The sequence below is a fragment of the Triticum urartu genome, chromosome 5A (assembly GCF_056163025.1).
Source record: "Triticum urartu cultivar PI428250 chromosome 5A, HENAU_Tu73, whole genome shotgun sequence".
Classification (NCBI taxonomy): Eukaryota; Viridiplantae; Streptophyta; class Magnoliopsida; order Poales; family Poaceae; genus Triticum; species Triticum urartu.
In genome coordinates this window covers 440614770-440686858 of record NC_141877.1, presented here as the reverse complement: position 1 = coordinate 440686858, position 72089 = coordinate 440614770, and positions in this window count along the sequence as shown.

Genomic DNA, 72089 nt, shown 5'->3' with positions numbered 1-72089 from the left:
CTCCCACAAGCTTGGGGGAGGCTTCTCCAATTACTTAATGCTTTGCCTGATCATCCTCTTAAGAAAAATGAAATACTTGATATCTTCTATAATGGACTAACCGATGCCTCCAGAGATTACCTGGATAGTTGTGCTGGTTCTGTTTTCAGGGAAAGAACACCAGATTAAGATGAAATTTTATTAAACAATATGTTGACAAATGAAAATAATTGGACACCTCCAGAGCCAATTCCTAAGCCTATTCCTAAACCAACTCTGAAGAAGAGGGGTATTCTATTTCTCAGTCTTGAAGATATGCAAGAGGCAAAGAAATCTATGAAAGAAAAAGGTATTAAAGCTGAAGATGTTAAGAATTTACCTCCTATTGAAGAAATACATGGTCTTAATTTACCGCCTGTTGAAGAAACATATAATCCAAATCCTTCTCCTATTGAAGACACTCATGGTCTTGATAACCCGACACAGGTAGTAAAGGTAAATTCCCTCTATAGATATGATAAAGCTGAAATCCCATTTACTAAATTTGCTAGCCCATGCTTGGATGAGTTTGATAAATTTAAGGCTAAGCAAGAAGATTTTAATGCTTATTTTGGTAGACAATTGAAATACAATTCAAATATGCTTGAGCACTTGGGTGATTATATGGATAATGTTAAAGGTGAACTTAAACTTATTAGTAGACATGCTTCTATGGTTACCACTCAAGTAGAACAAGTACTTAAGGCTCAAAATGATTTGCTCAATGAATTGAATAGTAAGAATAATGATAATGTTGTTAGAGTGGCTACTAGAACTGGTAGAATGACTCAGGAACCTTTGTATCCTGAAGGCCACCGTAAGAGAATTGAGCAAGATTCTCAGAGAAATAAAAATAGATGCACCTAGTCCTTCTAAAAAGAAGAAAAAGAAAAATGATAGGACTTTGCATGCTTCTAGTGAACCTATTACTGGAACACCTGAGAATCCAAATGATATTTCTATTTCTGATGCTGAAACACAATTTGGTAATGAACCTGAGACTAGTAATAATGTTAATGATAATGTTCATAATGATGCTCAACCTAGTAATGATAATGATATAGAAATTGAACCTGCTATTGATCTTGATAACCCACAATCAAAGAATCAACGTTATGATAAGAAAGACTTTGTTGCTAGGAAACATGGTAAAGAAAGAGAGCCTTGGGTTCAGAAACCTATGCCTTTTCCTCCCAAACCATCTAAGAAAAAGGATGATGAGGATTTTGAGCGCTTTACTGAAATGATTAGACCAATCTTTTTGCGTATGCGATTAACTGATATGCTCAAAACAAATCCTTATGCTAAGTACATGAAAGATATCATTACTAATAAAAGAAAGATACCGAAAGCTGAAATTTCCACCATGCTTGCTAATTATAGTTTTAAGGGTGGAATTCCAAAGAAACTTGGAGATCCCGGTGTACCAACTATACCATGCTCTATTAAAAGAAACTATGTTAAAACTGCTTTATGTGATCTTGGAGCCGGTGTTAGTGTTATGCCTCTCTCTTTATATCGTAGACTTGATTTGAATAAGTTGACGCCTACTGAAATATCTTTGCCAATGGCTGATAAATCAACCGCTATACCTGTCAGTATTTGTGAGGATGTGCCTGTTGTAGTTGCAAACGTTACTATTTTAACGGACTTTGTTATTCTTGATATTCCCGAGGACGATAGTATGCCTATTATTCTTGGAAGAGCCTTTTTGAATACTGCAGGGGCTGTTATTGATTGCACTAAAGGCAATGTCACTTTTCATGTTAATGGTAATGAGCATACGGTACACTTTCCGAGGAAACAACCTCAAGTTCATAGTATCAACTCTATTGGAAAAATTCCATCGATTATATTTGGAGGTTTTGAATTTCCTCTTCCTACTGTCAAGAAGAAATATGATGTTCTTATTATCGGGGATGTGCATATCCCCGTTGAGGTAACATAGTGTTATTCGAAATTTCTCCGGTTCCATGTTATCCGGAATGAGTTCGTTAACAAGACTTGATCAACCTTGTTAGTGGATTCCTTTTGATGATCATGAGATGGATGAAACTAGAAGGCACAACCCTCTGTACCCCACTTTTACTTTCTGTTATTTATATGAAATAAAATAAAAATAAATATTTTTCTGTCTGTTATCTGATTATCCGTGCAATATAAAAATACCTCGAAAATAAAAGTTCTCCAAATGCCCTGAAATTTAAATATGATTTTTTCCAGAATATTTGAGAATATTTGGCACAAAGAACACAGCAGGGGGGCCAGCCACCTGCCCACGAGGGTGGAGGGCGCGCCCTACCCCCTGGGCGCGCCCCCTTGCCTCGTGGGCCCACGGTGGCCCTCCTCCACTTATCCTTTCACCCACACACTCCTTCTTTCTCCCACAAACATGAATATCCAGCTCAAACCCGAGTCCAAGCTCGTTTTGCTGCCATTTTCGATCTCCTTGCTCAAAACACCTCTCACAAAACTGCTTGGGGAGATTGTTCCTTGGTATGTGACTCCTCCATTGGTCCAATTAGTTTTTGTTCTAGTGCTTTATTCATTGCAAAAATTTTCTGCTTAGGTGACCCTGTTCTTGAGCTTGCATGTCAAATTTATATGGTCAAAAGTAGTTTTGATGCATGATATAGGCCCTAGGCACTTGTGGGAGTACTTGCTATCAATATTATTGAGTTTGGTTTACTTTTATTTTGAAGTTACTAAAAATTTCAGAATTTTTCAGAAAATGATGAGGAGACTTTTGAGGGGCTCATCGAGCCAAAGCTCGAAGGAAAAGGCACCAAAGTCTAAGTATAATCTGCCTCGCACCGCGGAGGTTCGGGCGTGTGAATGGCCTTTCAATGATTTCTTGAGAGCAGCCGGTATTTATGAAGATTTTCATGAATTGGCTAAGAATGCAGGCCTCACCGCTTTCCTCCACGACCAATGCGATCAGTATCTCTTACTCACAAATACCTTTGTGCAAAACTTTCATTTCCATTCTAGGAACTCGCCACCTATGGTGGAGTTTCATTTATATGATGAGCATAAGGAGATGTCACTTTATGATTTTTGTCGGATTTGTTTAGCCCCTTTTGAGGGCAAGACAAAAGAACCACATCATGATGATGTGGAGGGGTTTATTGGTACTATCACTGTAGGGGAAACAAGGAAGGTTTCTGATGCATGACTCACTAGCATACATTTTCCTGTTTTACGTTACTTTGCATTATTTGCTAGTCGTTGCTTAATTGGACGCGGAAACTGTGGAAACCTTAGTATCCCTAATATTATTATTCTGCTCCACGCTTTATACAGTGATAACACTTTTAGTATGGGCGTATTATTGCCAAACGGTTAAGTCTGAACCGTACCAAGGGCCCCATCTTCGGAGGCATCTATGCTTCACGCCTAGCTGCACATTTTAACATACCTATTAGGCATTTTGAGAAGGAAGAAAAGGTGATGCCTCGTGTTTATCTAGATTATAAAAGTATGGTGGCACATGATTTTATTGTTAAGAATAGGGAAGGAGAGCTTAAATATCAATTGTTCTTTAATACACATCATCCTAAGACTATTACCCTTCCTGCTCCTTTGTTTTATTTATCTTTAGGCACGTACCTTGTTCCGTTGAAGGCTATTCACGCCTACCGGAACCCTGCACCAGCCGAGGAGGCAGAGCCGGAACCACAAGTTGATCCTTCACGATAGTCTAATTACCAGTGGGATCCGGAGATGATTGTCAGCCAGTGGCAATTGGAGTCTTCCTCTTCTTCTTCTCAATACGACCCCAACTATTATTATGGATATCCGCCAGGACAGCCGTGGCCATAGACCAACTTAGGCCAAAAGCCTAAGCTTGGGGGAGTACGTATTTCCCACCGACATTACATTTATGTTCACACACTCATTGCTAGATGTCAGTGCTCATACTTTTTCATTGTATCATCCATGCTAGCTTAATTTCCTTTTTATGCTTTCTTCTTGTGTGTTTAATAAACCTTAAGAAAAACCAAAAAAATTAGTTGTAGCTTTTAGTTAGTTTAATTTCCATGCTTGCAGTAGCAATTAGAAAGAAAAAAACCCAAAAATATTTCTTGTTCTTCTTTTGCTTGTTGGGAGCTTTCCCGTGTAAATAGTTTTACTTCTTTTCTTTTCTTTGGGGGTCGATAGGAGAAGACCATAATTAAATTGTTGAAGTGGCTCTTATATGCATTATTGTTGATCTGACAAAAGAGCCCATATTGCCTTGTCTTCTCCTATTTATTGAATGCTTGTAGATTCCAGCTTAGTCCAATGCACATGCACTATTGTTATTATTCACACTATTCAGTCGTGCAAGTGAAAGGCAATTATGACGATATATGATGGACTAATTGAGATGAGAAAAGTTGGTATGAACTCGACCTCTTTTGTTTTTGTAAATATGATTAGTTCATCGTTCCTGATTCAGCCTATTATGAATAAACATGTTTGCAGTGACAACAAGGGATCATAGTTTCTTGTGCCATGCTTGATTAGCTATGAGTTAGTATTAGCAATGACAACAATGGTTTACCTTGCATGCCAACATGCTATTGAGATAGTTATGATGTGGTATGATAGGGTGGTATCCTCCTCCGAATGATTTAAGTGACTTGACTTGGCGCATGTTCACGCATGTAGTTGAAACAAAATCAACATAGCCTTCACGATATTTATGTTCATGGTGGATTATATCCTACTCATGCTTGCATTCGATGTTGATTAATTTTAATGCATGTTCTGACTGTTGTCGCTCTCTAGTTGGTCGCTTCCCAGTCTTTTTCTAGCCTTCACCTGTATTAAGCGGGAATACTGCTTGTGCATCCAATCCCTTAAACCCCAAGTTATTCCATATGAGTCCACTACACCTACCTATATACGGTATCTACCTGCCGTTCCAAGTAAATTTGTATGTGCCAAACTCTAAACCTTCAAATAAATATCCTGTTTTGTATGCTCGAATAGCTCATGTATCAACTAGGGCTGTCCATATCTTCCATGTTAGGCGGGTTATTCTCAAGAGGAGCGGACTCCGCTCCTCACTCACGAGATAAATGGCTGGTCACCGGGATGCCCAGTCCCATGCTTTATGCAAACTAAATCAAAATAATTGCAAACAAAACTCCCCCCTGGGACTCTTGTTATTTGGAGGCCCTCGTTGTTTCGAGCAAGCCATGGATTGAAGCTTGTTGGTGGAAGGGGGAGTATAAACTTTACCATTCTGTTTGGGAACCGCCTATAATGTGTGTAGCATGGAAGATATCGCCATCTCTTGGTTGTTATGTTGACAATGAAAGTATGCCGCTCAAAATATTATTCACCTCTGTTTCAAAACCTAGCTCTGGCACCTCTACAAATCCCTTCTTCCCTCTGCGAAGGACCTATCTATTTACTTTTATGCTGAGTCATCATCCTCTTATTAAAAAGCACCAGTTGGAGAGCACCACTGTCATTTGCATTCATTACTGTTAGTTTACATTAAGTATGACTTGACTGGATCTCTTTTACCATGAATTACAATGTCTAGTCAGTCCTTGGTCTTTAAAGGTGCTCTGCATTTATGTTTTGCGGTCTCAGAAAGGGCTAGCGAGATACCACCTTATTATATCATATTATTATTATTTTGAGAAAGTGTTGTCATCCGAGATTTATTATTATGGCTCGCTAGTTGATTATGCTATTGATATGAGTAAACTTGAGACCTATGCATTATTGTGAATGTGGTTAGTTATAATCTTTGATGAAAACTTGAATGCTGGCTTTACATATTTACAACAACAAGAGCAAACAGAGTTTGTAAAAGTTTTTCTTTATCACTTTCAGTTCGTCAACTGAATTGCTTGAGGACAAGCAAAGGTTTAAGCTTGGGGGAGTTGATACGTCTCTGTCGTATCTACTTTTCCAAACACTTTTGCCCTTGTTTTGGACTCTAACTTGCATGATTTGAATGGAACTAACCCGGACTGATGATGTTTTCAGCAGAATTACCATGGTGTTATTTATGTGCAGAAACAAACATTCTCGGAATGACCTGAAACTTCACGGAGCCACTTTTCAGAAAATAAGAAAAATACCTGCAAAAGATGAAGGCCAGGGGGCCCACCACTCTCCACGAGGGTGGAGGCGCGCCCCCCTACCTCGTGGCCCCCCTGTTGCCTCTCCGACTCAAACTCCAACTCCATATATTGTGTTTCGGGGAGAAAAAAAATCAGAGAGAGGATTTCATCGCGTTTTACGATACGGAGCCGCCGCCAAGCCCTGAAACCTCTCGGGAGGGCTGATTTGGAGTCCGTTCGGGGCTCCGGAGAGGGGAATCTGTCGCCATCGTCATCATCAACCATCCTCCATCACCAATTTCATGATGTTCACCGCCATGCGTGAGTAATTCCATCGTAGGCTTGCTGGACGGTGATGGGTTGGTTGGGATCTATCATGTAATCGAGTTAGTTTTGTTAGGGTTTGATCCCTAGTGTCCACTATGTTCTGAGATTGATGTTGCTATGACTTTGCTATGCTTAATGCTTGTCACTAGGGCCCGAGTGCCATGATTTCAAATCTGAACCTATTATGTTTTCATCAATATATGAGTGTTCTTGATCCTATCTTGCAAGTCTATAGTCACCTATTATGTGTTATGATCCGTTAACCCCGAAGTGACAATAATCGGGATACTTACCGGTGATGACTGTAGTTTGAGGAGTTCATGTATTCACTATGTGTTAATGCTTTGTTCCGGTTCTCTATTAAAAGGAGGCCTTAATATCCCTTAGTTTCCGTAAGGACCCCGCTGCCACGGGAGGGTAGGACAAAAGATGTCATGCAAGTTCTTTTCGATAAGCACGTATGACTATGTTCGGAATACATGCCTACATTATATCAATGAACTGGAGCTAGTTCTGTGTTACCCTAGGTTATGATTATTACATGATGAACCGCATCCGGCATAATTCTCCATCACCGATCCATTGCCTACGAGCTTTCCATATATTGTTCTTCGCTTATTTACTTTCCCGTTGTTGTTGCTGTCATCACTACAAAATACCCAAAACATTACTTTTACTACTGTTACCTTTTGCTACCATTACCACTACTATCATATTACTTTGCTACTAAATACTTTGTTGCAGATACTAAGTTTCCAGGTGTGGTTGAATTGACAACTCAGCTGCTAATACTTGAGAATATTCTTTGGCTCCCCTTGTGTTGAATCAATAAATTTGGGTTGAATACTTTACCCTCAAAAACTGTTGCGATCCCCTATACGTGTAGGTTATCAGATAGCACACAAGGTGTTCCTCCGGTATTCGGGAGTTGCATAATATCATAGTTAGAGGAACATGTATAAGTCATGAAGAAAGCAATACAATAAAACTAAAACGATCATTTTGCTAAGCTAACAGATGGGTCTTGTCCATCACATCATTCTCTAATGATGTGATCCCGTTCATCAAATGACAACACATGCCTATGGCCAGGAAACTTAACCATCTTTGATTAACGAGCTAGTCTAGTAGAGGCATACAAAGGACACTTTGTTTGTCTATGTATTCACACATGTACTAAGTTTTCGGTTAATACAATTCTAGCATGAATAATAAAAATTTATCATGATATAAGGAAATATAAATAACAACTTTATTATTTCCTCTAGGGCATATTTCCTTCAGTCTCCCACTTGCACTAGAGTCAGTAATCTAGATTACATAGTAATGATTCTAACACCCATGGAGTCTTGGTGTTGATCATGTTTTGCTCGTGAGAGAGGCTTAGTCAACGGGTCTGCAACATTCATATCCGTATGTATCTTGCAAATCTCTATGTCTCCCTCCTTGACTTGATCGAGGATGGAATTGAAGCGTCTCTTGATGTGGTTGGTTCTCTTATGAAATCTGGATTCCTTCGCCAAGGCAATTGCTCCAGTATTGTCACAAAAGATTTTCGTTGGACCCGATGCACTAGGTATTACACCTAGATCGGATATGGACTCCATCATCCAGACTCCTTCATTTGCTGCTTCTGAAGCAGCTATGTACTCCGCTTCACACGTAGATCCCACCACGACGCTCTGCTTGGAACTACACCAACTAACAGCTCCACCATTCAATATAAAAATGTATCCGGTTTGTGACTTAGAGTCATCCAGATCAGTGTCAAAGCTTGCATCAACGTAACCATTTATGACGAGCTCTTTGTCACCTCCATAAACGAGAAACATATCCTTAGTCCTTTTCAGGTATTTCAGGATGTTCTTGACCGCTGTCCAGTGATCCACTCCTGGATTACTTTGGTACCTCCCTGCTAAACTAATAGCAAGGCACACATCAGGTCTGGTACACATCATTACATACATGATAGAACCTATGGCTGAGGCATAGGGAATGACTTTCATTTTCTCTCTTCTGCAGTGGTCAGGCATTGAGTCTGACTCAACTTCACACCTTGTAACACAGGCAAGAACGCTTTCTTTGACTGATCCATTTTGAACTTCTTCAAAACTTCATTAAGGTATGTGCTTTGTGAAAGTCCAATTAAGCGTCTTGATCTATCTCCATAGATCTTGATGCCCAATATATAAGCACCTTGATCCGAGGTCTTTCATTGAAAAATTCTTATTCAAGTATCCTTTTATGCTATTCCGAAATTCAGTATCTTTTCCGATCAACAATATGTCATCCACAAATAATATCAGAAATGCTACAGGGCTCCCACTCACTTTCTTGCAAATACAGGCTTTTGCAAAAGCTGTACAAAATCATATGCTTTGATCACACTATCAAAGTGTATATTCCAACTCCGAGAGGCTTGCACCAGTCCATAAATGGATCATTGGAGTTTGCACACTTTGTTAGCACCTTTTGGATCGACAAAACCTTCTGGTTGCATCATATACAACTCTTCTTTAAGATATGCATTAAGGAATGCAATTTTGACATCCATTTGCCAAATTTCATAAACATAAAATGTGGCACTTGCTAACATGATTTAGATAGACTTAAGCATCGCTACGGCTGAGAAGGTCTCATCGTAGTCAACTCCTTGAACCTGTCGAAAACCTTTCACAACAAGTCGAGCTTTGTAGATAGTAACATTACCGTCAGCATCAGTCTTCTTCTTGAAGATCCATTTATTCTCTATGGCTTGCCGATCATCGGGCAAGTCAACCAAAGTCCACACTTTGTTCTCATACATGGATCAGATCTCAGATTTCACGGCCTCAAGCCATTTCGCGGAATCTGGGCTCATCATCGCTTCTCATAGTTCATAGGTTTGTCATGGTCAAGTAACATGACCTCCAGAACAGGATTACCATACCACTCTGGTGCGGATCTTACTCTAGTTGACCTATGAGGCTCGGTAGTAACTTGATCTAAAGTTTCATGATCATCATCATTAGCTTCCTCGGTAATTAGTGTATGAATCAATGGAACTGATTTATGTGATGAACTACTTTCCAATTCGGGAGAAGGTATCAAGTTCTACTTTCCTCCCACTCACTTCTTTCAAGAGAAACTCCTCTAAAAAGGATCCATTCTTAGCAACGAATATCTTGCCTTCGGATCTGTGATAGAAGGTGTACCCAACAGTTTCCTTTGGGTATCCTATGAAGACACATTTCTCGGATTTGGGTTTGAGCTTATCAGGTTGAAGCTTTTTCACATAAGCATCGCAGCCCCAAACTTTAAGAAATGACAACTTGGGTTTCTTGCCAAACCATAGTTCATATGGTGTCGTCTCAACAGATTTAGATGGTGCCCTATTTAACGCGAATGCAGTCGTCTCTAAAGCATAACCCCAAAACGATAGCGGTAAATCAGTCAGAGACATCATAGATTGTACCATATCTAATAAAGTACGATTATGACGTTCAGACACACCATTATGCAGTGGTGTTCTAGGTGGCGTGAGTTGCGAAACTATTCCACATTGTTTCAAATGAAGACCAAACTCATAACTCAAATATTCACCTACACGATCAGATCGTAGAAACTTTATTTTCTTGTTAAGATGATTTTCCACTTCACTCTGAAATTCTTTGAACTTTTCAAATATTTCAGACTTATGTTTCATCAAGTAGATATACCCATATCTACTCAAATCATCTGTGAAGGTCAGAAAATAACGATACCCGCCGCGAGCCTCAACACTCATTGGACCATATACATCAGTATGTATTATTTCTAATAAGTCAGTTGCTCGCTCCATTGTTCCGGAGAACGGAGTCTTAGTCATCTTGCCCATGAGGCAGGGTTCGCAAGCATCAAGTGATTCATAATAAAGTGATTCCAAAATCCCATCGGCATGGAGTTTCTTCATGCGCTTTACACCAATATGACCTAAACAGCAGTGTGATATGTTTCCAACGTATCTATAATTTTTGATTGCTCCACGCTATTATATTATCTATTTTGGATGATAATGGGCTTTATTTTACACTTTTATATCATTTTTGGGACTAACCTACTAACCGGAGGCCCAACCCAAATTGTTGTTTTTTGCCTATTTCAATGTTTCGCTGAAAAGGAATATCAAACGGAGTCCAAACGGAATGAAACCTTCGGGAACGTGATTTTCTCAATGAACATGATCCAGGAGACTTGGAGTGTGTGTCAAGAAATGATCGAGGAGGGCACGAGGCAGGGGGCGCGCCTACCCCCCTGGGCTCCCTCCACCCTCGTGGGCCCCTCGTTGCTCCACCGACGTACTTCTTCCTCCTATATATATCCACGTACCCCCAAACATCCAGGAGCACCACAAAAACCTAATTCCACCGCCGCAACCTTCTATACCCAAGATATCCCATCTTGGTGCCTTTTCCGGAGCTCCGCCGGAGGGGGCATCGATCATGGAGGGCCTCTACATCACCTCCATGGCCTCTTCGGTGATGTGTGAGTAGTTTATTGCAGGCCATCGGGTCCATAGTTATTAGCTAGATGGCTTCTTCTCTCTCTTTGGATCTCAATACAAAGTTCTCCTCGATCTTCTTGGAGATCTATTCAATGTAATCTTCTTTTGCGGTGTGTTTGTCGAGATCCGATGAATTGTGGGTTTATGATCAAGTTTATCTATGAACAATATTTGAATCTTCTCTGAATTCTTTTATGTATGATTGGTTTATCTTTGCAAGTCTCTTCGAATTATCAGTTTGGTTTGGCCTACTAGATTGATATTTCTTGCAATGGGAGAAGTGCTTAACTTTGGGTTCAATCTTGCGGTGCTCGATCCTAGTGATAGAAAGGGAACCGCCACGTATTGTATTGTTGCCATCGAGGATAAAAAGATGAGGTTTATATCATATTGCATGAGTTTATCCATCTACATCATGTCATCTTACTTAAAGCATTACTCTGTTCTTATGAACTTAATACTCTCAATGCATGCTGGATAGCGGTCGATGTGTGGAGTAATAGCACTAGATGCAGAATCGTTTCGGTCTACTTGTCGCGGACGTGATGCCTATTGTAACATCCCAAAATTCTAAACTTTGGAATGTTATAATAAATAGATAGATTTGATTGATTGACTGAAAGTGAGTGAATTTGAGACTTTTTGAAAGTTAAATGAGAGGGAGTAAAATGACTTTCCCAAACTTTCATTTTGCATTTTGATCTCCATGAATTCAAATTCTTTTCAAATACAAAACCCTTGAGTGAAGATGATATGACTTCTTCCATTTAATTAAATGAAAGGGGATTTGAAAATATTTGAATTTCGTTTGGAAATATTTTCAAATTCAGAAACTTTATGCAACTCAATGATTTTCACGAGAGAAGATAAAATGACTTCTTCAAAACATATGAAATATGAGTTGGGAGTTTGAAAGAATCAAAATTTAAAGTCCCTTTGAAATTATTTTCAATTTGGAGTTATTTGGATTCTATTCAAATTATTTTTCTCCAAAAATAAAATATATGGAAAATAGGGTAACATGATTCCCTACAATAGAAAATTTGAGAGAAATAAATTTGAAATCATTTTGGTATTGATTTTTATTGGATTTTAGTACGGCAGTAGCACTCTTTGAATTATTTGAAGTTGTGTGTATTTTATTTGACTCTACAAAAATGTTCAACTTGTAGGAAATCTTTTTCTGAAAATTTTGATATATTATATGCCTATAGTATTTTTTTATTTTGAATCGCTTTATTATTTCTTTTGTCTGTTAAATGTTTTTTCTAAAAACTTCTGGACAGACCGGACCGGGCCGGCCCAGCCGGCCCGACGCGCCACCCGCTCGTCCCCGAGCTCGGGACAGACTCCCGAGCTCGCACGCCGCACCGCCGCCATCGAGTCCGACCGGGACTCTGTCCCCACGCCGCCGCCTTGCCCCCTCCTCCACGCCTCCTGAGGCCCCTCCCCGCCTATTTGAGCCGCAGCCCCGGGCCCCTCTCTCTCTTTCCTCGCCTCGCCTCGCCTGATCCATCGCCGCCGCTGTTGGTTGCCGCCGCTGCCGCCTCGCTGCTCCTCGCCGCCGCCGCTGCTCCACCACCGCGCCGCCTCTTGCTTCGCCCCGCGCCGCCTCTCGCCACCGCCTCCGCTCGCCATCGAAGCCGTCGGCGAGATCCGCCGCAACCACCGTCATCCCCGCCTCGCCGGAGAGCCACCGGGAAACCGCCGCCGCCGGTTTATTTCGCCCGAGCCAGTAAAATCCACCGCTTTTTCTTTCGGTTTTATAAACAAAACCCTAGATCGGTTTTCTATAGAAAACCTACATCTGATTTTTTAAGTTTAGTTATGTAGTGAACATTTACTATTTATCCCTTCGCAGCGAACGAATTCGTTCGTTAGCGTCCGGTAACGAACATTCGCTATTTAGTCTTTTTCTTTTTCTGTTTTAATTCTGGCTAGGGACCTATCTGTGATGATTTCTTTACAGATTAGTCCCTGTTCTTCAATCGATCACTACTTTTTACTCATTAGTCCAAATCCAACGAAACTAACGCCCACTTCTTCGTTATGATCCCCTCTATCCAGTAATCCAAATCAAACATGTTTTTGAAAGTTTAAAATTTGAAATAGATCAGATTTGTATTCAAACTTTGTTTGACCGTAACTTGAGTTTCGTAGCTCCGTTTGAGTTGATTCTTTTTGCAAATTAAAGCTCTTGACCTACACTTTCTGATAAGGCCAAATTGACATAATTTTGGTACTGTTAGAAATTTTTTTATGTTGCAAGAGTTATTTGCTTGGTTTTGATGTTTTCTGAATTGTTTTCTTCGATCTTTCTGATCTTTTGAGTGATTGCTTATGTGTGGTTACTATTGCTTGCCTACGATAGATTGAACGGAGTGTGACGAGTAGAACTATCAAGAGTTATGAGTGCGAATCATCTTCATCAACATTGCAGGCAAGTTCACACTTTGATCATATCCCTTTCATACCCAGTTTTTATGCATTAGTTTCACCCTCAAACATTGCATGGTTAGGATTTGACAAAATGTGGGTATTGGGAAGTAGTTGATGAGGTAGGAACCTATTGTCCTCCATTCAAACCTTGGGAGTTACTTCTACGTTATGCTTATATTGCTATGCTATGCTCGTACACATGGATTGGTTGAGTGTACTCATGACAGATGTGAGAGTTATCATTAATGGTTAACTTAAGGTGGCTACTTTAATACACATCTGGGTGGATTGGTTGGGGCACCCTGGAGCACCCAGTGGTTTGCCCGGGCACCTGGAGAACCCAGTGTTTGCCCAAGGGGATCCCAGAGTACCCGTGTGATCACCCTATGGAATGCCACCCAGGCTCAAAGGATCATATGATTATTCATGCTAGAAACTTCCGTGTGCAGCCACAAGCTATTATGGGCTCTAGCATAGTTGAGTAAGTTGCGTGAAGCTCTTGAAGAGGTAGACTAGCAGATGTAGTGGGTTGTAGGTGGTATAGTCTATCCGGAGTAGAGATTTAATGCTTCTGAAAGACTGTGTCTCGGTCATCCGTTTCTCAAACACCATGTAGTGCGAGAAATCCGACGGAGGAGATCGAGTCTTGTGGGGAAAAGTGCACAAACCTCTACAGAGTGTACAAACTAATCATGGTTAGCCGTGTCCCCTGTTATGGACATCTTGAGTATCTGGTTCTTGGATTATCATATTGATCTCATCACGTTACTTAATTAATTTGTTGGGTTGTTAACTTTTAATTGGGATTGAGTTGGAGGAACCTTCTCAATGTTTTTCAACAAAACTGTGTAGTTAAATAAAATATATTCCTTTGCAGTAGGGAAAATTGGCTTTTCGCAAAAACATTATAACCATAGAGCTTTTCCACCAGCCAAAAGTGCATGTAGTGATAGCTATTATTCATCTTTATCCTATGGTGTGAATTTGCCAGTACATTCAATGTACTGACCCTTTGTGGCTGCAACGTCTCATGTTGCAGGATTATCTTACAACGAGTAAGTGATATGTTAGGGTTACGATTTCTACACTCAACTTTGCCGTTGGTGTTGATGGGGAATCCATAACAACCTTTGTTACTTCCGCTATATGGATTGAGGTAATAGTATTTATGTTACTTTATACATGTGATTTATCTCTGTTATAAATCCTCGAGTACTGTGTGTCAGCATACCGATCCAGGGATGACACTTAAGCACAGAGAGTTGACTGTCTGAGGTCGGGTTGCTACAAGATGGTATCAGAGCACATGTTGAATGTAGGACATAACCCCTAGAAACTGGCAAGCCCATAGGAAAGATTTTCTCTACAAACTTCATTTTCAAAGGATCTTTTACCTCTCTTCTTTTCTGAGCTTTATCAAAATATTCCATTTTAGTGAGACTATACCCCTTTCCCCTTTTGACCACACGAAGATTCGGCTAATGAGACCACTCCAAGAAGTACAAGATATCAGACAAGTAAGATCATTTTGGAATGAAGAGGATTTTACCGTGCATTATAATAATGGAAACAACAACGGTTGAAGACTCCGAAGACTAGGAGAATTTGAAGGCCAGATTTGTATGACCTAGGAAGGCTACCCTATTGGAATTTTTCAGACTATCGAAGCCGTCAATACTCGAGATCAAGGTGTATCGGAGAAAGACCGGAACATGGAGCATGAGAACTCAAGGTTTTGTCAAGAAAACCCTAAGGTAGGAGATATCAACTATGGAAGATAGTTCATGGCAATGACAAGGGCAGAAACACGGTTATCCATAATGTCGTCGCCACTGATACTATGGTCACTGAGCTGAGCTAAGCATGCATTTCTTCGGAAGGATTGGATGGTAGAAGGCTGATGAAGCATCTATCAACAAAAGATGAAGTTTTAACCTTAGTCGGTGTATCACCAGGATCTAGAGTAGTACATCAAGAATTTTAAGATGGAGCTCCAGGAAGCCGTATTAGACAAGGAAGCATTTCGTGAAGAACTCTAGAACCAGAAGCTGAAAGTAGCCAAGCTGGAGGAGCTACAACCTCAAGATACCGGAGATGTGCCAGGAACTGAAGGGCAGTAGGACCATGGCTCATTCCAAGGATGTTGAAACCCAGAAGTTTGGAACGCAACTCCAGAAATATTAAAGGATGTCACTAGAGACTTCGCGTCAACAGAAATCTGGCAGAGGAACTTGAGAAGGACAAGCATGATCGGAAGAAGCCATCAGAGACATGAACAAGTCCTGAAGAGTCTGGCGACGTTGAAGATTTATTGACCTTTAGAAGACCAAACCCCTGTTATATACTTACGTTAGATGCGGCGATGGTGAGCTGTCATTTGTTTGATGTGTTTTTCGACAGCCACAAAATAAAAAAATCTGTCTTTTCAAAACTATTGGTTGCATTGTGTGTATCCCTCTCTATCTCTCTTATCTCACCCCAAACCCTTGGAACCAATAGAGGATGAATGGAGATGAGCTTGTATTTTCTGGACCGATGAGTCAATTGGAGACGGACCGATGGATTCTGAACATGGAAGATTTCATGTAGAATAGCACTATAGCCGGAAAGAATATGACCCAGCATGCTCTTCAGTGTTTTGAAAGAGGTGTTGCTACTTGGTGGAGGATGTACCAAACCATCAATGGATGGCAAGGAGTAACCACCTGGAAAGATTTAAAGTTGACTTTGCTAAAGTCTCGGTTTGTGTCCCAGAAATTGAAGCCTTATGGAAAGGATATGAAGAAACTTTGTGCATGCAAGCTCTATGGAGAAATAGGACACACCCATAAAGAACAGAAGGATGAATGCCCTAACTATGAAGGAAGTCACACAGCTGAAGAATGCCCAGCTAGGCAGATTACTTGTTTCTTCTGTGAAGGGACTACCCACTACCCTGCTTAGTGTCACATTTACCCCATGGTACAAAGAACCATCCAACAGAAGAAAGAAGCAATGAAAGGAGCCCTCATGGAAATTTTAGAAGAATCTATGATGAAGGAGGAGGTGGAGGACACACCCGAAGAAGACCCAATTAAACCCTGCACCAAGTGTTGCTATTCATGTGGAGAAGAAGGACACATCTCCCAGAATTGTATGAATGGGGAATCTAGTAGAATTCCCGATGGAGGAAGTAGAGTATGACCCACAGGAATAAGAAGCCCTGATTGGAACGGAAAAGTCCAGGAAGAGAAATAGATTGTATTTCAGGAAGGGCTTGAGTCATATCACCTATTTTAGGTGCAAGGAGTCAGGGCACTACCTTAGTAGTTGCCCAAAAAGGAAGCTGATGACCCAATGAGGCTATGTAATCACAAGGAAACCACGAGACTTGTCAGAAGTAATATGTTTCTGCTGTAATGAAGCAGGGCACTTTGCCAGAGATTGTCCCAAAGAGAAGGAGACTTGGGATAAATAGTTGAGTTGCAACAAAAGAAGTAATAGTAGTAGTAGAGGGAACATTTCTCTTATATTGAGGTGTTGAGTTGAAGCATGTAATGGAAAAGCGAGAGATTGTAATCATTGGAGAATAAATAAAGTTAGCATCGTTGGTACTGATATGGATTTTATGAGTAACTCTATGAAGAAGGATTTTTTCGAGGATATGAGAAATATGGTCTATGGATGAATTTGTGCATTTCAAGGGTGGTAGTACCCTGTGAGGACCCTTGACCCCTGGAAAAGATAAGGATATTCCACGGACTGGACTTCTGATAAAATAAGTACGAGTTTTGTCTCGATATGTGGGATACCCCAAGAGTATGAGGGGATGAATTACTATTGGATATAAAGGAGATAAGATGTTGGTAATATGGAGCAATTGTAACTCCAGGATGAGTCTGAGTAATCACGTCTTAGTTTGGTGCAAATAGAAGGAAGAAAGATAGTACAATTGGATGGATTTAAGAATGCTAGGAAGCTGGATGTTGGAATAGTGATCAGTTGCCCCAATGATGAGTTCAAGGATTTCAAGTGATGAGATGGGCCATAACCCATAGGTCCCAGGACCTGCCAAGAAGCAAGCACACTCTTGCTGAAGGAAAAACCCTGGAAGAGGTTACAGTTTTATTGACAGACGATCTTATAGGAGCTTACGCAAAACCTGAGAGTTGTGAAGGAACGATAGATGTTTGTTTGGCTTGTAGAATCCATGGATTTATCCGAACTTAGTTCATCGAAAAGAGAAATTCTGCAATGCTTGTGAGGATGACCGAGTGTTAGAATGCGAGATTCGCTAAACCATGTACAAGGTAATGATTTGGGTGCGGGATGGATTGATCACCATACCGAATTACTCTTATTATTCGCCTTGCTATGTGGGATGGTAAATCTGAGTGACTTACCTATAGTAGAGAGACGATGATCAAAACCTAGTTTAAGCCTTAGAATGGTATGACAATTTTTCCCCTTGTACAAGGCAGTTGTTGCCAATCATAGAATATACGGTGAGGTTCAGCCAGACCCATTTCCTGCAGGAGAAACCATAAATGGTTGACCACCATGAGATATCGATAGTTGTTTAGTATTGGTGCCAGACCCGTCAGCTAAGAAGACCCAGTCTTGGAAGAACCTTACCAAGATGAAAGGACACAAGAATTGAGGAAAAAGGTTAAGCCACACTGGAAGAGACAGATAAGGAATTATACTGAAGATCTGAGAAGACTGGCCCTGTCAAGAATAAGGATGGAGTATATAAGTTTTGATGGAAATGTAACCATGCTTCCAAGGGTGGTAGCACCCCAGACCCCCTCCTGCGACAATTTATGGATTTTGAGGAGACCCCCAAACCCTAACCTTTTTCTTGCTAGCCTCTCCGAATATCGAGGACGAGATTCATTTTAAGGGTGGTAGGTTTGTAACATCCCAAAAATCTAAATTTTGGAATGTTATAATAAATAGATAGATTTGATTGATTGACTGAAAGTGAGTGAATTTGAGACTTTATGAAAGTTAAATGAGAGGGAATAAAAGGACTTTCCCAAACTTTCATTTTGCATTTTGATCTCCATGAATTCAAATTCTTTTCAAATACAAAACCCTTGAGTGAAGATGATATGACTTCTTCCATTTAATTAAATGAAAGGGGATTTGAAAATATTTGAATTTCATTTGGAAATATTTTCAAATTCAGAAACTTTATGCAACTCAATGATTTTCACGAGAGAAGATAAAATGACTTCTTCAAAACATATGAAATATGAGTTGGGAGTTTCAAAGAATCAAATTTTAAAGTCCCTTTGAAATTATTTTCAATTTGGAGTTATTTGGATTCTATTCCAATTATTTTTCTCCAAAAATAAAATATATGGAAAATATGGTAACATGATTCCCTACAATAGAAAATTTGAGAGAAATAAATTTGAAATCATTTTGGTATTTTTAAAATGATTTTTATTAGATTTTAGTAGGGCAGTAGCACTCTTTGAATTATTTGAAGTTGTGTGTATTTTATTTGACTCTAGAAAAATGTTCAACTTGTAGGAAATCTTTTTCTGAAAATTTTGATATATTATATGCCTATAGTATTTTTTATTTTGAATCATTTTATTAGTTCTTTTGTCTGTTAAATGTTTTTTAAAAAAACTTCTGGATCGACCAGACCGGGCCGGCCCAGCCAGCCAAGCCACGGCCCAGCCGGCTCGACGCGCCACCCGCTCGTCCCCGAGCTCGGGACAGACTCCCGAGCTCGCACGCCGCACCGCCGCCGCCGAGTCCGACCGGGACTCTGTCCCCGCGCCGCCGCCTTGCCCCTCCTCCACGCCTCCCGAGGCCCCTCCCCGCCTATTTAAGCCGCAGCCTCGGGCCCCTCTCTCTCTTTCCTCACCTCACCTCGCCCGATCCATCACCGCCGCCGTTGGTTGCTGCCGCCGCCGCCTCGCTGCTCCTTGCCGCCGCTGCTGCTCCACCACCGCGCCGCCTCTCTCCGCCGCCTCCGCTCGCCATCGAAGCCGCCAGCGAGACCCGCCGCAACCGCCGTCATCGCCGTCTCGCCGGAGAGCCACCGGGAAACCGCCGCCGCCACCAGTTTATTTCGCCCGAGCCGGTAAAAGCCGCCACATTTTCTTTCAGTTTTATAAAACAAAACCCTAGATCGGTTTACTATAGAAAACCTAGATCTGATTTTTTTAAAAGTTTAATTATGTAGTGAACGTTTACTGTTTATCCCTTTGCAGCGAACGAATTCGTTTGTTAGCGTCCGGTAACGAACGTTCGTTATTTAGTCTTTTTCTTTTTTCTGTTTTAATTCCGGTTAGGGACCTATTTGTGATGATTTCTTTACAGATTAGTCCTTGTTCTTCAATCGATCACTACTTTTTACTCGTTAGTCCAAATCCAACGAAACAAACGCCCACTTCTTCGTTATGATCTTCTCTATCCAGTAATCCAACTCAAACATGTTTTTCAAAGTTTAAAATTTGAATTAGATCAGATTTGTATTCAAACTTTGTTTGATCGTAACTTGAGTTTCGTAGCTCTGTTTGAGTTGATTCTTTTTGCAAATTAACTCTCTTGACCTACACTTTCTGATAAGGCCAAATTGACATAATTTTGGTACTGTTAGAAATTGTTTTATGTTACAAGAGTTATTTGCTTGGTTTTGATGTTTTCCGAATTGTTTTCTTCGATCTTTCTGATCTTTTGAGTGATTGCTTATGTGTGGTTACTATTGCTTGCCTACAATAGATTGAACGGAGTGTGATGACTAGAACTATCAAGAGTTATGAGTGTGAATCATCTTCATCAACATTGCAGGCAAGTTCACACTTTGATCATATCCCTTTCATACCTAGTTTTTATGCATTAGTTTCACCCTCAAACATTGCATGGTTAGGATTTGACAAAATGTGGGTATTGGGAAGTAGTTGATGAGGTAGGAACCTGTTGTCTTGCATTCAAACCTTGGGAGTTACTTCTACGTTATGCTTATACTGCTATGCTATGCTCGTACACATGGATTGGTTGAGTGTACTCATGACAGATGTGAGAGTTATCATTAATGGTTAACTTAAGGTGGCTACTTTAATACACATCTGGGTGGATTGGTTGGGGCACCCTGGAGCACCCAGTGGTTTGCCCCGGCACCTGGAGAACCCAGTGTTTGCCCAAGGGGATCCCGGAGGACCCGTGTGATCACCCTATGGAATGCCACCCAGGCTCAAAGGGATCATAAGAGTATTCATGCTAGAAACTTCCGTGTGCAGCCACAAGCTATTATGGGCTCTAGCATAGTTGAGTAAGTTGTGTGAAGCTCTTGAAGAGTAGACTAGCAGATGTAGTGGGTTGTAGGTGGTATAGTCTATCCGAAGTAGAGAGTTAATGCTTCTGAAAGACTGTGTCTCGGTCATCCGTTTCTCAAACACCATGTAGTGCGAGAAATCCGACGGAGGAGATCGAGTCTTGTGGGGAAAAGTGCGCAAACCTCTGCAGAGTGTACAAACTAATCATGGTTAGCCGTGTCCCCGGTTATGGACAGCTTGAGTATCTGGTTCTTGGATTATCATATTGATCTCATCATGTTACTTAATTAATTTGTTGGGTTGTTAACTTTTAATTGGGATTGAGTTGGAGGAACCTTCTCAATGTTTTTCAACAAAAATGTGTAGTTAAATAAAATATATTCCTTTAGAGTAGGGAAAAATTGGCTTATCGCAAAAACATTATAACCATAGAGCTTTTCCACCAGCCAAAAGTGCATGTAGTGATAGCTATTATTCATCTTTATCCTATGGTGTGAATTTGCCAGTACATTCAATGTACTGACCCTTTGTGGCTGCAACGTCTCATGTTGCAGGATTATCTTACGACGAGTAAGTGATACGTTAGGGTTACGATTTCTACACTCAACTTTGCCGTTGGTGTTGATGGGAATCCACAACCTTTGTTACTTCCGCTATATGGATTGAGGTAATAGTATTTATGTTACTTTATACATGTGATTTATCTCTGTTATAAATCCTCGAGTACTGTGTGTGTCAGCATACCGATCCAGGGATGACACTTAAGCACATAGACTTGACCTTCTGAGGTTGGGTTGCTACACCTATATACATGATCATACCTAGATATTCTCATAACTATGCTCAATTCTATCAATTGCTCGACGGTAATCCGTTTACCCACCGTAATACTTATGCTCTTGAGAGAAGCCACTAGTGAAACCTATGGCCCCCGGGTCTATCTTCCATCATATTAATCTTCCGATACTTAGTTATTTCCTTTGCCGTTTATTTTACTTTGCATCTTTATTTCTCTTTATCATAAAAATACCAAAAATATTATCTTATCATATCTATCAGATCTCACTCTCGTAAGTGACCGTGAAGGGATTGACAACCCCTTTATCGCGTTGGTTGCGAGGTACTTATTTGTTTGTGTAGGTGCGTGGGACTTGAGCGTGATCTCCTACTGGATTGATACCTTGGTTCTCAAAAATAGAGGGAAATACTTACGCTACTTTACTGCATCACCCTTTCCTCTTCAAGGGAAACCAACGGAGTGCTCAAGAGGTAGCATAGTGCCACAAATAAGTTGCACTATCATTATTAAACTTGTATCTTTTGGCTTAAATACTATGAATACTAGATGATACCCCACGCGTTGCTGCGGAAATTTCGTAGTGTTGTAGAAGTATCAAAGGAAAATTCATCGAGTGGAAAATACTGGAACTATGGAATTGAAAGTGCTAGTTATCGACTAGAGGGGGGTGAATAGGCGATTTTTATGGAAGTCTTCAAAACACGGGGGCTTTGAAGACAAACGATAGAAATGATCCTATTGATATGCAGCGGAAGGTAGACTACACTAGACAAGCCATAGTCAAGTAAGCAATGAAGTGAAAACACGAAGACTATCAGCAGCTAGGTAGTATGGATCAGGATGGAAGATGGTATGAAGCCAAACAGTAAAGATTCTTCACTTAGTGAAGTCAATCAGATTAGACAGGCATGCAATGACTTCACTAAAAGAAACTGTAAAGTAAAGCAAAGTGAAGGATAGAACGAGTAGCTTGATGAAGACAAGGATTTCGTAGACCAGGTCCAGTTGCTATGACAACTGTACGTCTGGTTCGGGAGGCTGAGATTCAACTCAGAAGACCGCGTCTTCACCTTATTCCCCTTGAGCTAAGGACACACAGTCCTCGCCCAATCACTCTAGTAAGTCTTCAAGGTAGACTTCCAAACCTTCACAGACTTCGTTCACCGGCGATCCACAATGACTCTTGGACGCTCAGAACGCGACGCCTAACCGGTTGGAGGTCATAGTCCTCAGGTGTAACAAGTCTTCAGGTCACGCAGACAGAAAGACTTCAGTGATGCCTAACACTCTTTGGCTCTAGGTGTTTTGGGCTTTCTCCTCGCAAGGATCTCTCTCTTTCAAAAGCTTCGGAGGTGGGTTGCTCTCAAACGACAAAAGCCATGCACTAACTCTGAGCAGCCACCAATTTATGGTGTAGGGGGTGGGCTATTTATAGCCAGGAGGCAACCTAACCTGATTTGTCCAAAATGACCATGTGTCACTAAGGAATTGACACGTGTCCAACGATCAGATTTCAAACACACGCGGCAGCTTGACTTGGGCTACAAGTTAAGCTGACTTATCCAGCTCTGGATAAGATTTGCTCTCATTGTCTTCGCTCGAAAACATAGGATTTGGTTGAGCATCACATCAGTCACTCTGACTTTGTTCACTTGGACCCCACTTAATAGTGCGGTGGTTCCTATGACTCAACAAAGAAGAAAAGGAAACTAAGAAACAACTATGTCTTCGCACTCCATAGTCTTCACGCGATGTCTTCTCATGTCATAGTCTTCAATGTGCATATCTTCACAGACCACCATTACCTTCATTGTCTTCACACATTTTTAGGGGTCATCTCTGGTAGGTAAACCGAATCAGTATGGGACTACTACCTATGTTTTCCTGCAATTCTCACAAACACATTAGTCCCTCAACCAAGTTTGTCGTCAATACTCCAAAACCAACTAGGGTGGCACTAGATGCACTTACAGGAATGTACTCTATATTGTAGTGACCAGGACTACCATTACTGTAACGAATACAAATCAAAGTGACTATCATATTAGATAGAAATATTGAAAATTTGAATTGGAAATAGAAATTGTCCAAAAGAGAACTAATGAGTGCTCTTCTCAATTACAAATGAAGGTGTTCACTCAAGATGACTAATTTTAAATTTAAACTACGAAATTCTAAGGCCTCTAGAAAAAGAGAAAAGAATGTGAAAAAATAGGATTGAGGAAAGCAACATAAAAAATCTATTATGTCGTTGTCAAAAGATATAATATGCATTATCTACTAACCTCCTAATTACAAACGAAGTATATAATGTAACTAAATCTCGTGAAAAAATCACTATTGATGTGTGAATTAATTTGATAGAATCCATAGATTTTTCTTCCATCAGCCTCCTAATTACGAATTAAGTATAGATGTTTCTTATCAAGGGGTCACCATCCGCTCTACCAACAATAAATCATATTTCTAGCAAAGTACTGCAAGATTTCATTACTACGTCGCCGTGAGTGTACAATACCACACACGTATAGTACCCATGCGTACACACACGATACATACCACGAAGGACAGTTGTCCAATTGCAGAGTACTATGCAAAATATGCACCCTAAAATCCAGTATCTCAGAAGCTCTGCCTCAACCAATATTGCCGCACTACGCCTCGCCAAGCTCCACTGCCGTCGGTGCGCATGTCAGAGCAGGTCAGAAGGTCGACGCTGGGACAAAGAGAAGCACCATCACAAGATTTGTCAAGACACAATAATCATCGGAGAAAGGAAGATGTTTTCGAGTTGACGAACACAGTCTGGGCGACGACCCAACCCCATGCTCCCCTGCTCCTATAACCACCTCCAACGATTGCCTAAAAACATATGAGAGAAGCCACTCACCGCTCATCACAATAGAACTCGTATACATTCTCTCCACATACCTAACATCACGTGCATGAAAGAGCACACCCTACTAGACTCTGTGGCCTTACCGGATCTCATGCGACCACGATAGGGATGGAGTGGGAAGGCTTTATTCTTTTGTAGTGTACCCTCCTTGACCTGAGATGTACCACCAGGAGGAACCGTAGACACAACTTTGCACTCTCCTCTACCGCACCACCCCTCCCTCATGTCCATTCGACGAGAACAGTCGGCGGAGGCAAGAGAGAACAACAGGTTCGGCCGCCAGAAACATCCTCTCGAGATGCCTTTATTTTCGCCAAGATTTACGGTAGAGAGCGAGAGGGTTCAGGGGAGGTCGCAAATCGCAATAATAGAGATTGCTTTGATTTTGGGGGCTGCTTGGAGACAAATCTAGTATATAGATACTAATTGGGAGTTATGCCAATATGAAGGGCTCTTGATTTCCCACTAGTAGTTCGTGAAGCCGCCATTACAAATCAGAGGGGAAAGTTCAAGCAACCACCGCCTCTTCCATTGCCAAGATCATAGGTGAAGGGGGTCAGACTGGAATGTATGAGACTCGGGTAGGGGAAGGGGATCAGACGGGAATGTGTGGGCCTCAATATGATGCGGCTTCGTAATATAGCCCAGAAGCAATAAGCTGAGTCGTGGGATGAGCAACATGCGGACGGTATGAGCAACATGATGACGTGGACACATGAGAATATAGTCCATGTTGATGTGGCAAGGTCGCTGATGTGGATAGCTTGCATGTCAAGAAAAATAGGTTAGTGGGGATGAACCATTTAGGTATTATAGATGTGTATCACTACTATCGACATTTAACAAAAATAGACTACTCATCAAGGGTGCATGACCATAAAAGATATTACTCATATAAATAGAACAACCATTATTCTCTTATTTAAATGAATAACTGTCTCGCATCAAACAAGATCCAGATATAATGTTCATGTGTAACGCTAGCACCAAATAACAATTATTCAAGTCTAAAACAAATCCTGAAGGTAGATGTAGAGGTATCATGCCGACGGCGATCACATCGACTTTGGAACCATTTCCCACACGCATCGTCAACTAGTCCTTAGCCAATCTTTGTTTAATCCGTAGCCCCTATTTCGAGTTGCAAATATTAGCAACAGAACCAGTATCAAATACCCAGGCGCTACTACGACCATTAGTAAGGTACACATCAATAACATGTATATCAAATATACCTTTCACTTTTTCATCCTTCTTATCCGCCAAATACTTGGGGCAGTTCTGCTTTTAGTGACCAGTCCCTTTGCAGTAGAAGCACTCCGTCTCAGGCTTAGGTCCAGACTTGGGCTTCTTCACTTGAGCAGCAACTTGCTTGCCGTTCTTCTTGAAGTTCCCCTTCTTCCCTTTGCCCTTTTTCTTGAAACTAGTGGTCTTGTTAACCATCAACACTTGATGCTCCTTCTTGATTTCTACCTCAGCAACCTTTAGCATCGCAAAGAGCTCGGGACTTGTCTTATCCATCCCTTGCATATTATAGTTCATCACAAAGCTTTTGTAGCTTAGTGGCAATGATTGAAGAACTCTGTCAACGACACTATCATCAGGAAGATTAACTCCCAGTTGAGTCAAGTGGTTGTGGTACCCAGACATTGTGAGTATTTGTTCAGTGACAGAACTATTCTCCTCCATCTTGCAGCTGTAGAACTTATTGGAGACTTCATATCTATGAATCCAGGCATTTGCTTGAAATATTAACTTCAACTCATGGAACATCTCATATGCTCCATGATGTTCAAAATGTCGTTGAAGTCCCGTCTCTAAGCCGTAAAGCATGGCACATTAAACTATCGAGTAGTCATCAGCTTTGCTCTGCCAGACGTTCATAACATCTGGAGTTGCTCCTGCAGCGGGTCTTGCACCTAGCGGTGCTTCCAGGACATAATTCTTCTGTGCAGCAATGAGGATAATCCTCAAATTACGGACCCAGTCCGTGTAGTTGCTACCATCATATTTGAACTTAGCTTTCTCTAGGAACGCATTAAAATTCAAGGGAACGGTAGCATGGGCCATTGATCTACAACAACATAGACATGCAAAATACTATCAGGTACTAAGTTCATGATAAATTAAAGTTCAATTAATCATATTACTTAAGAACTCCCACTTAGATAGACATCTCTCTAGTCATCTAAATGATCACGTGATCCATATCAACTAAACCATGTCCGATCATCACGTGAGATGGAGTAGTTTTCAATGGTGAACATCACTATGTTGATCATATCTACTATATGGTTCACGTTCGACCTTTCGGTCTCAGTGCTCCGAGGCCATATCTGCATAAGCTAGGCTCGTCAAGTTTACCCCGAGTATTCTGCGTGTGCAAAACTGGCTTGCACCCGTTGTATGTGAACGTAGAGCTTATCACCCCCGATCATCACGTGGTGTCTCGGCACGACGAACTGTAGCAATGGTGCATACTCAGGGAGAACACTTATACCTTGAAATTTAGTGAGAGATCATCTTATAATGCTACCGCCGTACTAAGCAAAATAAGACGCATAAAGGATAAACATCACATGCAATCAAAATAAGTGATATGATATGGCCATCATCATCTTGTGCCTTTGATCTCCATCTCCAAAGCACCGCCATGATCACCATTATCACTGGCTTGACACCTTGATCTCCATCGTAGCATCGTTGTCATCACGCAAACTATTGCTTCCACGACTATCGCTACCGCTTAGTGATAAAGTAAAGCAATTACTTGGCGATTGCATTTCATACAATAAAGTGACAACCATAAGGCTCCTACCAGTTGCCGAAAACTTTTACAAAACATGATCATCTTATACAACAAATTATATATCATCACGTCTTGACCATATCACATCACAACATGCCCTGCAAAAATAAGTTAGACGTCCTCTACTTTGTTATTGCAAGTTTTATGTGGCTGCTACGAGCTTCTAGCAAGAATCGTTCTTACCTACGCATCAAAACCACAACAATTTTTCGTCAAGTGTGCTGTTTTAACCTTCAACAAGGACCGGACGTAGTCAAACTCGATTCAACTAAAGTTGGAGAAACATACACCCGCTAGCCACCTGTGTGCGAAGCACGTCGGTAGAACCAGTCTCATGAACGCGGTCATGTAATGTTGGTCCGGGCCGCTTCATCCAACAATACTGCCGAATCAAAGTAAGACGTTGCTGGTAAGCAGTATGACTATTATCGCCCACAACTCTTTGTGTTCTACTTGTGTATATAAGATCTACGCATAGACCTGGCTTGGATGCCACTGTTGGGGAACGCAGTATTTCAAAAAAATTACCTACGATCACGCAAGATCTATCGAGGAGATGCATAGCAACGAGCGGGGAGAGTGTGTCCATCTTTGGCTACATGAGGTCTTTCTCCCTGGAAAAAATCACGGAAGTCAGTTTTAGAATATATAAAAAATATTGGGCAAAGGAAGCACCAGAGGGGGGCCACCCACCATCCACGAGGGTGGGGGCGCGCCCCCTGCCTCGTGGGCCCCTTGGCATGCCTCTGGTGCTCATCTTTGGCTATATGAGGTCTTTCGCCCTGGAAAAAATCATAAGCAAGCTCTCGGGACGAAACTCCGCCGCCACGAGGCGGAACCTTGGCGGAACCAATCTAGTGCTCTGGCGGAGCTGTTCTGCCGGGGAAACATCCCTCCGGGAGGGGGAAATCATTACCATCGTCATCACCATCGATCCTCTCATCGGGAGGGGGTCAATCTCCATCAACAACTTCACCAGCACCATCTCATCTCAAACCCTAGTTCATCTCTTGTATCCAATCTTTGTCCCAAAACCTCAGATTAGTACTTGTGGGTTGCTAGTAGTGTTGATTACTCCTTATAGTTGATGCTAGTTGGTTTACTTGGTGGAAGATCATATGTTCAGATCCTTTATGCATATTAATACCCCTCTGATTATGAACATGAATATGATTTGTGGGTAGTTACGTTTGTTCCTGAGGACATGGGAGAAGTCTTGCTATAATTAGTCATGTGAATTTGGTATTCGTTCGATATTTTGATGAGATGTATGTTGTCTTTCCTCTAGTGGTGTCATGTGAACGTCGACTACATGACACTTCACCATTGTTTGGGCCTAGGGGAAGGCATTGGGAAGTAATAAGTAGATGATGGGTTGCTAGAGTGACATAAGCTTAAACCCTAGTTTATGTGTGAAAGGATCGATATAGTTGACTAGAGGGGGGTGAATAGGCAACTGACAATTTTTAGCTTTTCTTTAACAATTTAAACTTTGCATCAAAGTAGGTTGTCTAGATATGCAACTAAGTGAGCAACCTATATGATGCAACAATGATAAGTACACAAGCAAGCAAGAGATATATCACAAATAAGCTTGCACAAGTACAGGCACAAGATAACCAAGAGTGGAACCGGTGGAGTCGAGGATGTGTTACCGAAGTTCCTTCCCTTTTAAGGGAAGTACGTCTCCGTTGGAGCGGTGTGGAGGCACAATGCTCCCCAAGAATCCACTAGGGCCACCGTATTCTCCTCACGCCCTCACACAATGCGAGATGCCGTGATTCCACTATTGGTGCCCTTGGAGGTGGTGACCGAACCTTTACAAACAAGGTTGGGGCAATCTCCACAACATAATTGGAGGCTCCCAACGACACCACGAAGCTTCACCATAATGGACTATGGCTCCGTGATGACCTCAAACGTCTAGGGTGCTTAAACACCCAAGAGTAACAAGATCCACAAGGGATTAGTGGGGGAATCGAATTTCTCTTGGTGGAAGTGTAGATTGGGGCCTTCTCAACCACTCCTGAGCAAATCAACAAGTTTGGTTGGCTAGGGAGTGAGATCGGGCGAAAATGGAGCTTGGAGCAACAATGGAGATTAGGGTTGGAAGAGGTGGTCAACTAGAGGAAGAAGACACCCCTTTTATAGTTGTGGACAAAAATCCAACCGTTATCCACTTAACCAGCCCGTGACTTGCGGTACTACCACTCCTGACAAGCGGTACTACCGCAAGGCCATGCGGTACTACCGCTCCTGACAAGTGGTACTACCGCAAGGCCATGCGGTACTACCGTGAGGGACCACGGTACTAATGCGGCAACGACAGGGACTAGAACATTCCTGGCTGAGAATGGTACTTCTACAAGCGCGGTACTACCGCTCCCCCTTGCAGTACTACCGCAAGGCACGAAAGTCCTAGCCTGGGAAGGGCGCGGATGAATAAAAATACATCCGTGCCTACTTCCGCTGGAAATGAAAAGATGCAAAAATCCGACACGGTACTACCGCTGGGGAGCGGTACTACCGCATGGCAGCTGAACCAGTCTGCGCGCGGTACTACCGCGCACGAGGTGCGGTACTACCGCGGAGGCGCGGATGTAAAAAATTACATCCGCCCCTACTACTGCAAAGCAGCGGCACTTGGCCTGGGGGCCACGGTACTACGGCTCAAGAGGAGCAGTACTACCGTGGGCTCCTGCGGTACTACCGCACCGTAGTACGGTACTACCGCTCTGGGGAGCAGTACTACCGCAAGCCCAACATCAGCAGCCAGGACAATTGCATAGAGGAAAAACGGAGGATGCTCCAAAGAGCAGGGGAAAGGTGGAGACAAGGAAGAAAACGTGTTTGTGATGATTCCACCCGAACCTTTCCGACGCAGACCCCCTCTTAGTAGTACGGCTTTCCTACGACTCAAATCCACCAAAAAGAAACGTAGAAAAATGCCGTCTTCAATAGTCTTCGAGGGGCACCAAACCGTCTTGTGCCTAGCGATGAAACGTCTGGGAAACTCAAGGGACACGACTAGTCCACAAAAGCATTGTCATCAATCACCAAAACACGTTAGGGATAAATATGCCCTTACAATCTCCCCCTTTTTGGTGGATTGATGACAATACGGGATTTGCACAAAGGGAAATAATATTGAGCAAACGCGAAGCCCTCCTCTCTAGAATATAGACGGCCCCCCTAGATGTGTGCAAACTAGATGGGTACTTTGGACTCCACGACACACATACTAGGATCAAAACTCCCCCTATATTTTAGAGACAAGGCATATCTTGCAATAGTAATGCTAACACTAGAGAAGATAGCAAATAAGAGCATAACATAAGTAGCACAAACATAATCTTACTAAGATAGGATAGAGAGCATATGTCTTACACCATATGAAGGATAAGTCTCACAGGCGCAAACCAAACCAAAGCAAACGAGGTCCAAACGACAAAGCAAACACACCAAACATGACACACGACTCGCAAGCATGCAAATCCCTACACTCTCTCCCCCTTTGGCATCGAGACGTCAAAAAGGTAGAGAGGAAACCTACACACAAGGGGTGGCTCAGGCAGAGAAATCATCCCAACTCTCCTCGTGCTCCTCGTCAGACTCGGCGGCGGGGACGGTCTCCTCGATGTCGTCCTCAGAACTAGTCCACTTGAAGCCTTGATTCGCCATCCATGTAGCCTCTGGCGTGATGACCTCCTCAGAACCGCCAGAGACATCCTCTCCAAAGAGCCTCATAACCTTCTTGTCGCGGCGGCGACTCTCCTTGGATGCCATGTGAGTCATGTACTGCCCCTTTGCTTGCATGCAGAAAAGAGTCTTCATCTTGTCCTTCAACTTCTTGGCCCACGAGGGCTCAGAGGAAGGATGGGAAGACCTAGTAGCACGGTCCTCAGCAACATCCTCTGCTCCAGCCTCCTCCTCACCAACAGCCCTCCTAGCAGCAGACGCCTTAGCACGAGTAGTAGTGTTGGCCCAGTTCGGTTTGACACGGAGACTGATGGGCTCATGCCGAATCCAGTTTGGAGCAAGGAACTCATCACTAGGGTACAACTTCTCCCAAGTTGTGGAGATCAACAGAAACAGGTATGGTCCATAGATAGGTACCTTGCGGGTGAACACCGCAAACCGAAGCTCACACCACATGATCTGTGAGACATCAAGTGGCTGAGTCTGAGACACACGTGCCTCCTCGCACAGGAGCATCATATCCACCAGATAGGCATGAACCTTGTCCTTGTCGCCAATGCGAGGGAACAGAGAGTTGCGGAAGATGCGATGCATGATATCCAGAAAGGAGTTCATCACCCATGTCGACTTGCCACTGGGAAGCACCTTCTCAACATAGAACGGCTGTAACTTGTTCTTGCTAGCAGACTCAGGATTGGCATGGGGGCGAACACCAACGGGTGTGGTGAGCCCGTCATCAGGAACATGGAGCAGATCCATGAACTCCTTCTAGGTAGCAGTCAACTTACGGCCATTGGTCATCCAGGTCATCCTCCGCTCCTCCCCGGGGTGAAAGTAAACTAAGGCAAAGAACTGACAGATAAGCTTAGGCTCATAGTCAGGGTGGAAAGAGATCACATGTTCAATACCGAACTGCTCCACCAAATCCAGAGCTTCTCCAAAGTACTCACGAAACTTGTCCTTCCTCAAGTGATTCATGTCTATGCACTTGACATCCACGTAGGTATTTTGCTTGTTCTTGATTACATCCAGATAAACGAGAGTCTGCTGCTTGGTCCAAAACAATTCACTGCCTCTGAGCATAGCACGAGCATTCACATAAGGGTTGATCTTCCAGTGTTCGATGTACTCAGCATGGGGAATCTCGTCCATGCCCTTAGTGGGTTCCTTGTTATTGCTAGCGGTGGTCTTGACATTGCGCTTGGGGGCACTGGAGCCCTCTGGTGCTTCATCTCTAGGATTGCACAGTCGCTTGGAGCCAGTGTCACGACTGGGATTGGAACGGCGAGAGCCACCACCTAAGAAACAAGAGAAAGCACACACAACGAGCGAGAAGAATCAATGCAAAGACCTTAGCAAAACAAGAGAAACAGGTAGAAAGCATACGTGGTAATTGCCACGAGAGAGATTGGACACCAACGGTAGTACTGTCAGGGCATGCGGTACTAAAATTTTAGTACCGCTCCTAGTCGCGGTAATACCGTGTGAGGTCACGGTAGTACCGTGGCTTGGAGTGGTAGTAAGAGCTTAGTGCCACAGCACGTGCGGTAGTACCGCACCGGACGGGCGGTAGTACCAGACTAGCGGTAGTACCGCACAAGAGGCACGGTAGTACCGCACCGCGTCAGATCTGAACCACTTTTGAATCTCAGAAGAAACCGCAAAACCACAACGGTACTACGGTTGATCAAATCTACCACGGGACAATATATCAAGTATAATTTCTACGCAACATGACTCTCCTACATCCTACGCTTGCAAAGATTTGGCCTAAAATCTCAAGAACAACATGCATCTCCCCAAAAACCTAGAAGAGAAAGAACAACCAAGAAAGAGAGGGATTTGGGGAGAAACCTTGGTCCATGGCAAGAGGAAGTGGTGGGGAACGATCCCACCGGACGGAATCCGAGGAGAGTGGCCGGAGACGGATATCCGGCGAGGGCCTCCGGCACCATTCTTGAGCGAGAGAGAGAGAGAGATGGTGGGGAGAGAGACAAGTGAATGGGTATGGGGAGTTGGAACTCCCCTGCCCGAGTCATAACCCCCCACGCACTCGTCAGCGCGGTAGTACCGCGCTTCATTGCGTAGTACCGCTCGGCGGAAGTACCGCACCTGAGCGGTAGTACCGCTCTCCGAGGCGGCAGTAAAAAATTTACTGCCGCGCTAGGTGCGGTAGTACCATGCACTCCATACGCGGTAGTACCGTTGCAAACCGCGGTAGTACCGCGGGCTCAAGAAGTTTCACGTTTCAAACAAGAAAAGAGGTCTGCGCTCCAAAACTTCAAGCCAACAAGACACCACAAGAACACGCTCAACACAAAGAAAGAAAGGCAAGAGACAACAAGAAACAACCTCGAGACACAACCTCTCCAAAGAGAGGGCGGTGGCCGGAGCCACCTATGTTTGAGTCAATTGGTATGGCACCGCGAAAAACTATCCTTGGGCCCATGACCAAAACTCGTCTTTGAAGCACAAGTACCATCAAAAATGGCGAATGTGGAAGGGTTGATCAATTTATGCATAATGGGGGGAGGGAGAGTTCATTGAGAGAACAACACTCCCCCTATGTCCATGCCTACATCTAAACAAGACAACAAGTGGAGTATGGTGGGGTGTGCAAGGGTTCAAGCAACATTGCTCGAATCAATGATATTTAGCTCATGCCTTAACTCGCGAAATCTTACTTCATCCAACGGCTTCGTGAAAATATCTGCAAGGTTATCATGAGTGTTGACGTAGTTGAGCTCGATCTCCCCTCGCCTAATGTGATCCCGGATGAAGTGATACCTAATCTCAATATGCTTCGTCTTGAAGTGTTGCACCGGGTTGAGAGAAATCATGATGGCACTTTCATTGTCACACCAAAGAGGCACTTTGTCACAAATGACACCGTAATCCTTTAAAGTTTGCCTCATCCATAAGAGTTGTGCACAACAACTACCGGCCGCTACATACTCCGCTTCGGTGGACGAGAGAGACACACAACTTTGCTTTTTGGAAGACCAACTTACCAAAGAGCAACCAAGGAATTGGCACCCTCCGGAAGTGGACTTCCTATCCACTTTGTCTCCCGCCCAATCGGAGTCCGAATACCCTACAAGCTTGAAGTTTGCTCCTATTGGGTACCATAAGCCAAAGTTTGGGGTATGAGCCAAATATCGAAAGATTCGCTTGACCGCCACAAAGTGACTTTCCTTAGGTGCGGCTTGAAACCATGCACAAATTCCCACACTCAACATAATATCCGGTCTAGATGCACAAAGGTAAAGCAAGGATCCAATCATGGAGAGATATACCTTTTGATCCACCGCTTTACCATTGGGATCGATGTCAAGTTGGCACTTGGTGGGCATTGGAGTGGAAGCCAGCTTGACATCACTTAGCTTGAATCTCTTGAGCATGTCTTGAGTGTATTTGGCTTGGTTGATGAAGGTTCCTTCTCTTCTTTGCTTCACTTCGAACCCTAGAAAGAACTTCAACTCTCCCATGGAAGACATCTTGAACTTTGAGGTTATGAGAGCGGCAAATTCCTCATTGAAAGCTTTGTTAGGGGAACCAAAGATAATGTCATCAACATATAGTTGGCATACAAACAACTCCCCTTTGACCTTCTTAGTAAAAAGAGTGGGGTCGATTAGCCCAACTTCAAACCCACGATCTTGTAAAAACTCGGTAAGGTGGTCATACCACACACGTGGGGCTTGTTTAAGCCCATAGAGTGCCTTATCGAGTTGATACACATGATCGGGAAAGTAGGGATCCTTGAACCCAGGGGGTTGCTTGACATAGACCAACTCATTAATAGGACCATTAAGAAAAGCACTCTTCACATCCATTTGTTGCAACTTAAAGTTGTGATGAGAAGCATAAGCAATCAACACGAATGGATTCAAGGCGAGCAACGGGAGCAAAGGTTTCACCGTAGTCGATACCCTTGACTTGGGAGTAGCCTTGTGCCACCAATCTTGCCTTGTTGCGAATGATGGTACCATGAGCATCTTGCTTGTTCTTAAATATCCACTTGGTTCCAATGACATTGTGGTTCCCCGTTGGCCTTGGCACCAATCTCCACACCTTGTTGTACTCGAAGTTGTTGAGTTCTTCATGCATGGCATTAAGCCAATCCGGATCTTCGAGTGCTTCATATACCTTTTGGAGTTCAACACAAGAGACAAACGCGTGATGTTCACAATAGTTTGCCAATTGTCTACGAGTGCTTACCCCCTTTTGAATGCTTCCAAGTACATTCTTCATGAGATGACCCTTGGTGGAGAGCTTGGAAGCAATCTTGGCGGCACGACGCTCCAATTCCTCCTCGGTGGTGAGTTGAGGAGCGGTCACTTGATCATCTTGAGCGACGTCTTGAGCTTGTTCTTGATCTTGAACTTGCTCGGAGGAGAGAACTTGAGCTTGGGCATCACTTGGTGTGTCAACACCGTCTTGAGCATGATCTTGCCCTTGGTCTTGTTCATGAGGATGAGGGCCTTCACTTTGTTCTTCGGAAGCGTTTGGGCCTTGGGTTGGTGATGGATCCACTTGAGTGGAGCCTTGTCCTTCTCCTTCGGCCACAAGGGGTTCCTAAATGGGTAGGATAAAACCAACACCCATTCTTCTTATGTCTTGAGGAGGAATTTCATCACCTACATCACAAGTGCCACTTTGCTCCACTTGGGATCCGTTATTCTCATCAAACTCCACATTACACGTCTCCTCAATAAGTCACGTGGATTTATTAAGGACACGGTAAGCATGAGAGTTTGTAGCATAACCAACAAATATGCCCTCATAAGCTCTAGCCTCAAATTTAGACAACCGAACACCTTTCTTGAGAATGAAACACTTACACCCGAACACCCGAAAGTACTTGAGGTTGGGCTTGTTACCGGTGAGTATCTCATATGGAGTCTTGTTCAAGCCCTTGCGGAGGTAGAGCCGATTGGATGCATGACACGCGGTGTTGATGGCTTCGGCCCAAAAGTTGTATGGAGACTTGAACTCCGCCATCATGGTCCTTGCCGCATCCATCAACGTCCAGTTCTTCCTCTCTGCAACACTGTTTTGTTGAGGGGTGTAGGGTGCGGAATATTGATGCTTGATCCCCTCATCACTAAGAAACTCATCAAGGTGTAGTTCTTGAACTCGGTGCCGTTGTCACTTCTTATTGTCAAGATCTTTACATTGTGTTGACGTTGTGTTTCATTTGCAAAGTCAATGACGGTTTGTTGGGTCTCGCTCTTCCTCTTGAAGAAATACACCCAAGTATAACTTGAGTAGTCATCCACAATCACCAAGAAATACTTCCTACCTCCAAGACTATCAAAAGGATGGAGGCCCAAAGAGATCCAAGTGAAGGAGCTCCAAAGGCCTCTTTGAGTAAATGATAGTCATGGGAGGGTGAGCCTTCTCATGAAGCTTTCCTTCGATACAAGCACTGCAAGAACGATCTTTAGCAAAACTAACATTCGTTAGTCCATGAACATGGTCCCCCTTGAGAAGACATTGCAAAGATCTCATATTGACATGGGCTAAACGGTGATGCCAAAGCCATCCCACATCAACTTTAGCCATTAGGCATGTCGCGGTCTTAGTGGGTCGCTCCGAAAAGTTAATCACATATAGACCGTTCTCGACATGCCCAACAAAGGCTACTTTAAGAGTCTTGCTCCACAAGAGGTCCACAGTATCAATATCAAATAAAGTGGCAAAGCCCATGATTGCAAGTTGACGAACGGAAAGTAAATTGTATGCAAGGGACTCAACAAGCATGACCTTCTCGATCGTGAGATCATGAGAAATGACAACCTTACCAAGTCCCAATACCTTAGAAGATGAGGCATCACCCCACTCGACATTGGTGGGCATAGATGGAATCTTGTGCACGTCCACCACCAAGTCCTTGCTTCCGGTCATATGATTTATAGCTCCACTATCGAGCAACCATGATCCCTCACCAGAAGCAAACACCTACAAGAGATCAATGCTTGGTTTTAGGTACCCATTTTGTAATGGGTCCTTTGATGTTAGTAACAAGGGTCTTAGGAACCCAAATAGACCATTCAATGTACTGATGAGGAGAACCAACAAATTTGGCATAGACATGCCCATCACTAGCATGACATAACACATAAGAAGGATTAAAGTCACCGGCTTTGTTGGGAGGGGTGGCATTGCCCTTTTTGACACCGCCACCCTTCGCATTGTTCTTCTTCTCCTTGGAAGCACGCTCTTCCTCCTTCACAAAAGTTTGCTTGAGAGGAGGAGGTCGTTTGGTCTTGTTATCCTTCTTCTTGTTCTTGGGCTTGGGTGCGAACCCAATCCCCTCCTTGGCCACAACTTCCTTTTGATTTCTCAAAAAGGTTGTTTAGGTTCTTCTCACCTTGTATGCATGACACAAGGCCTTTCTCAAGTTGCTCCTTCAACTTAACATTCTCCTCAATAAGATGCACATGCTCACAACAAGGGTTAGTAGCATTTGCATTATCAATTAACACCATACGAGGAAATGTGGCTTTCTCCTTTGTTAGCTTCACTTGGAGTTGATCATGAGACTCCTTGAGGGTAGAATGAACACCCTTCAAGACTTTGTGAGCCTTGTCGAGAATGTCAAACTCCTCTTTGAGTCTAGCAAGATCAACCCCAAGCTTTGCCTTCTCGGAGTTTAGCACACGAGAAACAACAAGGGCATGATCAAGATCTTTCTTTAATTTAGCATGATCATCGTTGTGAGACTCCTCAAGAGCCAAATGAAGACCACGCTCTTCCTCAAGAGCATTGGAAAGATCCTAAATCTCATCGGCGTAGTCACGACTATGCCCCTCCATCTTAGAGATGGTATCTACGTGAGCCTCGATGATGTCATTGGCTTCACCAAGTTGTTCCAAGAGAGCAACAAAGTGCTTCTTGGATTTACCCTTGAGTTTACCCATAAAGGCCTCAAACTCATTCACCTCCACATTAGTTCCCTCATGTTCATCAATGCTATCCGTCGAAGAAGGATGATTAATGATGGTAGTTTTGATGTTGGGGGTTACCTTGTTGGTGGCTTTAGCCATGAGGCACTTGGCGGTGATGCTCTCATTGGGTGAGTCCAAGAGAGACACCCGTGGAGTCGTCGCAATGGCAACAGAGGCCATGGAAACTCATAACCCACAAGTATAGGGGATCGCAACAGCTTTCAAGGGTAGAGTATTCAACCCAAATTTATTGATTCGACACAAGGGGAGCCAAAGAATATTCTCAAGTATTAGCAGCTGAGTTGTCAATTCAACCACACCTGGAAACTTAGTATCTGCAGCAAAGTGTTTAGTAGCAAAGTAAAATGACAACTATGGTAATGGTAACAAAAGAGTAATGAAAGCAAAGTAATGTTTTTGGTATTTTGCAGTGATTGTAACAATAGTAGTGGGAAAGTAAATAAGCGTAAACCAGTATATGGAAAGCTCGTAGGAATTGGATCAATGATGGATAATTATGCTGGATGCGGTTCATCATGTAACAATCATAACATAGGGTGACACAGAACTAGCTCGAGTTCGTCAATGTAATGTAGGTATGTATTCCGAATATAGTCATACGTGCTTATGGAAAAGAACTTGCATGACATCTTTTGTCCTACCCTCCCGTGGCAGCGGGGTCCTAATGGAAACTAAGGGATATTAAGGCCTCCTTTTAATACAGAACCGGAACAAAGCATTAGCACATAGTGAATACATGAACTCCTCAAACTACGGTCATCACCGTCAAGTATCCCGATTATTGTCACTTCAGGGTTAACGGATCATAACACATAATAGGTGACTATAGACTTGCAAGATAGGATCTAGAACTCTCATATATTGATGAAAGCATAATAGGTTCAGATCAGAAATCATGGCACTCGGGCCCTAGTGACAAGCATTAAGCATAGCAAAGTCATAGCAACATCAATCTTAGAACATAATGGATACTAGGGATCAAACCCTAACAAAACTAACTCGATTACATGGTAAATCTCATCCAACCCATCACCGTCCAGCAAGCCTATGATGGGATTACTCACGCACGGTGGAGAGCATCATGAAATTGGTGATGGCGGATGGTTGATGATGACGATGGCGACGGATTCCCCTCTCTGGAGCCCCGAACGGACACCAGATCAGCCCTCCCGAGGAACATTAGGGCTTGGCGGCGGCTCCGTATCGTAAAACGCGATGAATCCTTCTCTCTGATTTTTTTCTCCCCGAAAGAGAATATATGGAGTTGGGGTTGAGGTTGGTGGAGTCCCAGGGGGACCACGAGGCAGGGGGCCTCCTTTTAATAGAGTACCGGACCAAAGAATTAACACTTTGTGAATACATGAACTCCTCAAACTACGGCCATCACCGGGAGTGGTCCCGATTATTGTCACTTCGGGGTTGCCGGATCATAACACATAGTAGGTGACTATTGAATTGCAAGATAGGATCAAGAACCCACATATATTCATGAAAACATAATAGGTTCAAACCTGAAATCATGGCACTCGGGCCCTAGTGACAAGCATTAAGCATAGCAAAGTCATAGCAACATCAATCTCAGAACATAGTGGATACTAGGGATCAAACCCTAACAAAACTAACTCGATTACATGGTGCATCTCATCCAACCCATCACCGTCCAGCAAGCCTATGACGGAATTACTCACGCACGGCCGTGAGCATCATGAAATTGGTGATGGAGGATGGTTGATGATGACGACGGCGACGAATCCCCCTCCCCGGAGCCTCGAACCGACTCCAGATCAGCCCTCCCGAGAGGTTTTAGGGCTTGGCGGCGGCTCCGTATCATAAAACACGATGATTTCTTCTCTCTGATTTTTTTCTCCCCGAAAGCAGTTATATAGAGTTGGAGTTGGAGTCGGGGGGTCTCTAGGGGGACCCACGAGGTAGGGGCGCGCCCTAGGGGGGGCGTGCCCCCACCCTCGTGAGAAGGGTGTGGGCCCCCTGGTCTTCATCTTTGGCGAGGATTTTTTATTATATATTGTAAGATATTCCGTGGAGTTTCAGCTCATTCCGAGAACTTTTGTTTTCTGCACATAAAACAAAATCATGGCAATTCTGCTGAAAACAGCGTCAGTCCGGGTTAGTTCCATTCAAATCATACAAGTTAGAGTCCAAAACAAGAGCAAAAGTGTTTGGAAAAGTAGATACGTTGGAGACGTATCAACTCCCCCAAGCTTAAACCCTTGCTTGTCCTCAAGCAATTCATTTGACAAACTGAAAGAAATAAAGAAAAACTTTTACAAACTCTGTTTGCTCTTGTTGTTGTAAATATGTCAAGCTAGCGTTCAAGTTTTCAGCAAAGATTATAACTAACCACATTTGCAATAATTCTCAGGTCTCATGTTTACTCATATCAATAGCGTAATCAACTAGCGAGCCATAATAATAAAACTCGGATGACAACACTTACTCAAAACAATCATAATATGATATAACAAGATGGTATCTCGCTAGCCCTTTCTGAGACCGCAAAACATAAATGCAGAGCACCTTTAAAGATCAAGGACTGACTAGACATTGTAATTCATGATAAAAGAGATCCAATCATAGTCACACCCAATATAAATTAACAGTAATGAATGCAAATGACAGCGGTGCTCTCCAACTGGTGCTTTTTAATAAGAGGGTGATGACTCAACATAAAAGTAAATACATAGGCCCTTCGCAGAGGGAAGCAGGGATTTGTAGAGTTGCCAGAGATAGGTTTTGAAATAGAGGAGAATAACATTTTGAGCGGTATACTTTCGTTGTCAACATAACAATCAAGAGATGGCGATATCTTCCATGGTACACACATTATAGGCGGTTCCCAAACAGAATGGTAAATTTTATACTCCCCCTCCACCAACAAACATCAATCCATGGCTTGCTCAAAACAATGAGTGCCTCCAACATACATCAGGTCCCAGGGGGAGTTTTGTTTGCAATTATTTTGATTTAATTTGCATAAAGCATGGGACTGGGCATCCCGGTGACCAGCCATTTATCTCGTGAGTGAGGAGCGGAGTCCACTCCTCTTGAGAATAACCCGCCTAACATGGAATATACAGACAACCCTAGTTGATACATGAGCCATTCGAGCATACAAAACAGGATATTTATTTGAAGGTTTAGAGTTTGGCACATACAAATTTACTTGGAACGGCAGGTAGATACCGCATATAGGAAGGTATAGTGGACTCATGTGGAATAACTTTGGGGTTTAAGGAGTTTGGATGCACAAGCAGTATTCCCGGTTAGTACAGGTGAAGGCTAGCAAAAGACTGGGAAGCGACCAACTAGAGAGCGACAACAGCCATGTACATGCATTAAACTTAATAAACATTGGATGCAAGCATGAGTAGGATATAATCCACCATGAACATAAATATCGTAAAGGCTATGTTGATTTGTTTCAACTACATGCGTGAACATGTGCCAAGTCAAGTCACTTAAATCATTCATAGGAGGATACCACCCTATCATACCACATCATAACCATTTTAATAGCACGTTGGCATGCAAGGTAAACCATTATAACTCATAGCTAATCAAGCATGGCACAAGCAACTATGATCTCTAATTGTCATTGCAAGAATGTTTATTCATAACAAGCTGAATCAAGAACCATGAACTCATCATATTTACAAAAACAAAAGACGTCAAGTTCATACCAGCTTTTCTCATCTCGGTCAGTCCATCATATATCATCATAATTGCCTTTCACTTGCACGAGCGAACGATGTGAATAATAATAAGAGTGCACGTGCATTGGACTAAGCTGGAATCTGCGAGCATTCAATAAACAGGAGAAGACAAAGCAATATGGGCTCTTTTGTCAGGTAAACAATAATGCATATAAGAGCCACTTCAACAATTTAATTATGGTCTTCTCCTACTGACCCCCAAAGAAAGAAAAGAAATAAAACTATTTACATGGGAAAACTCCCAACAAGCAAAAGAAGAACAGGAAATATTTTTGGGTTTTCTTTTTAATTGCTACTACAAGCATGGAAAGTAAATTGATTAAAAGCTACAACTAATTTTTTTGGTTTTTCTTAAGGTTTATTAAACACACAAGAAGAAAGCATTAAAAAGGAAAATAAACTAGCATGGATGATACAACGAAAAAGTATGAGCACCGACATCTAGCAATGAGTGTGTGTGAACATAAATATAATGTCGGTGAGAAATACGTACTCCCCCCAAGCTTAGGCTTTTGGCCTAAGTTGGTCTATGGCCACGGCTGATCTGGCTGATATCCATAATAATAGTTGTTGGGGTCGTACTGTGTTGCAATGGCTATCGCCTCCTGAGCTGCAGTGTGGCGATGAGCGGCCTCCGCTCTCCTCTCGTACTCATCTGCCTCCTCTCTGGTAATAGTATATCCTCCTCTTGCCTGATAATCAAAGAAAGCAGGAGCAGGGAGAGTAATATGGACAGCACGGCGTCTGTCAAAGATTAGTCGGTACTGGAGAGGCGATTCGTTCCTCTCGACAAAATGGTGGGAAACCATAGAATCAAAATCTAAATAAGCAGGAGGCAACTCCATGTCTCCTTCACGAACGTCTATCTCAAGAAATTTAGCAAAGCGGGTTGCATAAATTCCTCCAAAGAAATCTCCATTATGTCTATTATGATGCAACCTACGAGCTACAATGGCTCCCATATGATAAGATTGGTCTCCTGACACAGCACTCCTAAGAATGCTAAGGTCAGGGACACACATGTGGCATGATTCATCCTTAGCATTTATGCACCTACCTATGAAGAGAGCAGAATAATGTATAGAAGGAAAGTGAATGCTCCCTATGGCAGCTTGCGTTATACCTCAAGATTCCCCTACAGTTATACTAGCAAGAAAGTTTCTAAATTCAGATTTAGGGGGATCCCTAACACTACCCCATTGTGGAAGTTTGCAAGCAAAAGTGAAATCCTCTAACTCCATGGTATAAGATTTGTCATAAAGATCAAACATGACTGAAGGAGAATTACGCGAAGATGATTACTCAAACCTCCTCACAAAAGAGCTTATGAGCTCATGATACTGGGGGCATTCGTCTGCCTCAAAGTCCTCAAGATCAGCATTACGCAAATATGCGTTAAATTCTTCTTTTATTCCCGCTCGATCCATAAAATTTTCAGAAGGCCACTCACAAGGACGCACTGGAGCGTCTCTTGGAGGCTCTTCGTCAGCATCACGCATTGCAAGCCTGGGTCCTTGCTTCCTTGAAGAACCACCTTGGAACATTTTCCTAAACATATTTCTTCCTCTGATATTTTTTGAAATTTTTTAGTAACTTCAAAATAAAAGTAAATCAAACTCAATAATATTGATAGCAACTACTCCTACAAGTGCCTAGAGCCTATATCATGCATCAAAACTACTTTTGACCATATAAATTTGACATGCAAGCTCAAGAACAGGGTCACCTAAGCAGCAAAAATTTGCAATGAATAAAGCACTAGAACAAAACCTAATTGGACCAATGGAGGAGTCACATACCAAGGAACAATCTCCCCAAACAGTTTTGTGAGAGGTGCTTTGAGCAAGGAGATCGAAAATGGCAGCAAAGAGGGCTGGAACTCGTGCTTGAGTTGGTTTTTCGTGTTTGTGTGAGGAAGATGTAGTGTGTGGCTAAAAGAATAAGTAGAGGAGGGCCACCATGGGGCCCACAAGACAGGGGGCGCGCCCTAGGGGGGTGGGCGCGCCCTCCACCCTCGTGGCAAGGTGGTTTCCCCCCTGGTGTGTTCTTTGTTCCATAAATCCTCAAATATTCTAGAAAAAATCATATCTAATTTTCAGGGCATTTGGAGACCTTTTATTTTCGAGGTATTTTTATATTGCACGAATAATCAGATAACAGACAGAAAATTATTGATTTTTACTTTATTTTAACTAAATAACAGAAAGTATAGAGAGGGTACATAAGGTTGTGCTTCTAGTTTCATCCATCTCATGATCATCAAAAGGAATCCACTAACAAGGTTGATCAAGTCTTGTTAACGAACTCATTCCGAATAACATGGAAGCGGAGAAATTTCGAATAACACTATGTTACCTCAACGGGGATATGCACATCCCCGATAATAAGAATATCATATTTCTTCTTGACAGTAGGAAGAGGAAATTCAAAACCTCCAAATATAATCGATGGAATTTTTCCAATAGAGTTGATACTATGAACTTGAGGTTGTTTCCTCGGAAAGTGTACCGTATGCTCATTACCATTAACATGAAAAGTGACATTGCCTTTAGTGCAATCAATAACAGCCCCTGCAGTATTCAAAAAGGCTCTTCCAAGAATAATAGGCATACTATCGTCCTCGGGAATATCAAGAATAACAAAGTCCGTTAAAATAGTAACGTTTGCAACTACAACAGGCACATCCTCACAAATACTGACAGGTATAGCGGTTGATTTATCAGCCATTGGCAAAGATATTTCAGTAGGCGTCAACTTATTCAAATCAAGTCTACGATATAAAGAGAGAGGCATAACACTAACACCGGCTCCAAGATCACATAAAGCAGTTTTAACATAGTTTCTTTTAATAGAGAATGGTATAGTTGGTACACCGGGATCTCCAAGTTTCTTTGGAATTCCACCCTTAAAACTATAATTAGCAAGCATGGTGGAAATTTCAGCTTTCGGTATCTTTCTTTTATTAGTAATGATATCTTTCATGTACTTAGCATAAGGATTTGTTTTGAGCATATCAGTTAATCGCATACGCAAAAAGATAGGTCTAATCATTTCAGTAAAGCGCTCAAAATCCTCATCATCCTTTTTCTTAGATGGTTTGGGAGGAAAAGGCATAGGTTTCTGAACCCAAGGCTCTCTTTCTTTACCATGTTTCCTAGCAACAAAGTCTTTCTTATCATAACGTTGATTCTTTGATTGTGGGTTATCAAGATCAATAGCAGGTTCAATTTCTACATCATTATCATTACTAGGTTGAGCATTATTATGAACATCATCATTAACATTTTCATTAGGTTCATGTTCATTGCCAGATTGTGTTTCAGCATCAGACATAGAGATATCATTTGGATTATCAGGTGGTTCAGCAATAGGTTCACTAGAAGTTTGCACAGTTCTATCATTTTTCTTTTTCTTCTTTTTAGAAGAACTAGGTGCATCAATTTTATTTCTCTGAGAATCTTGCTCAATTCTCTTAGGGTGGCCTTCAGGATACAAAGGTTCCTGAGTCATTCTACCAGTTCTAGTAGCCACTTTAATAGCATAATCATTTTTCTCACTATTCATCTCATTAAGCAATTCTTTTTGAGCTTTAAGTACTTGTTCTACTTGAGTGGTAACCATGGAAGCATGTTTGCTAACAAGTTTAAGTTCACCTCTGACATTAGCCACATAATCACCCAAGTATTTAATCATATCAGCATCTTGTTTTAATTGTCTACCAAAATAAGCATTGAAGTCTTCTTGCTTAAACATAAAATTATCAAACTCATCAAGCATTGACTAGCAATTCTAGTAGGAGGGATTTCAGCTTTATCATATCTATAGAGAGAATTTACCTTTACTACCTGTGTCGGGTTATCGAGGTCTGGAGGTTCTTCAATAAATAAAGGATTAAGATCATATGTTTCTTTGACATGCGGTAAATTAAGACCATGTATTTCTTCAATAGGAGGTAAATTCTTAACATCTTTAGCTTTAATACCTTTTTCTTTCATAGATTTCTTTTCCTCTTGCATATCTTCGGGACTGAGAAATAGAATACCTCTCTTCTTCGGAGTTGGTTTAGGAATAGGATCATTAATTGGAGCAGGAGCTAGCTCAGGAGGTGCCCAATTATTTTCATTTGTCAACATATTATTCAATAAGATTTCAGCTTCATCCGGTGTTCTTTCCCTAAAAAGAGAACCAGCACAACTATCCTGGTAATATCTAGAAGCATCGGTTAGTCCATTGTAAAAGATATCAAGTATTTCATTTTTCTTAAGAGGATGATCAGGCAAAGCATTAAGTAACTTGAGAAGCCTCCCGCAAGCTTGTGGGAGACTCTCATCTTTAATTTGCACAAAGTTGTATATTTCCTTTAAAGCAGCTTGTTTCTTATGAGCAGGGAAATATTTAGCAGAGAAGTAATAGATCATATCCTATGGACTACGCACACAACCAAGATCAAGAGAATTAAACCATATCTTAGCATCACCCTTTAATGAGAACGGAAATATTTGAAGGATATAAAAGTAGCGAGATCTCTCATCATTAGCGAACAGGGTGGCTATATCATTTAATTTCGTAAGATGTGCCACAATAGTTTCAGATTCATAGCCATGAAATGGATCAGATTCAACCAAAGTAATTATATCAGGGTCAACAGAGAATTCATAATCCTTATCAGTAACACATATAGGTGAAGTAGCAAAAGCAGGATCAGGTCTCATCCTAGCATTTAGAGATTGCTTATTCCATTTAGCTAATAACCTTTTGAGTTCATATCTATCTTTGCAAGCTAAAATAGCTAAAGAAGCATCTTGATCAAATAAATTACCCTCAGGAATAACAAGTGATTCTTCATCATCACTTTCATCTTCATAATCAGATTCAATATTTTCAATCTCTCTAGCCCTAGCAAGTCATTCCTTGAGAAAATCACTAAGTGGCATAGTAGTATCAAGCATAGAAGTAGTTTCATCAGAAGTATCATGTATAGCAGAAGTAGCATCATCAATAACATGCGACATATCAGAACGAATAGCAGAAGCAGGTTTAGGTGTCGCAAGCTTACTCATAACAGAAGGTGAATCAAGTGCAGAGCTAGATGGCAGTTCCTTACCTCCCCTCGTAGTTGAGGGATAAATTGTTGTCTTAGCGTATTTCAAATTCTTCATAGTGTCCAGCAGATATAAATCCCAAGTGACTCAAAGAATAGAGCTATGCTCCCTGGCAACGGCGCCAGAAATTAGTCTTGATAAACCACAAGTATAGGGGATCACAACAGCTTTCGAGGGTAGAGTATTAAACCCAAATTTATTGATTCGACACAAGGGGAGCCAAAGAATATTCTCAAGTATTAGCAGCTGAGTTGCCAATTCAACCACACCTGGAAACTTAGTATCTGCAGTAAAGTGTTTAGTAGCAAAGTAATATGATAGTGATGGTAACGGTAACAAAAGAGTAACGAAAGCAAAGTAATGTTTTTGGTATTTTGTAGTGATTGTAACAATAGCAACGAGAAAGTAAATAAGCGTAAACCAGTATATGGAAAACTCGTAGGCATCAGATCAATGATGGATAATTATGCCGGATGCGGTTCATCATGTAACAGTCATAACATAGGGTGACATAGAACTAGCTCCAATTCGTCAATGTAATGTAGGCATGTATTCCGAATATAGTCATACGTGCTTATGGAAAAGAACTTGCATGACATCTTTTGTCCTACCCTCCCGTGGCAGCGGGGTCCTAATGGAAACTAAGGGATATTAAGGCCTCCTTTTAATAGAGAACCGGAACAAATAATTAGCACATAGTGAATACATGAACTCCTCAAACTACGGTCATCACCGGTAAGTATCCCGATTATTGTTACTTCGGGGTTAACGGATCATAACACATAATAGGTGACTATAGACTTGCAAGATAGGATCAAGAACTCTCATATATTGATGAAAACATAATGGGTTCAGATCTGAAATCATGGCACTCGGGCCCTAGTGACAAGCATTAAGCATAGCAAAGTCATAGCAACATCAATCTCAAAACATAGTGGATACTAGGGATCAAACCCTAACAAAACTAACTCGATTACATGATAAATCTCATCCAACCCATCATCGTCCAGCAATCCTACGATGGAATTACTCACGCACGGCGGTGAGCATCATGAAATTGGTTATGGAGGATGGTTGATGATGACGACGGCGACGAATCCCCCTCTCCGGAGCCCCGAACAGACTCCAGATCAGCCCTCCCGAGGGGTTTTAGGGCTTGGCGGCGGCTCCGTATCGTAAAATGCGATGATTTCTTCTCTCTAATTTTTTTCTCCCCGAAAGCAGTTATATAGAGTTGGAGTTGGAGTCGGAAGGTCTCCAGGGGGCTCACGAGGTAGGGGGCGCGCCCTAGGCGGGGCGCGCCCCCCACCCTCGTGAGAAGGGTGTGGGGCCCCTGGTCTTCATCTTTGGCGAGGATTTTTTATTATTTATTGTAAGATATTCTGTGGAGTTTTAGGTCATTCCGAGAACTTTTGTTTTCTGCACATAAAACAACATCATGGCAATTCTGCTGAAAACAACGTCAGTCCGGGTTAGTTCCATTCAAATCATACAAGTTAGAGTCCAAAACAAGGGAAAAAGTGTTTGGAAAAGTAGATACGCTGAAGACGTATCAGGGTGATGCTAAGATATGGTTTAATTCTCTTGATCCTGGTTGTGTGCGTAGTCCCCAGGATATGATTTATTACTTCTCTGCTAAATATTTCCCTGCTCATAAGAAACAAGCTACCTTAAGGGATATATATATAATTTTGTGCAAATTAAAGAATAGAGTCTCCCACAAGCTGGGGGGAGGCTTCTCCAATTACTTAATGCTTTGCCTGATCATCCTCTTAAGAAAAATTAAATACTTGATATCTTTTATAATGGACTAACAGATGCTTCCAAAGATCACCTGGATAGTTGTGATGGTTCTGTTTTCAGGGAAAGAACACCGGATGAAGCTGAAATTCTATTGAATAATATGTTGACAAATGAAAATAATTGGACGCTTCTTGAGCCAACTCCTGAGCCTAATCCTAAACCAACTCCGAAGAAAATAGGTGTTTTATTTCTCTGTCCTGAAGATATGCAAGAGGCAAAGAAATCCGTGAAAGAAAAGGGTATTAAAGCTGAAAATGTTAAGAATTTACCTCCTATTAAAGATATACATGGTCTTAATTTACCACCTATTGAAGAAATATATGTTTTTAATCCACGACCTATTGAAGAAACACATGGCCTTGATAACCCGACACAGGTAGTAAAGGTAAATTCTCTCTATAGATATGATAAAGCTGAAATCCCTCCTACTAAGTTTGCTAGCAAATGTTTGGATGAGTTTGATAGCTTTATGGTTAGGCAAGAAGACTTCAATGCTTACTTTGGTAGACAATTGAAACAAAATGCTTATATGATTGAACACTTGGGTGATTATATTTCTAGAGTTAAAGGTGAACTTAAACTCATTAGTAAACATGCTTCTATGGTTACCACTCAAGTAGAACAAGTACTTAAAGCTCAGAATGATTTGCTCAATGAATTAAATAGGAAGAAAAATGATAATGTTGTTAGAGTTATGACTAGAGGTGGTAAAATGACCCAGGAACCTTTGTATCCTGAGGGCCATCCTAAGAGAATTGAGCAAGATTCTCAAAGTAATGATATTGATGCACCTAGTCCTCCTAAAAGGAAGAAAAAGAAAAATGATAGGACTTTGCATGCTTCTAGTGAACCTGTTATTGACACACCTGAGAATCCCAATTATATCTCTATTTCTGATGCCGAAACACAATCTGGTAATGAACATGAAACTAGTGATAATGTTAATGATAATGTTCATGTTGATGCTCAACCTAGCAATGATAATGAGGTAGAAGTTGAACCTGTTGTTGATCTTGATAACCCACAATCAAATAATCAACGTTATGATAAGAGAGACTTTGTTGCTAGGAAACACGGTAAGGAAAGAGAGCCTTGGGTTCAGAAACCCATGCGTTTTCCTCCTAAGCCATCCAAGAAAAAGGATGATGAGGATTTTGAGCGCTTTGCTGAGATGATTAGACCTATCTTTTTGCGTATGCGTTTGACTGATATGCTTAAAATGAATCCTTATGCTAAGTACATGAAAGATATTGTTACTAATAAAAGAAAGATACCGGAAGCTGAAATTTCCACCATGCTTGCTAATTATACTTTTAAAGGAGGAATACCAAAGAAACTAGGAGAGCCCGGAGTACCAACTATACCATGCTCTATTAAAAGAAACTATGTTTAAACTGCTTTATGTGATCTTGGAGCCGGTGTTAGTGTTATGCCTCTCTCTTTATATCGTAGACTTGATTTGAATAAGTTGACACCTACTGGAATATATTTGGAAATGTCTGATAAACTAACTGCTATACATGTCGGTATTTGTGAGGATGTGCCTGTTGTGGTTGCAAACGTTACTATTTTAATGGACTTTGTTATTCTTGATATTTCCGAGGACGATAGTATGTCTATTATTCTTGGAAGACCCTTTTTGAATACTGCAGGGGCTGTTATTGATTGCACAAAATGCAATGTCACTTTTCATGTTAATGGTAATGAGCATACGGTAAACTTTTTGAGGAAACAACCTCAAGTCCACGGTATCAATTCTATTGGAAAAATTCCATCGATTATTTTTGGAGGTTTTGAATTTCCTCTTCATACTGTCAAGAAGAAATATGATATTCTTATTATTGGGGATGTGCATATCCCCGTTGAGGTAACATAGTGTCATTCAAAATTTCTCCGGTTTCATGTTACTCGAAATGAGTTTGTTAACAAGGCTTGATCAACCTTGTTAGTGGATTCCTTTTGATGAGCATGAGATGGATGAAGTTAGAAAGTACAACCTTCTGTACCCTCCTTTTACTTTCTGTTATTTAGTTGAAATAAAGTAAAAATAGTATTTTCTGTCAGTTTTCTGAATTATCCGTGCAATATAAAAATACTCTGAAAATAAAAGTTCTCCAAATGCCTGCCAATTTAATATGATTTTTTCTGGAATATTTGAGAATATCTGGCACTGAGAACACAGCAGGGGGAGCAAGCACCTGGCCATGAGGGTCCAGTGGGCGCCCACCCCCTGGGCGCCCCCCTGCCTCGTGGGCCCATGGTGGCTCCCCTCCACTTATTCCAGCTACCACACATTCCTTCTTCCTCCCACAAGCATCACTAACCAGCTCAAACCCGAGTCCAAGCTCATTTTTCTGCCATTTTCGATCTCCTTGCTCAAAGCACCTCTCACAAAACTGCTTTGGGGGATTGTTCCTTGGTATGTGACTCCTCCAATGGTCCAATTAGTTTTTGTTCTAGTGCTTTATTCATTGCATATTTTTGCTGCTTAGGTGACCCCGTTCTTGAGCTTGGATGTCAAATTTGTATGGTCAAAAGTAGTTCTGATGCATGATATTGCCTCTAGGCACTTGTAGGAGTAGGTGCTATCAATTTTGTTGAGTTTGATTCACTTTTATTTTGAAGTTACTAAAAATTTCAAAAAAATTCAAAAAAAAAGATGAAGAGATTTTTGAGGGGCTCATCGAGCCGAAGCTCAAAGGATAAGCAAAGTGAGGAGGATAAGAGGCCCAAATATTATCTCCCTCGCACCGCGGAAGTTCGGCCGTGTAAATGGCCTTATGATAATTTCTTGAGAGCAGCCGGGATTTATGATGATTTCTATGAATTGGCTGAGGATGCAGGCCTCACCGCCTTCCTCCACGACCAATGTGAACAGTACCTCTTACTCACCAAAATCTTTGTGCAAAATTTTCATTTCCATGGTAGGAGCTCACCACCTACAGTGGAATTTTATTTATATGATGAGCATAAGGAGATGTCACTTCGTGATTTGTGTCGGGTTTGTTTGATCCCTTTTGAGGGCAGCGTAGAGGAACCACATCGTGACGACGTGGATGTGTTTATTGATACCATTACTGTAGGGGAAACGAGGAAGGTTTCCGACGCATGAATTACTAGCATACGCTTTCCTGTTCTATGTTACTTTGCTATATTTGCTAGTAGATGCTTAGTTGGGCGCGGAAACTGTGGAAACCTGAGTGTCCCTGATATTGTTATTTTGTGCCATGCCTTATTTCGTGATAACACATTTAGTATGGGTACTATTGTTGCAAAACGGTTAAATCTTAACCATACTAAGGGCCCTGTCATGGAATTGTCACGGCAGATGTCCCAGCGAAAGGACATAGTCGTAGGGCCATCACAACTAGGAAGCTTAAAGGGGTTAATTGGGACAAAGGACACGAGAGGTTTATACTGGTTCGTCCCCTTACGGTGAAGGTAAGGCCTAGTCCAGTTGATGTTGTATTGCTAGGTTTCAATGACCAAGGAGCGAATCCGCTAGCTTGGCAATTGAACTCTTGTTTCTTCCCCTAAGCCGCTGCCGGGTCGTCCCCTTATATACATGGGTTGACCCCTGGCGGCCTACAGAGTCCCGGCCGGCTCATAAAACGTGTCTGGCTCAGTGACTTCTTTTATATGCCTTTCTTTACAAGTATTTCTTTACATACGGCGGTTTACAATATTAGGCCTTAAGCCGCCTCTGGGCTTAGGCCTTCTACAAGTCTTAATAAACTATCACCTTGAATATTACTGGGCTTCTTTTGTAACCCGCCATTGGGGTTGACCCGGCCCCTCCTGGGTGGGTCATACCTGGTAGCTATATCCCTAACATTAGGCCCCAGGTTGACTTGAACTTTGTTCTTTGTCAATCTTCAATACTTAGACGAAATCAATCTTCCTCTGTCTGAAAAAACTCTGTAACCCGCCATGAGCTCATCTTTTGAAAATATGAAAGCCTGCTATGACGTCATCTTCAACGGATCTTTTATCTTTTAATGTCTTTTGAGAATTGAGGCGTCCGTTTAGCTGGATAATCATTATTTTGGTCTTCCTCAATTTTCGCGCCCGCCTGTTAACTTATCCCCTTATAAATAGGCTTGGCCGGTCCTTCTTCTTTCTTATTCTTCCTTCCATATTCTCGCTACCTCTCTGCTTCTCGAGCTCCTCCGCTATCGTAGCACTCACCGTCGCCCTCAACATCGGCCGCTGCATCACCCTGAGCTCGCCCAGAGAAACGCGGCGACTCTTCGCAGTACATCTGCATTTCGTAAGATCCTTCTTTTTCACGCACTTAGATCTGTATTAGGGTTACGAGTTCATCGGTGTTCTTCGTTGTTCATCACGGATCTTCTTGTAGTTCTTCCTCCGCAGCCTCTTCTGATCCAAAAAGGAACACATAACTCATGCGGTAGTTGTTTTGTGTCCATTTTTGACACCAGTAGATCCCTTTTTCCTGTACAGATGCCTCATTATAACTCACGAACTCATTCGTACTAGATGTTTAGGTCTAGAATATTTTATTTTCGGAACGGCCATTTGATCGAAAATAATAATGACAGCTTGGTAAACTTGTTTGTGCCAACACTTAGCCATTTTCTGTTTCTAGCATCCTTTGAATATCTTTAGTCATGGCGGCTTATGACTCCGGCTTTCCTTTATATGTCATTAGCCCTTATTTAAGCTGCCACAATTCATCTGTATCATGATCGTTAACCTGTAACTTCATCAAATAAATTGAACCGGCAAATTACTTTCTTTTCAGCTTCCCCTTTTTCATCATGCCGTCAAAAGCACCGACAGTCTGCAACTGGGTCCCCTCCATAGTAACTGAGGATAACTTGAAAGAGTTTGTCACCATTGGATTTTTGCCAGAGAAAAATGTTATGTCTTATCGTGCTCCTGACCCGGACGAGGAACGGCCTAATTCCAAAGATGGTGAAGTTATTGTCTTCACTGACCACATGAATCGGGGTTTTTCTCCACCCGGCTCAAAGTTCTTCAGAGATGTTCTTCATTTTTTCAAACTTCACCCTCAAGACCTTGGACCCAATTCCATATCCAACATCTGCAATTTTCAAGTTCTCTGTGAGGTGTATCCTCAAGAAGAGCCGACTTTGGAACTCTTCAGGGAGTACTTTTATCTGAACCGCCAGAATGAGTGTACCAATCGCCCTAGCTTCGAACTCAGTGGAATCTAAATCTAGCACCGACAGGGCGCCGTCTTTCCCTTAATAGTCTTACCAAGTCATCCCAAAGATTGGAATCAGACCTGGTTCTATTGCCAAGATATGTCTCCAGCCAATGAAAAACCACTACCGGGTTATCGCGCGGAGCGTCTGGATTCCATGTTTGTGCTCCCTGATAAACTTACTGCTGCTGAACGCAAGAAGCTTATTCCATCTATTAAAAGGATTAATGCCTTATTGGGGAATGGCTTAACCGGAGTTGACTTGATCCGTTGCTGGATCTCGTGGCGGGTCATCCCTCTAAGCCATCGATCCAAATTGATGTATGAGTATGGCGGAGGCCCAAATGATTCTCTACGTCACAGCTCTGTACAACTAACTGAGGAAGACATTATGGCAATGTCAACCATCCTTGTGAACGGAAAATATGAGGACTGCAGTAAGGTTGGGTTAAACCCCTTCTGCAAACTTAACCCAGCACCAGAGGAGAAAAACCCCTGACCTCTTTCTCTTTTTGTGTTTTCCTGAGTAGTTTTAAATACTTGCATGACCTTTTATCCTATTTATTTGTTTACAGGCCAAATCCGACTTCTGGAAGGCCAAGTATGACCATGAAGCTGCCAAGAAGGCTAGAGCCGTCGCCATAGCCACCAGGAAGACGACCCGGAGGTCCAAGAAGAAAAGGAGCACTGCTTCGGACCTGTTAAAGATGGACGATGATACTGAGTTGGAGGTAGCCCTTGACTCCCTTGGCCAGTTTTTTAATAACCTTATTGACACTGACTATTGCCAGGATGACACGGGAGCCAGCCTGGCCGTAGAAGAAGACGAAACTATTTCCTCCGACTCAGCCCATTTGCCAAGACAGAAACTTCAACTGGTAACCCAGAAAGTATGGTTTTCGCACCCTTTGGCTTATTTGGACCCTCATTTTCTTTTGAAAAAGCAGCAACATGAGAGTCGCCGTCAAGCCCGGAATAATGAGACGATGAACCGCCTTCCGTTTTACAAAAAACTCCTCCAAAACGCCTGAATGAGGTTTCTTTCATCTTCATCTTTTGCTTTCATTACTGAATCTATTCCCTTGCCTCACTGACTTTACTTTACCTTTTACAGGAGGTTTCTCGCTCTTCTGGCGACTCATCTCAGACTCAGTTTCTGGCTTTCAAAACTGCTCCTGGGTAAGGAAAAATCAGCTTTCCTCTGTATCTTTAAAAACTGCATTCTTACACTAACTGAATCATAAAAAATTTCTTAGTGGCCCAGCCAAATCCAAGAAGGCCAAGGTGATTAAGCCGTCAGAAGACCCGAAGGTTCCTGCACCTGAGCCGGCCATGCCAACTCCTCCCTTTGAAACTGAAGCACCTGAAGACCCGACTGTTCATACTCAATTGGATCCTCCTGAGTTGTCACCCGATGAGATCACCCTTAATCCGACTATCACTGAACCATCTAGTTCAGCTAACCCGCCAACAACTTCTGATACTGACGTGTTGATTATTGGTAGCCGATTTGTTGAACCGGGGACCCCCACTGTGTTAGCCCGGCACACTACTAAGCAAGAAGCCTTGGAGAAGCAGAAAGTGTTTTTTGATATCTCTCACTACACTCATCTGAATGCTAGTGACATACTGTCCGGCTATCTCAGTCATGTTCATTCAAGTCGTGAGTCGGAAATTGAGATGGTCAAACAATTGCAGCTAAAATATGAGGTATGTTCTCTGGTTCACTTATACTCTGCCAGCCCCAAAGTCTTCAGATGATGAACCTGAATGATCTGTAGACTTTATGATATAGGTTGATAATTTGTCTCTAAGCTTTTTCAAAGTCCAACAAGGTAGCGTAAACTTCACCTGTAGTCCCCAAGGGCCAGCTCAATTTATCATAAATGAACCGGTACTTAACTTCATAACTGTCTTTTACTAGTCCCAATAAGTATTGCAATCCGGCTTAATCTTGAGAAACTTTCTGAATATCATGCATTAGCCCCCAAGTGACGAGTGATGTTACTTTGTAAAACACTTGGGACTTGAAACATATAAGAATCATAAAAAATTACTTTGGCAGACATTAGCCCCCAAGTGTCAAGTGGTATTGCGGTGCATAGTACTTGAGACTTGAACCCTTATAACTTTTAGTTTTAAGCCTTGACACACATGTGTATGTTTTGTAGAACGCCCTATCTGAATTGGGCTCCCAATTAACTGATGCAAAGACCCGGCTGACGGATCAAGAGGAAGAAATCAAGACTGCTAACTCTAAACTCCAATTGAGACTTTCTGAGACAGAAAAATTGAAGACCAGCTTAACGGCAAAGAAGAAATCCTGGGCCGAAGAAAAGATGCTGCTGATACAACGTGCTGAAACAGCTGAGGCGGCTCTTGAGGAGGTTACCACGGAGCTCACCGGCTTAAAGAACCGGGTGTCTCAAATGGTCTCCGCCATCTTTGGTAAGTCATCTGTATTAATCTCTTGTACCTTCTTTTGACCCGGAATATAAGCCGCCTGCTGAGCCTTTGTTTAAAAAAACTCATAGGTCCATGAAGCAAATATCTGAGCCAAGACAGTGTGGCCAAATTGAAGGCGGTTTATGCCTTGGTGGAGCAATTGTATACTGGCGCTCTACGAGCACTTGCCACCATCTCCCCTGCCAACCAAGGAACCAATCGGTTGAACGATGTCTTGAAGAAGTTATCAATCTTACCCGCCAGGTTTCAAGAGGTCAAACGATCCTGTGCCAGAGCCGGAGCCCTGACTGCCCTGAGCCGCTCCAAAGCCTGGGTGCCAGATCTAGACCCGGCGGATGTACCTAAGGGGTACCCTGCCATGAAGGAAGACGGGACCCTATTTGAGCAAGATGACTTCATTGCCTGTGTGAGGGGAGTTCGACCTCAAGCTACTATTCTTGGAGATGAGACCAACATCGATAAATATCAGCCGGGTTTTGATATGGAGAATAAGAAGATGGCGACTCCCTCTTATAAGGTGATAGATCTTATCCCGCCGGTTCGTCAACACACTTTTGCCCCGGAAGTTGATCCGTTCGGCCTGATTGATGATGAAGCGGAGTTCATTGCTCTGAATGGCTTTGACTGGTCCAATCCCAGCTTCCAATCAGTAGAAGGAGGTGAACCGGCGAGGGGAGAGTCATAACCATCTTGTGGGATTTCAAAGATTTGTAATTAGATTTAGCTTGAAATTGTATGTGTTGCTTATGCCATCGCACACAAAATGTTGCATACTACTCTTTGCCAGCACATCTTTGATTATATCTGCAATGTTTTAACTTTGCTCCTACAAAAAGTGAAAGAGTTGGCCTGTGTTTCTGGACTGCTGGTTTTCATGATCCAATCTTTTTTGAGAAGTCAATGCTTCCATATACCTGATGACTATCACGCCTTGGCGGCCTATTATCAAATAGTCAAACAGGCTTAAGTAAAAACCATACTGATAATTTAGATTTGAGACAATAAAAAACCAGTAAGACAAAATAGCAGATTTAAAACAACATAAATTTGGGGGTTTCTGATTCGAATACGATCAGTAAACCGGACCAAAGGGGTTAAGCTAAGATTCGAATACGATCATATAGCCCCGAGTGGCTTTGGTATTGTGCCGATCAAGAGGGTACCGACAGCTGTGTTCTCTTTGGTTCGAATACGACCTATGTTTAAACAGGAAGCCCCCAAATGACCTTGAGAGGTTTTTAACGAACCTGATTCGAATACGATCCAAGTCGGACCCAAAAGGGGTTAAGCTATGATTCAGATACGATCAAGAAGCCCCCTAGTGAGTTTGTCTTTGAGCCGATCAAGAGGGTTACGACAGCTATGTTCTCTTTGGTTCGAATACGACCTATGTTTGAACAGGAAGCCCCCAAGTGATCATGAGTTTTACAGCTAGATTCAAATACGATCATAAGCCGGACCAAAAAGGTTAAGCTAGATTCAGATATGATCAGCTCCTTAATAGTCATTTAAATAGTGAAAATAGTAAAGATATATGATCTTTGAAGAGGAAAAATACATAGGTCCTGCTTTATTACTTATCATAATATATACAACGTCAAAGTATGTACATGACGAGAGCCGGTAGCTCAGGTGTAGTATGGCCGAAGCTGAGCAATGTTCCACGGCCGGCGGGTCTCCTCCTCCGACTTACGTGAATCTTTGTGCTCTCGAACGTCAATGAGGTAATATGACCCGTTGTTTAAATTCTTGCTGACCACAAAGGGTCCTTCCCAAGGCGGGGATAGTTTGTGTGCATCTGACAGATCTTGGATGAGCCGAGGCACCAGGTCACCTTCTTGAAAGGTCCTGGACTTAACCCGGCGGCTGTGATAACGTCGCAGGTCCTGTTGATAAATTGCTGATCGAGCCGCCGCTAAGTCTCTCTCCTCATCTAACAAGTCAAGTGCATCCTGTCAGGCTTGTTCATTATTAGCTTTGTAAGCCGCCACACGAGGGGAGTCATGACGGATGTCACTAGGTAGCACCGCTTCCGCTCCATAAACCATGAAGAAAGGTGTATAACCTGTAGACCTGTTAGGAGTGGTGTTGATACTCCAGAGCACCGAGGGTAATTCCTCTACCAAACAACCTGGCGTCCGTTGAAAGGGAACCATAAGCCGGGGCTTGAGACCTTTTAAGATTTCCTGATTTTCTCTCTCAGTCTGACCATTAGATTGAGGGTGAGCTACGGAAGAAATAGCAAGCCGGATGTGCTCATGTTGACAAAACTCCTCCATAGCACGTTGGGACAAATTAGTGCCATTGTCAGTGATAATGCTGTGTGGAAAACCAAAGCAAAAAATCACCTTTTTCATGAACTGAACCGCCGTGGCTACATCACACTTACTCACTGGCTCTGCCTCAACCCATTTTGTGAATTTCTCAACTGCCACTAAAAGATGTGTCTTTTTATCCTTAGACCTTTTGAAAGGTCCAACCATGTCAAGCCCCCAAACTGCAAACGGCCAAGTGATTGGAATCATCTGCAACTCTTGAGCCGGCACATGCGCTCGTCGTGCAAATTTTTGACATCCATCACACCTACTGACCAGATCCTCTGCATCAGCGTGAGTCGTTAACCAGTAAAAACCATGCCGAAAAGCTTTGGCCACAAGAGACTTTGACCCGGCGTGATGAACACAATCCCCTTCATGGATCTCACGAAGTATTTCTTGACCTTCCTTAGGAGAAACACAACGCTGAAACGCTCCAGTCACGCTGCGATGATACAACTCTCCGTCAGAAATCGTCATTGACTTGGACCACCGGGTTATCTGTTGGGCCAGGGTCTTGTCCTCTGGCAACTCGCCCCGGGTCATGTAAGCCAGGAACGGTACTATCCAATCTGGAATAACATGAATAGCCGCCACTAACTATGCCTCCGGGTCAGGAATGGCCAAATCTTCCTCTATATGCAACTTAAGAGACAGGTTATGTAAAACATCCAAAAAGGTTTTAGGTGGTACCGGCTTACACTGAGATCCCAACCGGCTTAAGGCATTGGCCGCTTCGTTCTTTCTGTAGTCAATGTGTTCCCTTAAAATGCCCCGCAACAGCGTCGACCTCGCGGCAATAAGCCGCCATGAGAGGATCCTTGGAATCCCACTTGCCTGACACCCGTTGAGCCACCAAATCTGAATCGCCAAAGCACCGGACCCGGCTCAAACTCATCTCTTTAGCCATTCGAAGACCATGGAGCAAGGCTTCATATTCTGCTGCGTTGTTAGTACAAGGAAACATCAATCGCAACACATAACAAAACTTGTCCCCTCGAGGAGAAGTTAAAACAACTCCATCCCCCGAGCCTTCCAACTGTCTGGACCCATCAAAATGAATCGTCCAATATGTGTTGTCTGGTTTCTCCTCTGGCATCTGCAACTCTGTCCAGTCGTTAATGAAGTCAACCAGCGCTTGAGATTTGATCGCAGTACGTGGCATATACTTCAAACCATGAGACCCAAGTTCAATAGCCCACTTTGTGACTCGTCCTATGGCTTCTCTATTTTGAATGATGTCTCCTAGAGGAGCAGAGCTAACCACAGTGATTGGGTGACCCTGAAAGTAATGTTTGAGCTTCCGGCTTGCCATGAACACCCTGTAAACGAGCTTTTGCCAATGTGGATATCTTTGTTTAGATTCAATGAGCACCTCGCTGACATAGTAAACCGGTCGTTGGACCGGATGTTCCTTGCCAGCGTCCTTGCGCTCCACAAGAATGGCCACACTGACAACACGTGAGTTAGCAGCTACATATAACAACAACGGCTCTTTCTCAACTGGAGCAGCAAGAACCGGTGGCTCAGCGAGCTGTTTCTTCAGATCCTCAAAAGTAGAGTTAGCAGCGTCACTCTAGACAAAGTCATCCGCCTTTTTCATCATTTGATACAAAGGCTTTGTAACATCCCAAATTTTCAATTTGGAATGTTATACATTAGATCATCATTGCATATCATATTTTATTTTGCTTTTGGTTTGATCCTAGAAATTTCTACGCAACTCAAGGACCCACGGAGAGAGATGGGGAATTCATTATTTTCATATTTGAGTTTTCTCAAATTTTGAGAATAGGATCATTTGATTTTAATTATTTTATCATCAATTATTTCTATTACAAAAATATGAGAGAGGGAATAAAATGACTTTCCCAAAATAAAGAAATATTGAAGATTTAATAATAAAATCAAATAAGATTTTATTTTGGAGTTTTTCGTTATTTTATTTGAATTTAGAAAAATGTGCGCTATTCAAAATTGCATTTAGGCCCAAATAAATGTTCACCTTGTGCGGCTTGATTTTAGAAGCCCGCGAAAATTTATTTCAGGATTTTTGGAGTCCGTTTAGTATTTCTTTTTATTTTTCTTCTGCGCGTAATTATTATTAAATAAAGGCACCGACCTAACCGGGCCGTGTCCGTCTGGGACTCTGGCCCGGCAAGCTTTATAAGCCGGGGCGCCCGAGGCCGAAGCCAGCCCTACCGCCGCCGTCCCAAACCCTAGCGCCCGCCGCCGCCGCCAGCGCCGCCGCCGCCCGCCGCCTTGCCGACCCGCCACCAGAGGTCGCCTCGAAATCCGTGCCGCCGTTTTTTTCAAAAAACCATTCGGTTTTTCCGTCGGTTTTTTTTCTTTTTAGTTTTGGTTTTTTTAAATAGATCGGTTTTCCGATTTATTTAATTAGCGAGCGTTCGTCCGTTCGTTCGTTCTAGCGAACGTTCGACGTTTTTCTTTTTCTCGGATTAACTCCGTGATTTTTCTGATCGCGATTTCTGATCCGATTTTCGTTTTAGTATAACTTTTTGCTCATTTATCGGAATCAGGCAATTCAAGCGCCTGGAGTTTCGTCTCGAAACCCTCTATCCGTTTAACCAACTTAAATAAGTTTTTGCTACTTTAAATTTGACTTAGATCCAGATTAGTAGAACGAAGTTGTTTTCTTTCGCCGTTTGACTTTCGTTGCTTCGTTCGATTTGATTCTTTTTGCAAATCGGAGTTCTTAAGTTGAACTTTCTGGTTAGTTCTCTTATTTGACTTTTACCTATGCATTAGATGAGTGCTTATTGTATGCTTGTTTGTTTGTCTGCGATAGAATACCCGGAGTGCGCCGCCTGTTACTTCGAATCTCTAGGTTTCGCGGATCATCAGCAAGGCAAGTAACACTTTGATCATACCTTTTCTACTACCCAGTCTTTATTGCATTAGATCAATCCTCAAACATTGCATGATTAGGATCTAATTAAATTGTGGGATGGGAAGTAGTTGAGGTAGTACCTATCACCTGTTATATTATCAAACCCTTGGGAGTTACTTCTACGTTTGCCTGTTATGCCATGCTATGCTAGTAGACGTGGATTGGGTGAGTAATATCCAAGATAGATGTGAGTTTGTTAATTAATGGTTTATCTAAGGTGGCAACTTAAACACACATCTGGGTGGATTGAGGTACCTGGATATTCCAGGATTGCCTGTTTTTCTTTATGGACCGCCACCCAGGCTTAAAGGGATCATGAGATTATTCATACTAGAAACTTCCGTGTGCAGCCACAAGCTATTATGGGCTCTAGCATAGTTGATTAAGTCGTGCGAACTCTTACAGGGTAGACTAGCAGATGTAGGGGAAAGTGGGCGTAACGGTCTATCCATCGTAAGGTGCAAGCGCTTCTGAAAGACTATGTCTCGGTCATCCGTCTTCTCAAACACCATGTAGTGCGAGAAACCAAACGGAGGTGATCGAGTCTTGTAGGGAAAAATGCGTAAACTTCTGCAGAGTGTATTAAACTAATCATGGTTAGCCGTGTCCCCGGTTATGGACATCTTGAGTATCTAGTACTTGGATTATCATGTGAATCTCAACATGCTACTCTAAATTAATTTTGTTGGGTTTTGTTAATGATGATGTTTAATTGGGATTGAGGATGCTGTCAACCATTCTCAATGTTTAACAACTACCCTGATAGTTAAATAAATTTTATTCCTTTGTAGTAGGGAAAATTGGCTTTACGCAAAACTGTAACCATAGAGCTTTCCACCAGCCAAATATGCATATAGTATAGCTGTTTCATTCCATTACTCTCTATGTGTTACCTTGCCAGCATATTCCATGTGCTGACCCGTTTCGGGCTGCAACGTTAATGTTGCAGACTTTCCAGACGACGGTTAAGGAGTTTTTAGGTCATGGTTCTATACTCAGTGATGCCGTTGGAGTTGATGGACTCACTTATCTTCCAAGCCTTCCGGTGTTATCTTTATTAGATGGCCTTAAGCCATATTTATTGTAATAAGTTCTCTATTGAGATACTCGATGTAATAAGTGTGTGATTGCTACTCTGTTATAAATCCTCCGAGTACTGTGTGGTGTCAGCATTACTGATCCAGGGATGACACTGGAGCACAGAGATTGGACCGTTTGAGGTCTGGTCGCTACAGAGATGGTATCAGACCACACGCTGACTGTAGGACACGACCACTAAGCTAAAGTCCTAGATTATTATTCACTCTCTTCTCTTCTGACCTCTCATATTTTCTACTCTTTAGGATGGTGGATGCAAGGAACAAGTTCACGCAACCACATGACGATACACCTTTTGGACGTCACTTGAAGGAAGTCACTAGATACCTGAACATAGGATTACCAAGCTTCACCAGAACCTACAACGCCACTTTACCTGAAGAAGAATGCTGGATTATTCAAGTTCAAGTTCCAGGAAGGACGTTCATGCCAGTCACTCAGCCCATAGAGTTTTCTTTTGATGCACCAACTTGGAGTCTAGGAAAGAGCATGGCAGCTCACATCGCCATGGGACGCATTGGAGAAGTCTACCGCAGTGATCTCAAGGATACTATATACCAGATTTGTGGGCGCCGAGATGAGCACTGGGAGATGATCAGCACCAGAAAGGATAGATCCATTGCAGCTTTTATCCAGGAATTAAACCAGCACATTCGACGACAGGAGAACCAGATGTGCGCCGACATGATAGATCTGAAGAAGGCTAAGACAAGAATCAAGGAACTAGAGGAAGAAATCAAGGCTACACGTGAAGATTATGAAGAGGAAATTTGAAGTACTAGTGGATAAGAATGCCGACCTAACAATGAAGCTAGCAATATTTATGGGAGGCCCTACACCAGTAGATGAAGACGAAGAACCCAAGGAGATTCGCCCGGAAGACTACATCATCATCAACGACACCGACTCGGACCCAGATGATAGCGATGATGACTATGTTGATGAAACCGGAGCAGATATCATGGAGTCTGCAACCGAAGAATATTTCTAGTAGACCACCTCATCAGTAGTAGTAGTCCACCATGTAAATATAGTAGTCCGAGCACTTTTGCGATAGTTAGATCGATTGTATGCCCTTGTTTGATTGAATGAAGTGAATTGTTTGCTTTTGCCTCATGTGCATATGGGTAGTGTTTTCTCTTTAGACCCCCTCTATTCTTACAGCTCATCTTTTCTAAACCCTCAGATGCCTCCGAGACGTGACCCCGGATTTACCTTTCCACCGGAGCTCACCTAGTTGATCCAGCAGCAGAACACATTGATGCAGTTGCTAGTCCAGAATCAGAATCAGGGGAACAACAACAACAACAACCCACCACCACCACCACATGTTGATCACTTAGCCCATTTTCTTAGGCTGAATCCGCCGGTGTTTTCCAGTAGCACCGAGCCGATAGTAGCAGATGATTGGCTCCGCAAGACAGCTAGAGAGTTGACCACAACAGGATGCACAGATGCGGAGAAGGTGAAGTTTGCCGCACATCAGCTTGAAGGACCCGCAACATCATGGTGGGAGAATTTCACATCCACTTTCCCTGTCGACACTGTCACATGGGACCAGTTTCAGCAGGCCTTTCGTACTGCCCATGTTTCAGCAGGAGCTATGGCCATGAAGAAGCGAGAGTTTCGCAACTTGCGCCAAGGAGGACGGACAGTTGGCCAGTATGTGGAGGACTTTAGTAAATTAGCACGTTATGCCCCAGATGACGTTGCTACAGATGCAGCTAAGCAGGAGAAGTTTCTGGAAGGACTGAATGATGAGTCGAGCATGCAGTTGATGGTAGCAACCTTCAACAACTACCAGGAGTTGGTAGACCGTGCTCTTATGATTGAAGGCAAGCAACAGCAAATTGAGAACCGCAAGAGGAAGTATGGACAAGGAAAGTACAATTCAGGAGCTCAGCAGAAGCCACGTTTTACCCCTAGATCGGGAGGACATTTTCAGCATACCCATGGAGGAGGTAGCTCGCACAATCACAATGGCACGAAGAATGGTAATGGGAATGGAGGAAGCAACGGCCAGAATCGCACCAACCCATCAACCCCAGCCAAGAAGGACCTGAGCCAAGTCACTTGCTTTAAGTGTCAGAAGACCGGACATTATGCCAATGAATGTCCTGAAGGCCAGAATGGCAATGGAAGTTCTGGGAAGAAGCCGAACCCTTTCAACAGGGGACAGGTGAACCATGTTAACGTGGAAGAGGTTGAAGAGCAGCCGGATGCCGTAATCGGTAAGTTTTTGGTTAAGTCATTTACTCCACTCGTTCTTTTTGATACTGGTGCATTGCATTCATACATATCAAGGGGATTTGTGAATAAGTATAACCTGCCCACTAAGGTTCTTAGAACACCTATGCTAGTAAGCTCACCGGGAGCGGAGTATATGGCCAGTCAAGGATGTTTTCAAGTGCCATTGAGTATAGGTAGGCATGTGTTTCCCTCGGATTTAATCATTTTGGAATCACAAGGATTGGATGTAATTTTGGGTATGGATTGGCTGTCGATGTATGGAGGAAACATCGATTGCGCTAGTAAGACAATTTTGCTTACTACCCCAGAAGGGAGAAGGATCAAGTATGTATCCCGACATGTGCCAAAAGGGACTCAAGTAAATTGTCTAACAGGAGTTGTGCAGGAGGAAGTACCAGTGGTAAGGAATTTCCCTGAAGTATTTCCAGAGGAGTTACCAGGCATGCCACCGGATAGAGATATTGAGTTTTTGATTGAGCTATTGCCAGGCACAGGGCCAATATCAAAGAGACCATACAGGATGCCTGCAAAGGATTTGGTGGAAATTAAGAAGCAGATTAAAGAGTTACTGGATAAGGGATATATTCGCCCAAGTTCTTCGCCCTGGGGATCGCCAGTACTTCTAGTGGAGAAGAAGGATGGATCGTTAAGGATGGTTGTTGATTATCGAGGATTGAATGAAGTAACGATCAAGAACAAGTACCCACTACCAATGATCAATGATCTGTTTGATCGATTGCAAGGAGCTAAGGTATTTTCCAAGATCGATCTGCAATCAGGATACCACTAGTTGAAGATTCGAGAACAGGATATTCCTAAGACAGCTTTTACCACCAGGTATGGGCTGTACGAGTATACCGTTATGTCATTTGGTCTGACTAACGCACCTGCATATTTTATGAACATGATGAACAAAGTGTTTATGAAGTTCTTGGATAAGTTCGTCGTGGTGTTCATTGATGATATCCTGGTTTACTCGAAGAATGAAGAGGAGCATAAGGAACATTTGCGATTGGTACTTGAGAAGCTCAGAGAACATCAGTTGTATGCCAAGTTCAGCAAATGTGAGTTTTGGTTGAAGGAAGTAGGATTCCTTGGACATGTTATATCCGGAGAAGGAATAGCCGTTGATCCCACTAAAGTTGATACCGTGACCAAGTGGGAAGCACCAACCACGGTTGGAGAGATACAGAGTTTTCTTGGACTCGCAGGATACTACCGAAGATTCATTGAGAATTTCTCCAAGATTGCAAAGCCTATGACGGAGTTATTAAAGAAGGATACCAAGTTCAAATGGACTAAGGAATGTGAGACTAGTTTCCAGGAGTTGAAGAAACGCTTGGTTACTTCACCAGTGTTGATTTTGCCAGATCAGACCAAGGACTATGAGGTGTATTGCGACGCTTCACGTCGAGGACTTGGAGCAGTGCTTATGCAGGAAGGGAGAGTTGTTTCATATGCCTCAACACAACTAAAACCTCATGAGTTTAATTATGCTACGCATGATTTGGAATTAGCAGCCGTAGTGCATGCATTGAAAACATGGAGACATTTCCTCATTGGAAACCATTGTGAGGTGTACACGGATCATAAGAGTTTGAAATACATTTTCACACAGAAGGAGTTAAACCTCAGACAAAGGAGATGGTTGGAGCTCATCAAGGATTATGATATAAGATTGCATTACCATCCCGGAAAGGCTAATGTAGTAGCTGACGCATTAAGCCGTAAGAGCCATGTCAATACATTAATGACGGGAGAAATACCAAAGGAGTTAGCCGAAAATCTTCGAGAGTTATGTTTGGAAATAGTTCTGAGAGGCTATGTAGCGGCATTGGAGATTCAGTCAACTTTGATGGATAGAATCAGAGAAGCTCAGAAGACTGACAAGGAGATTGCCTCTATAAAGGAGAAAATAAGCGAAGGAAAGGCTAAAGGATTTCGTGAGGATGAGCACGACACCCTATGGTTTGAAGACCGTGTTTATGTGCCCAATGACCCGGAGATTAGGAAGCTAATTCTGCAAGAGGCACACGATTCACCATATTCAATTCACCCAGGAAATACCAAGATGTATTTGGATTTGAAAGATATTTTTTGGTGGACCGGAATGAAGAAGGATATTGCGGAGTATGTAGCAGTTTGTGATGTGTGTCAGAGAGTAAAGGCAGAGCATCAGAAGCCAGCAGGATTGCTACAACCATTGCCGATACCCGAATGGAAGTGGGATAAGTTAGGCATGGATTTTATCACGGGATTACCCAGGACTCGTTCAGGCTATGACTCGATTTGGGTTGTAGTCGATTGGTTGACGAAGGTAGCTCATTTCATCCCGGTAAAGACCACGTACACCAGCGCTAAGTTGGCAAAGATATACATGACCGGGATCGTATGTTTGCATGGAGTTCCGAGGAGTATAGTATCAGATAGAGGAACCCAGTTTACCTCAAAATTTTGGAAGCAGTTGCATGAAACTTTGGGTACTAGGCTAGAATTCAGTACAGCTTTTCATCCATAGACAGATGGACAGACCGAGAGAGTCAATCAAATTTTGGAGGATATGTTGAGGGCTTGTGCGCTAGATTACGGATCTAGTTGGGACGACAATTTGCCATATGCAGATTTCTCTTACAACAACAGCTACCAAACCAGTTTAAAGATGGCCCCTTTCGAAGCTTTGTACGGAAGGAGGTGCAGGACACCGTTGTCGTGGGACGAAGTTGGAGACCACCAGTTGTTTGGGCCTAATTTGATTAAAGAGTCTGAACAGAAGGTGAAAATGATTCGCGACAGGCTCAAGGTAGCTCAGTCCAGACAGAAGAGTTATGCAGATTCTAAACGCAAGGAGACTGTTTACGAAGTTGGAGATAGAGCTTATCTTCGAATATCCCCTCTTTGGGGAACAAAGCATTTTGGTGTTAAAGGAAAGTTAGCGCCACGATTTGTAGGACCATATCGAGTTTTGGAGCGTATGGGAGAAGTGGCCTACAAGTTGGAATTGCCCGAAGGATTGTCAGGAGTTCATGATGTGTTCCACGTTTCTCAGTTGAAGAAGTGCCACGCGGAGATGGCTGACATACCCTTGAGAGATACAGTGCCATTGGAAACAATTCAGTTGGATAATGATTTGACCTATGAGGAGAAACCAATTAAGATTCTCGAGTTTGCCAGCCGAGTCACTCGCAGCAAGGTTATCAAGTTTTGCAAAGTTCAATGGAGCCACCACACGGAGGATGAAGCCACCTGGGAACGAGAGGAAGAATTGCTCAATGACCACCCTCACCTATTTTCTTGCCAACCCGAATCTCGAGGGCGAGATTCATCTTAAGGGGGGGAGGTTTGTAACATCCCAAATTTTCAATTTGGAATGTTATACATTAGATCATCATTGCATATCATATTTTATTTTGCTTTTGTAACATCCCAAATTTTCAATTTGGAATGTTATACATTAGATCATCATTGCATATCATATTTTATTTTGCATTTTGGTTGATCCTAGAAATTCTATGCAACTCAAGGACCCACGGAGAGAGTTGGGGATTTCGTTATTTTCATATTTGAGTTTTCTCAAATTTTGAGAATAGGATCATTTGATTTTGTTATTTTATCGTCAATTATTTCTATTACAAAAATATGCGAGAGGGAATAAAATGACTTTCCCAAAATAAAGAAATATTGAGGATTTAATAATAAAATCAAATAAGATTTTATTTCGGAGTTTTTCGTTATTTTATTTGAATTTAGGAAAAATGTGTGTTTTTCAAAATTGCATTTAGGCCCCAAATAAATGTTCACCTTGTGCGGCTTGATTTTAGAAGCCCGAGAAAATTTATTTCGGAATTTTTGGAGTCCATTTAGTATTTCTTTTTATTTTTCTTCTGCGCGTAATTATTTAAAAAAAACAGCGAACCGACTTAGCGCCGTGTCCGACTAGGACTCCCGGCCCGTTAGGATATATAAGCCGGGGGGAAGGCCCAGCCCCAGCCAAACCCTAGCCGAGCCGCCCAGCGCCGCCCGTCGCCCCCAGTGCCCGCCGCCGCCGCACGACGCCCGAGGTCCGCCACCACCTTGATTTCCGCGCCGGTTATTTTTTAATTTTTTTCGAAAAACCGTTCGGTTTTTCCATCGGTTTTTCGTCGATTTTTTTTAGTTTCGGTTTTTTTAAATAGATCGGTTTTTCCGGTTTATCTAAATAGCGAGCGTTCGTTCGTTCTAACGAACGTTCGTCTTTTTTCTTTTTCTCGGATTTAATCCGCGATTTTTCTGATCGCGATTCCTGATCCGATTTTCTTTTTAGTATAACTTTTCGCTCGTTTATCAAAATGAGGCGATTCAAGCGCCTAGAGTTTTGTCTCGAAACCCTCTATCCGTTTAATCAACTTAAACAAGTTTTTGCTACTGTAAAATTTTCCCTAGATCCAGATTAGTAGAACGAAGTTGTTTTCTTCCGCCGTTTGACTTTCGTTGCTTCGTTCGAATTGATTCTTTTTGCAAACCGGAGTTCTTAAGTTGAACCTTCTGGTTAGATCTCTTATTTGAGTTTTACCTGTGCAATAGATGAGTACTTATTGTATGCTTGTTTGTTGTTTGCGATAGAGTACCCGGAGTGCGCCGCCTGTTACTTCGAATCGCTAGGTTTCCTGGATCATCAGCAAGGCAAGTAACACTTTGATCATACCTTTCCTACTACCCAGTTTTATTGCATTAGATCAATCCTCACACATTGCATGGTTAGGATCTAATTAAATTGTGGGATAGGAAGTAGTTGAGGTAGTACCTATTACCTGTTTATTATCAAACCTTTGGGAGTTACTTCTACGTTTTCTTATTATGCCATGCTATGCTAGTAGACGTGGATTGGGTGAGTGTTATCCATGACAGATGTGAGTTTGTTAATTAATGGTTTATCTAAGGTGGCAACTTAAACCCACATTTGGGTGGATTGAGGCACCTGGGTATTCCAGGACTTGCCTGTTTTCTTTTGGACCGTCACCCAGGCTCAAAGGGATCATGAGACTATTCATACTAGAAACTTCCGTGTGCAGCCACAAGCTATTATGGGCTCTAGCATAGTTGACTAAGTCGTGCGAACTCTTACAGTGGTAGACTAGCAGATGTAGGGGATGTAGGTGGTACGGTCTACCCGATCGTAAGGTGCTAGCGCTTCTGAAAGACTATGTCTCGGTCATCCGTCTTCTCAAACACCATGTAGTGCGAGAAACCAAACGGAGGCGATCGAGTCTTGTGGGGAAAAGTGTGCAAACCTCTGCAGAGTGTAATAAACTAATCATGGTTAGCCGTGTCCCCGGTTATGGACATCTTGAGTATCTAGTAACTGGATTATCATGTGAATCTCAACCTGTTACCCTAAATTAATTTTGTTGGGCTTTGTTTAATTATGATGCTTAATTGGGATTAAGAATGCTGTCAACCATTCTCAATGTTTAACAACCACCATGATAGTAATTAAATTTATTCCTTTGTAGTAGGGAAAAATTGGCTTTTCGCAAAATAGTTACCATAGAGCTTTCCACCAGCCAAATATGCATATAGTATAGCTGTTTCATTCCATTATTCTCTATGTGTTACCTTGCCAGCATATTCCATGTGATGACCCGTTTCGGGCTGCAACGTTAATGTTGCAGGCTTTTCAGACGATGATTAAGGAGTTTTTAGGTCGTGGTTCTGTACTCAGTGATGTCGTAGGAGTTGATGGACTCACTTATCTTCCAAGCCTTCCGCTGTTATCAGTATTAGATGTCCTTAAGACATATTTATTGTACTAAGTTCTCTATGGAGACACTCGATGTAATAAGTGTGTGATTGCTACTCTGTTATAAATCCTCCGAGTACTGTGTGGTGTCAGCATTACTGATCCAGGTATGACACCGGAGCACAGAGATCAGACTGTTTGAGGTCTGGTCGCTACAGAGATGGTATCAGAGCACACACTGACTGTAGGACACGACCACTAAGCTAAAGACCTAGAACACTATTCACACTCTTCTCTTCTGACTCCTCACCTTTTCTACTCTTTTAGGATGGCGGATGCAAGGAACAAGTTCACGCAACCGGATGAAGATACACCCTTTGGACGACACTTGAAGGAAGTCAATAGATACCTGAACATAGGAGTACCAAGCTTCATCGGAACCTACAACGCCACTTTACCTGAAGAAGAGCGCTGGATGATTCAAGTTCAAGTTCCAGGAAGAACGTTCATGCCAGTCACTGAGCCCATAGAGTTTTCTTTTGATGCACCAACTTGGAGTCTAGGAAAGAGCATGGCAGCTCACATCGCCATGGGACGCATTGGAGAAGTCTACCACAATGATCTCAAGGACACTATCTACTAGATTTGTGGGCACCGAGATGAGCACTAGGAGATGATCAGCACCAGGAAGGATAGATCAATTGCAGCTTTTATCTAGGAGTTAAACCATCACATTCGACGACAGGAAAACCAGATGTGTGCCGACATGATAGATCTGAAGAAGGCTAAGACAAGAATGAAGGAACTGGAGGAAGAACTCAAGGCTACACGTGAAGATTATGAAGAAGAAATTGAAGTATTGGTGGATAAGAATGCCGACCTAACAAAGAAGATCGAGATATTTATGGGAGACCCTACACCAGTAGATGAAGATGAAGAACCCAAGGAGATTCGCCCAGAAGACTACATCATTATCGATGACACCGATTCGGATCCAGATGATAGCGATGATGACTATGTTGATGAAGCTGGAGCAGATATCATGGAGTCTGCAACCGAAGAATATTTCTAGTAGACCACCTCATTAGTAGTAGTAGTCCACCATGTAAATATAGTAGTCCGAGCACTTTTGCGATAGTTAGACCGATTGTATGCCCTTGTTTGATTGAATGAAGTGAATTGTTTGCTTTTTGCCTCATGTGCATATGGGTAGTGTTTTCTCTTTAGACCCCCTCTATTCTTACATCTCATCTTTTCTAAACCCTCAGATGCCTCCGAGAGGTGACCCCGGATTTGCCTTCCCACCGGAGCTCACCCAGTTGATCCAGCAGCAGAACACATTGATGCAGTTGCTAGTCCAGAATCAGAACCAGGGGAACAACAACAACAACCCACCACCACCACCACCACATGTTGATCACTTAGCGCGTTTTCTTAGGCTGAATCCTCCGGTGTTTTCCAGTAGCACTGAGCCGATAGTAGCAGATGATTGGCTCCGCAAGACAGCTAGAGAGTTGACCACAGCAGGATGCACGGATGCGGAGAAGGTGAAGTTTGCCGCATACCAGCTTGAAGGACCCGCAACATCATGGTGGGAGAATTTCACAACCACTTTCCCTGTCGACACTGTCACATGGGACCAGTTTCAGCAGGCCTTTTGTACTGCCCATGTTTC